Consider the following 72,089-nt stretch of genomic DNA (forward strand, 5'->3'; position numbering starts at 1 on the left):
CATAAATTAGGACAATTGCTTTGGAAAACAGTTTGGCACTGACTAGTGAAGCTAAATATACCCTAAACTCAGCCATTTCTTTTATGGAGAAATTACTGTTAAAGTTATTAACCAGAAGATAGCAGGAGAATATGTACAACAACATTGTTTTTAATAGCAAAAATCTGGAGGCATTCCAAATGCCCATTAACATTTGAATGGATAAATAGTAACACCTAAAGAATTAATAGATGTAGGTGTTAAGCATCAGCTTCTAACATCTCCAAAAGAAAGATAACCCCAATTTTGTCTCATAAAAGAACAGAACACTGTTATCCTTGCCAAAAAATAAAAAAATAAATCAAACCTAAGTCTAGCCAAACTTCTATATCCAAGTATTAATTTATAGGAAATACAGAAAGAACACAGAGTAATATGTCAAAGTACACCTAGGGAATGGAATCAGCAAGATCCAAGCTAAGCAATTCCATAAGACAAAAGTTTTCCAACAAATAAAGTTCAAGGAAAAAGGGGGAAGAGGTAAAACTATAGATTTAAGAAGACTCAAAAGACATCAACTCATCACAGTGCATGTGATCTGAATCTGAATCCTGATTCAAAAAAACTGCAAAACAAATAAACAAACATGACATGAAGCCTTTGGAAATTTGAAACACTGAAGCATTGGTAATATTAAAACTATTGCTGATCTTCTTAGTATAATAATGGTATCATAGTTATGTCTTTTTAAAACTTCTTTAGAGAAGTTTAGAAATACATGTACATTATTTTATGTATTTAGAGATACACTGAAATGATATATGTGATTTGCTTTCAAGAACAGCAAGAATGAATTCAATGTGAACATGGGTGAAACAAGAATTGGTAATTACCAAACCTAGGTAATGGGTACAGGAAGATTTATTATACTGTTCTGTGTTTGTATATGGTTGGAATTCTCCATGTAATAAAAAGTTCTTCAAATGAGACAATTGTTTCTAGTATATTCTGTCAACAACATATAACAGTTAATAATGTACAGTTTATCCATTAGCAAGTTTGAATCACGAAGACACAAAGTTGAGTAAAAGAACTAGGTCAAAGGTCAATACATACACTTTGATTCCATATATGTAAAGTTCCTAAATAAAAGTAAAAAGAAGCAAAATATTGACTTAAAAAAATAAAAATAAATTTTAAAAAATAATTGACTTAAAAAACATAAAGTGGGGCACCTGGATGGCTCAGTCAGTTAAGCATCTGCCTTTGGCTCAGGTCATGATTCCAGATCTAGTGCAGCATCAGACTCCCTGCTCAGTGGGGAGCCTGCTTCCCCCTCTGCTTCTGCCACTCCCCCTGCTTGTGTTCCCGCATGCGCAGGCCGTCTCTGTCAAATAAATATTTTTTAAATAAATCAAAATAAAAAATTTAAAAAACATAAAGCAAAGAAATTAAAGCAAAATTCAAGTAGTCACCTCTGAGAAATTAGGGAGAGACACAAGAAACTCCTAAGATATGGTTACATTCTATTTATTGGCCTTTTTGGTAAATACATGGATATTTGTTATTATTTTCTAAATTGTACCTTTGCCTTTTCCTATACTCTTGTCTTTTGTCTATTGTCTTTTTTCCTATACTCTATTAATACTCTATTTAAAAAATTTATAAACGAAAATCTGTCGCTACCAACACAATACTGACCTTAGGAAACTTATAACACGTTGTGTCAGCTGGAAATTAGATGTATAGCTTAGTAAATTTAAGGAAAGCCTCCCAAAGATTAGCATGCCTCTATATTTTTTTTAAAGTTTTACAATTCATATCTTATTTAGAACCTTCAGGGAATGATTCACTTCAGAAAACAGCCCTACTGATAATTGAGAGTTAATTATTCAAGAACTGGAAGGTTTTATAATTATTTTTAACAGAAATATCTATAAGCTGTGCTGTGCTGTGCAGTTCACTGAACTACACAGTTTAGTTTATCCTACTGATTTAGGGCAAGCATTAAAGATATTTCCAAGGGAATCATAATTTAACTCTACACTGAAGATTACTGACTACTACTTCCAACCGTAGGTTCTCAGATTCATTTAAAACCCAAAAGAAGGGCAGCCCCGGTGGTGTAGCAGTTTAAAGCTGCCTGCAGCTCAGGGAGTGATCCTGAAGACACGGGATCGAGTCCCATGTCGGGCTTCCTGCATGGAGCCTGCTTCTCTCTCTGCCTCTGTGTGTGTGTGTGTGTGTGTGTGTGTGTGTCTCAATAAATAAGTAAAATCTTTAAAAAAACACACACACAAAAACCCAAAAGAAGTAAGGAAAAGAAATCCCTTGCTTATGTGTTTTGATTACTAATATATTCAAGAAAAGTATAGTGAGTACCCCGGCAGAGACTTCCCTCTGTTTTCCAATATCCCGCTTTCCTTCTAATTCCTGAACACACAGCTCAGGTAGATTTTATTTTATTTTATTTTATTTTATTTTATTTTATTTATTTTATTTTATTTTATTATTTTATTTTATTTATCTTATCTTATTTATATAGCTCAGCTAGATCTCACAGCCAACCCTACACTTAGTTGAAGCCATGTGCCTAAGTTCTAGCCAATAAAATGTGGGAATAAATAATGTCAACTACTTCCAGGCTTGGCCCACAAAAACCTTCCATAATGCTCTGTATTCTCTTTTTACTGTCTGCCAAAAGCACATTTATACCTAGAGACCCTGTAGAAGCCACACATTGAATACAACAGTGCCTTCATTAACCTGGTTCCTTGGAGACTGTGTGGAACAGAATTCTCCATCCACCCACCTCTTCATCAACCTTGAACTTAATATGAGTGAAAAAGGAAGTTCTACTGTGTTGGCTCTATTAGCCCAGAGTTCTTCTATGACAGCCAGCACTAACCTAACCAAGACACAGTCCTAGAGGCTATGCTCAGGACAGACCTTAACGCAGGCACTGCTCTCTGTCCTTGTGGTGCTTATAGTCCAATAAAGTAAGCAATTGAAGGTATAGTGTGACGTGAAGTGCTTTACCCAGAAGGGAGGAAGAGAAGAAGAAAAAGGGATTTGTGAGAAAGAATGGCCAGAGATTTTTAGATCGGAGATCAAGGAAAGTCACCCCAAGGAATTGACATTTACATTAGGGGTTGATGAGTAAGCAGGCATTTATCAGATTTAAAAAAAAAGAAGAAGAAGAAGAAAAGAAAAGAAAAAGGAAAACAGCTTTTCCAGTTAAAGAAATCATGATTTTGAAGGTACCACGGTAGAAAGAGATTGGTACATCCAAGACTCTAGAAGAAGGGTGGTGTGGCTGGAGCCTGAGTTAGAGACATGTATAAGACACATCAGGTAGATGTTTCTGGGCAGCATTCAGCTAATGATACTGTTTCTCACTGCAAGAGCAAACTATTAAAATTTTTAAACATGGGAGTACCATGGTCAGATTTAACATACAGAAGATCACACCATGAGTTTATATGAATAGTTTGGAGTGGAGAGGGCTAAAACTCAGGGTATTGGGCAGGAACCAGCTACAAGTATCCCCACAAGAGGGTATACAATTACACGGATAGAGGGGAAAAAAAAACAATTTTGGATTATATTTTATTTAAAGATTTCTTTTTTTTTTCTGAGAGTGAGTGAGAGAGAGCATGAGTGGGGAGGAGAGGTAGAAGCAGACTCCCCACTGAGCAGGCACCCCAAGGTGAAATTCAATCACAGGACCCCAGGATCATGACCTGAACCAAAGGCAGATGCTTAACTGACTGAGCCACCCAGGCACCTGGATCATTTTTTAGATCTAGAATCTATGGAGTTTGACTACAGATTACCTGTGAAGGCAGCACAGGGAGGTCTTAAGAACATCCCCAAGTTTCTGGCATGAGCCACAGTTTGGGTGGTCTTTCCTTAAATATGGAGAAAAGCAAGATGACCAAGTGGTGATGTTAAGAGATAGATAGCATATGATCCTAGAGATTAAAGGTTTGGGGGAAATCTAAAAATTGGGAGTCTTAGCATATGGAAACTATTTAGTCATCAGGAAGGATTATATTACCCATAGAGAAAGTGTTGGAGAGAAGAGAACCCAAGACTAAGGGCAAGGACCTAAAAACTAAAACATGACAATTAGATGTGGCACCTTTCAGATCACTGGAGACTGGCCAAGAGCAGCTGGAGCCTCATACCAGACTGGACAAGGTAGAAGATAAACAGGGACACTGGAGAATAAAACTTATTCAGACAGAAGCTTCAAGGTACTTGAGGTTTTTCTTTGTTTTGTAAAACTGAAATGACTATATGTTTTATTTATTTTTTCATTTTATTTATTTTTTTAATAATAAATTTATTTTTTATTGGTGTTCAATTTGCCAACATACAGAATAACATCCAGTGCTCATCCCGCCGAGTGCCCCCCTCAGTGCCCGTCACCCATTCACCACCACCCCCCGCCCTCCTCCCTTTCCACCACCCCTAGTTCGTTTCCCAGAGTTAGGAGTCTTCATGTTCTGTCTCCCTTTCTGATATTTCCTACCCATTTCTTCTCCCTTCCCTTCTATTCCCTTTCACTATTATTTATATTCCCCAAATGAATGAGACCATATAATGTTTGTCCTTCTCCGATTGACTTATTTCACTCAGCATAATACCCTCCAGTTCCATCCATGTTGAAGCAAATGGTGGGTATTTGTCATTTCTAATGGCTGAGTAATATTCCATAATAACTATATGTTTTAATGCATGTATTCCTCACTCAACAGTTCCTCGTGGAAACCCTACATGTCATCTGGTAAGCTTCTAATTCATTCATTTTATTTTTTTTAATTTTTAAAAGATTTTATTTATTTATTCATGAGAGACACAGAGAGAGAGAGAGAGGAAGAGACACAGGCAGAGAGAGAAGCAGGCTCTACGCTGGGAGCCCGAAGTGGGACTCGATCCCGGGTCTCCAGGATCACGCCCTGGGCCAAAGGCAGCGCTAAACCACTGAGCCACCGGGGCTGCCCTAGTTCATTCATTTTAATGGCTGCATCCTATTCTGTAGTGTGTATTCATGATTTTGTCAACCATTTCCCCATGAATAGACATTCAGCTTGCTTCCAGTTAGTGAATGCTACTAACGATATGGTAATAAATACCCATGTATATTTATTTTTATTTCCATGAGACTGATATTCAAGTGCCAGGTTGAATGCCTATTGCCACTTTGTTTTCCAAAAAAGGCACTTTGCAATTCCAACAATGATGATGGAGAATGTGTTTCCTCACATTCCCACAAGCAATGTAGTTCTTTTTAACTTTGCCAGTCTGATAGGTATAAAGTAATATCTCACTATTGCTGGTATAGTTTGCATTTCCCCAATTACATGTAAATTGCAATATCTTCCTTTATTTCCTGCCCATTTAGGTTTGTTCTTCTGTAACATTTCTTATTCATATCATTGACCCATTTTTCTATTTATTTATTTTTTTAATAAGCTCTAGTTTCCCAGTTTGGGTTAGAAAAAATATAATATACTAATATTCATTTATAGGCCTGTTTAGAATGATAGGAGTATGGGGAAAATGAGAGGATGCATATTAAATTGATAACACAGGGAATGAGGGGTCCTGCTACAAGGAGGAAAAGAATAGCTAAGAAAATAAAGTTCTACATTAAGAAAAAATGTATATGACCACTTTGATGTATCCATATATATTTTAGTGTTGGTGTGTGTGTGTGGGGGGGGTGTGTATAGAAAAAGTAATCATGAGAGGGAAGATGGCAGAACAGGAAGATCCTGAGCTTGCCACCTCCCACCGACATACCAAGGCAAAAACTGTATGTATTTCAACTCCCTCTGAAAACAACCTGAAGACTACAGAACACATCTGCCACAGCAAAAAGTCATAAAGAGAGATGACCACATCAAAAATAGTAGGAGGGGCAGAGTTGTGGTCAGGAACCCAACCACCCCACAAACAGGAGAGACATCACAAGCATGGGGGAACTAGGGGATTAAGACCCACACCAGACACCCCAGCCTGGGGGACCTGTACTCAGAGAGTGAGATCACATAATGTCTGGCTTTGATAGTCAGTGGGATTTAACTCCAAGAAAGATTGGGAGCTGTAGGAAACCAGTCTCCACTCTTAAAGTATTAACATCCACATTATAGGGGCCCAGGGACAATAAGAAAGAGGGAAAGACTAAAAAAAAAAAAAGAACCTTATTTTAAGATATAATAGCTGAAAACTTTCCTAATCTGGGAAAGGAAATGGACATCTAGCCCAAGGAACATATAGAGTCCCCAAAAAGATGAACCCAAGAAAGTCCACACCAAGATACATACTAATTAAAAGATTAAAGATAGGAAGAGAGGGCAGCCCAGGTGGCTCAGCGGTTTAGCGCCACCTTCAGGCCAGGGTGTGATCCTGGAGAACCGGGATGGAGTCCCACATCAGGCTCCCTGCATGGAGCCTGCTTCTCCCTCTGTCTGTGTCTCTGCCTTTCTCTCTTTAAAAAAATAATAAAATAAAGATAAGGAGAGAATCTTAAAAGCAGCAGAAGAAAACAAATAGTTTCATTCAAGGGAAACCTCAAAAGGCTATCAGCTGATTTTTTAGCAGAAACTGTGCAGGCCAAAGGAGACTGGCAGGATTTATTCAAAGTGCTAAAAGGAAGAAACCTATAACCAAGAATACTCTATTCAAAAAAAAAAAATGAATACTCTATTCAACAAGATTATCATTCAGAAATGAAGGAGAGTTAGTTTCCTACACAGCAAAAGTTAAAGGAGTTCATCACCACTAACCAGTCTTACAAAAAATGCTAAAAGGAATTCTTTAAACGTAAAGAAAAGACCATGATCAGAAGTAAGGAAATTACGAAGGGAAAAAAATTAGCAGAAAAGGCAAACACAGAGAAAAGTAGTTATAAATTATTTATAAAGTCAGGATGAAGGTTAAAAACACAAAAATAGTATAGTCAATTATCTCTATAAAAACTTGCCAAGGGGTACACAAAATAAAAAAGTATAAAATATGACACCATATACATAAATGTGGAGAGGGGGGTTAAAATTTACTGCTTTTAGAATGTGCTCAGATTTAAGTGACGGTCAACTTAATATAGATTGCTATGTACATAGGATGTGAACCTCATGGTAACCAAAAACCAAAAACCTAGAGTGGTGACACAAAAACAAAGAAAAAGCATTCTAAGCATAACACAAGAGAAAGTCATCAAGCCATTAGGAAAGAGAACAAAAGAAGAAAGAAACAGAATTACAGAAATAACCAGAAAATATTAACAAAGCTGGTAACAAATACATACCTATCAATAATTACTTTAAATGTAAATAGATGAGTTGCTCTAATCAAAAGACATTGGATAGGGATCCCTGGGTGGCGCAGCGGTTTGGCGCCTGCCTTTGGCCCAGGGCGCGATCCTGGAGACCCAGGATCGAATCCCACATCGGGCTCCCGGTGCATGGAGCCCGCTTCTCCCTCTGCCTGTGTCTCTGCCTCTCTCTCTCTCTGTGACTATCATAAATAAATAAAAAATTTAAAAAAAAAAAAAAACAAAAAAAAAAACAAAAGACATTGGATGGTAGACTTAAAAAAAAAAATAAGACCCCTCTACATATTACCTACACCAGACTCACTTCAGATCTAAAGACACATACAGACTGAAAATGAAGAGATGGAAAAAGATATTCCATGCAAATAGAAGTGAAAAATAATAAAGAGCTGGAGTAGCAATAATTATACAAGGCAAAGTAGACTTTAAACAAAGACTGTAACAAGAGAGGACAGAAGGGCATTACAAAATGATAAAAAGATCAAGAGGATATGACAACTGGAAATATCTATGCACCCAAATATATAAAGCAAGCATTAAGAGATGCAAAGGGAGATACTGACAGCAATGTAATAATTAATGGTAGAGGACTTTAATACCTTCAACTACATCAATGATTAGATCACCTAGACAGAAAATTAATAAGGAAAGAGTGGCTTTGAATGACACATTAGACCAGATAGGCTTAACAGGTATACACAGAACATTACATCCAAAAACATCAGAATTTACATTCTTTCCAAGTGCACATGGAACATTCTCCAGGATAGATCACGTTAGATCACACACACAAAAAAAAAGACTCAATAAATTTAAGATTAAAATCAAATCAAGTATCTTTTCTGACCACAATGGTAAGACTCTAAAAATCAGTTACAAGGAAAGAACTGGAAGAAACACAAACATGTGGAGGCAAAACAATATGCTACTAAGCAATAATGAAGAAATCTAATAGGAAGTTAAAAAATACCTAGAGACAAATTAAAATGGAAACACTACAATTCAAACTCTTTGGAATGCAGCAAAAGTAGTACTTACCAGAGAGAAAAGAGAAGTTTATAGTAATATAAATCTATCACAAGAAACAAGAAAAAATCTCAAATAAACAGTCTAACCTCACACTTAAAGAACTAGAAAAGGAACCCAGAAAATCCCAAAGTAAGTAGAAAGAAATAATAAACATCAGAGTGGAAATAAATGAAATAGGCACTAAAAAAAAAAAAAGAAAGAAAGAAAAGCTCAATAAAGCTAAAAGCTAGTTTCTTGAAAAGATAAATTTATATAACCAGATTCATCAAGTTAAACAAATAAAATTAGAAATGAAAGAGAAATTGCAATTGAAAACACAGAAATACAAAGGACATAGAAATACTATAAAAATTATATGGCAACAAATTGGACTGCCCAGAGGAAATAAATAAATTCCTAGAATCATACAATCTTCAAAAATTGAATCAGGGAGAAATAGAAAATCTGAACAGACCAATTACTAAGTAATAAAATTGAATCAGTAACCAAAACACCTTAACAAACAAAAATCCAGGACCAGATGGCTTCAAGGTGAATTCTACCAAACATTTTTAAGAGTTAATGCCTATCCTTCTCAAACTATTCCCAAAAAATAGAAGGAAAAAGAATGTTTCCAAATTCATTCTATGAGGCCAAAATTACCCTTTCCAAAATCAGAAAAAGACTATAAAAAAAGAAAATTATAGGCCATTCAGATGCAAAAATCTTCAACAAAATATATTGAAATATACAATATTTCAACAAAATATGTTCAACAACACATTAACACTATCATTTACCACAATCAAGTGGGATTTATTCCAGGGATGCAAAATGATCCAATATATGCAAATCATTCCTTGTGATGTACTGCATTAACAAATGAAGGGAAAAAAATCATATGATCATCTTAATAGATACAAAAAAGTATTTGACAAAATCCACATCCATTTATGATAAAAATGGTCCATTATGATCCATTATGATCTCTCAACAAAGTGGGTATAGAAGGAACATATTCATATAATAAGGCCATAAATCACAAAACAAAAGCTTATACTCAGTGCTGAAAAACTGAAAGCATTTCCTCTAAGATCAAAACTATAAGACACTGATTAAAGGAACTAAAGATGATACAAATGGAAAGATATACCATACTCATGGATTGAAAGTAATAATAGTGTTAAAATGTCCATACTACAGAAATCAATCTATACCATCAACACAATCTCTATCAAAATACCAATATCATTGCAAAATGGTAGGAGAATCAGGAGAACAAAAAAATTCTAAAATTTGTACAAAATCGCCAAAGACCCTGAATAACTAAATACTAGAAAACTTAGGCAGTAAACCCATAGACATTGACCCCAGCAATATTTTTATGGATCTGTCTCCTAAGGTGGGAGAAACAAAAGCAAAATTAAAGTATTAGGACTACACAAAATAAAAAGCTTTTTCACAGTGAAGAAAACCATCAATAAAACAAAAAGACAACGTACTGAATGAGAAAAGATATTTACAAATGATATATCTGATAAGGGTGAATGTTCAAAACACAAAAAGAATTTATACAACCCACACAAAAATAATCCAATTAAAAATGGGCAGAGTACACAAATAAACATTTTTCCAAATAAGACATTCCTCATCAAGGAAATGCAAATCGAAACCGTAATGAGATATTACCTCAGATCAGTTAAAATGGCTAAAATCAAAAACACAAAAAAGGACAACTGTTGTCAAGGATGTGGAAAAAAGGGAACCCTCGTGCATTCTTGGTGGTAATGCAAGTTGGTGCAGCCACTGTGGAAAATAGCATGAAAATTCCTCAAAAAATTAAAAATAAAATCACCATATGATCCAGTAATTCCACTGGAATTCCACTGGATATTTACCCAAAGAAAATGAAAACACTGCTTCAAAAAGATATATGCACCCCTATGTTTATTGCAGCATTATTGACAACAGCCATAATATAGGAGCAACGTAAGTGAGCACTGATAGATGAATGGATAAAGATGTGTTATATATACACGATGGAATATTACTCAGCCATAAAACGTAATGAACTCTTGCCTTATACAAGAGGATCTAGAGGTATTATGCTAAGTAAAGTAAGTCATACAGGAAAGACAAATATATGATTTCACTTACATATGGAGTCTAAAAAACAAAACAAATGAACAAACAACAAAAATAAATAAATAAAAAGACTCCTAAAGATCAAACTGGGGGTTTCTAGAGGAAGAAGGTGTGGGGGATGGGCTTAAATAGGTGAAGGGGATTAGGAAATACAAACTTCCAGTTATAAAGTAAAAAGTCATGAGAATGAAAAGCACAGAATAAGCAATATAGTCAATAATATAGTAGTAAGCTTGTAATAGTAACTATACTAATTGTCAAGCCACTATGAAGCTAATTGTATGTCAACTCTACTCAATTAAAAAAATTTTTAGGGATCCTTGGGTGGCTTAGGGGTTTAGCACCTGCCTTTGGCCCAGAGTGTGATCTTGAAGTCCCAGGATCAAGTCCCACATCCGGCTCCTGTGCAGAGCCTGCTTCTCCTTCTGCCTGTGTCTCTGCCTCTCTCTCTCTCTCTCTCTCTCTCTCTCTCTCTCTCTCTCTCTGTGTGTGTGTGTGTGTGTCTCATGAATAAAATCTTTTATTAATAAATAAATAAATAAATAAATAAATAAATAAATAAATTTTAATTAGCAAAGTAAACCAAACACACACACAGAAAAACTCAAAAGTGAAAGTTTAGGCAATGGTTTGTCAAGCAGTTTCTATCAAAACTGGAGTAGGACTTTTTAGTGCATGATGTATTTTTTCCCATTACTGGTGAAGTTAACTTTCATTGGTTGGTTAAGCTGACAATCTACCAGGTTTCTCCTTTATAAACTTACTCTACTTTCTCCTTTATTTATGTTTTTAAAGATTTTGCTTATGTATTGAGAGGGAGAGAGCAAGCAAGCCAAGCACGAGCGAGGGGAGGGGCGGAGGAAGGAGAGAGAGAATCTCAAGCAAACTCCATGCTGAGCATGGAGCCCAGTATGGGCTTGATCTTATGACCCTGAGATCATGAACGACCTGAGCTGAAATCAAGAGTTGGATGCTTAACCAACTCAGCCACCCAGGCTCCCTTCTCCTTCATTTATTCTGTCGATGCATTTATTTTTATCATCATGTACTTTCTAGATTCTTATTTCATTTTATGGATCATAAACCTTTACTGTAACTATTTATGCTGATATCCAAATTTCCCCAGACTTGTTCAGTGGGAGCTTCTTTAGGCTGGCTTCTGTGTTCTTTTGACATGTCTACATCATTCTCTGAGCACTTCTCTACTTTCTGGTGAACAACATGCTTCAGGTTCATTATATATCCTCCCTATTCTACACCAAGAATCAACCATTTCTCCAAAGAGCCCTGATTTTTTGGTGAAAAATGGCACCCAGACACCAAGATCTGGGAACTACATACATTGTCACTTTGGTGTCATCGCTTAGAATTTCTCAGAGGACAGACCCAGGAAATAGGTACTATAAATACATGTGTGTGCAAATATGCATTTCAATATCCACCTATTTCTATGCTTATGTCTACATCTATATATTTAAAAACCATGAATTTATAACAATACTTCCAATTTCACCCCAACACCATAGCATTCATTCTGTCTCTCTGCCTTTTCATATTTGTAACTACTTTATCCAACAGTGAAAAATATTATTCCTGCTATTTACAATATATTTATCTAGACCTACAATCCCAGAATATATAGACAGTGGTTTCAGCTTGTTGCTGTGTGAAAAAAAACTACTAACTGTAATCCATTATTTAGAGTTCTCTGTGTCATTTGCTAAGAGCATACAGTTCATGCAACTGATATTTAACTTTATTTTCCATTTGTTTGGCACAAGTATATTTAAAATATAATCGATTTTTTGTATGTTTTTATAATATAATTGATTTTTTATGTTGACTTCGTATCCTGCTACTTCATTTACATCTAGTTTCAAGAGCGTTTTGTAGATTTCTTAGAGTTTTCTGTTGAAACATGTTATGTGCTAATGAAAACAATTTTACTTCTTTCTCTACAAGCTGTACATTCTTGTTTTCTCTTGCTCAACTGGCTGTGGCCTCTAGTCTGATGTCAAATCGAAGTGGTGAGCACAAGCATCCCTTTCTTGTTCCCAGTTTTAGAGGGACAAAGATTAATATCCCGCCAATAAGTACGATGTCAATAATAGAATTTTTGTAGATGCTTTTTATCAGGATGATGCATTTTCCTTCTATTCTTGATTTTTGAGTCTGTGTTTTCATAAACTGGATTTTAACTTCACCTAAAGCTTTTACTGCATCTGATGAAATGACTGTGTACTTTCCCTCTCCTTTATTCTTAATGTGGTAAATAACACCGACCGATTTTCAAAGATTAAATCAACTTTGTACTCTCTGAATACCCCTACTTGGTCATGACAGATTGCCTATATACTGCTGAAGGTATTTGTATACATTTCTGCACAAGAGGTTCCAGGCTTTTCATGTACTTCTCCACTCTATCTCTGCATATCAGCTTCCTCTGACTATAGTAACAAATTACCACAAACTGGATGGCTTAAAACAGCAGGTGGTTCTTCTCTAGCAAGTCTGGAGAAAGTCTGAAGTCAGTATCACTGAGTCAAAGTCAAGGTGTCAGCAGGGCCATGTTCCCTCTGGAGACTCAAGGGAAGGACCTGCTCCTTACCTCTGCCAGCTTCTGTGGCTACATAACTGCAATCTCTGCCTCCATGCCTCCATGCTTTCTCCTCTTCTGGGTGTGCATGATGTCCTTCTGCCTCCCTCTTACAAGGATACATGGGATTATTGTGGGATCACCTGGATAACCCAGGATAAATCCTCCATCCCAAGATCCTTAAATTCATCCCATCTGCAAAGGCTCTTTTTATGCCATATCAGGTCACATTCACTGTTCCAGGGATGAGGTTATGACAGCTCTTGGGGTCCATTATTAGCCTACCACATCTACTTTAATTTTTTTTCCCTTAGCATTTTAAATATGTCATTCTGTTGTCTTCTAGCTTACATTATTTATGATGAGAAGTCAGATCCTATTATTTTGTTCTTCTCATACATAGTGTGTTTAGGATTGGGTTTTGTGTGTGTGTTTGGTCGTTTTGTTTTGTTTGGCTACATTTATCTCTTTATCTTTGGCTTTCACCAATATTACCTGCATCTTCATGTGATTTCCTTTGTATTTATCCTGCTTGGGGTTTGTTGAGTTTCTTCAATCTACAATTTGATATTTTTTATCATTTGGAGGAAAGTCGTTCAGTATTTCCTTAATTACTGTACCTCATTTGCATATGGTTTCCTCATTATACTACTATTGTCATGAAAATTTCATTACATGGGCAGTGAGCAAAGACAACTTTGGAAGATATCTTTGATCAGATTCGTTGTGTTCCTGTTTAGTTTCATTCTTGTGCTTGGAAGTAGGTAAGCTATTCCAAGCTTCTGCCTATTTTCCATCATTGCTTTATATCTCTCCTCAATTTCTGGTGTTAGCATTTTGTTAGCAATTCCCACAATTCCCCATCTGAATTCATCCTCAGATCCATGCTTCTTTTTTTAAAGATTTTATTTATTTATTCATGAGACACAGAGAGAGAGAGGTGCAGAGGGAGATGCAGACACCATGACACGGGAGTTGATCCTGGAACTCCCGGATCATGCCCTGGGTGGAAAGCAGGCTCTAAACCACTAAGCCACCCAGGGATCCCTCAGATCCATACTTCTGATGCAATATCTATGTCAACTATGCATGGCACAAACATTATCTAGTACCTTATAGCCTACCTTTTAAAATTAGTCCCTTTTCTTCAGAAAAAAAATATTTAATTTTAGTGTAGTCAAATTTACTAGTCTTTCCCTTATTCTTATGGCTGATGATAATGGTTTGCTACTATATTTTTTTTAAGGACTCAAAATGCTTATCTAACTGGAATTTACTTTGTGTTTGATATAAGTAGTGACATAATTTTATTTCTCTTTTCTAATTTGGATAACCAATTGAACCAGAATGTATTGAATAGATGATCCTTTCCCTAGTGTTTTATAATACCATCCTATCATTTACCAAGTTTCCATACATACATGGGTCTGTCCTAACTCTCTACTTTGTTCCCTTCTCTCTGATCTGAACAAACACCACACTCATAAATGTGTCTCAATGTCTAGTTTCACAAATATCACCCCTACTTAAAAAAAAATTATATCCATACCCTATGTAAACATTTAGGGATAAATTTGTCCAATGTCATTTTTAAAAATATCCTATAGTTTTTACTGTAATGGAATTTATGGATTATATGGAAAGAAGCACCATCTTTATAAGTCTCCCATCCACAATTATTATTATCTGTTGTTTCATTTGTTGAGGTCTTTTTCTTGGTCCACCAATAATATTTTTTTCCATAAAGATATCCTATATCTTTTGTTAAAATGTATTACTAGGCACATTTCAATTATTATAAATGGTGTCTTTTCTTTCTCATACATTATATAAATGATTATTGCTAATCTATAGAAAAGCTACTAATATTTCAATATTCAGCTTGGGTCCAGAAATATTACTAAGGTTTCTTATTAGTTGTTTTCTTGAATTCCCTATATAGTAATCCTAGTATCTCAAAATAATGACTTCTTGACTCTCTTTTTCATCTAACTCTTACACATTTTTCTTTCTTATTTTTCAGCCTAGGTTAGCACTTCTGGAACAATATTTAATAATGGTATGATAAAGGCTTTTTGTTTCTAAATTTAATACAAATCATTTTAGAATTTCATCATCAAATAGGATGTTCTTTAATTTTTATTAAAGAAATTCCTTTCTATTCTTATTTTCTGATAATTTGTTTTGTATTGTTTTACCATGAATGTTGAATTTCATTGAAAACTTTCTTTGCATGTATTACATTAATCATAAGTTTTTTCGCCTTTATTTTTTAATAAATTTATTTTTTATTGGTGTTCAATTTGCCAACATACAGAATAACACCGAGTGCTCATCCCATCAAGTGCCCCCCTCAGTGCCCGTCACCCATGCACCCCCACCCCCCGCCCTCCTCCCCTTCCACCACCCCTAGTTCGTTTCCCACAGTTAGGAGTCTTTATGTTCTGTCTCCCTTTCTGATATTCCCTACCCATTTCTTCTCCCTTCCCTTTTATTCCCTTTCACTATTATTTATATTCCCCAAATAAATTAGAACATATAATGTTTGTCCTTCTCCGATTGAGTTATTTCACTCAGCATAATACCCTCCAGTTCCATCCACATTGAAGCAAATGGTGGGTATTTGTCATTTCTAATGGCTGAGTAATATTCCATTGTATGCATAAACCACATCTTCTTTATCCATTCATCTTTTGATGGACACCGAGGCTCCTTCCACAGTTTGGCTATTGTGGACATTGCTGCTAGAAACATCGGGGTGCAGGTGTCCCGGCATTTCACTGCATCTGCATCTTTGGGGTAAATCCCCAGCAGGACAATTGCTGGGTCGTAGGGCAGGTCTATTTTTAACTCTTTGAGGAACCTCCACACAGTTCTCCAGAGTGGCTGCACCAGTTCACATTCCCACCAACAGTGTAAGAGGGTTCCCTTTTCTCCGCATCCTCTCCAACATTTGTGGTTTCTTGCCTTGTTAATTTTCCCCATTCTCACTGGTGTGAGGTGGTATCTCATTGTGGTTTTGATTTGTATTTCCCTGATAGCAAGTGATGCAGAGCATTTTTTCATGTGCATGTTGGCCATGTCTATGTCTTCCTCTGTGAGATTTCTCTTCATGTCTTTTGCCCATTTCATGATTGGATTGTTTGTTTCTTTGATGTTGAGTTTAAGAAGTTCTTTATAGATCTTGGAAACTAGCCCTTTATCTGATAGGTCATTTGCAAATATCTTCTCCCATTCTGTAGGTTGTCTTTTAGTTTTGTTGACTGTATCCTTTGCTGTGCAAAAGCTTCTTATCTTGATGAAGTCCCAATAGTTCATTTTTGCTTTTGTTTCTTTTGCCTTCGTGGATGTATCTTGCAAGAAGTTACTGTGGCCGAGTTCAAAAAGGGTGTTGCCTGTGTTCTCCTCTAGGATTTTGATGGAATCTTGTCTCACATTTAGATCTTTCATCCATTTTGAGTTTATCTTTGTGCATGGTGAAAGTCTTTAATCTGTAAGTAAGGAAGATAATGCTGACTAATTTTTCCAAAGTGGAACCATCCTCACATTTCCCCACATTTCTGGGAAAGATGTGGATTGGTCATAATACATAATTGAATACAATACAAACCATTTGCTAAATTTTTTGTCTCTAAATTCACCAATAAGATTATTGTGTAATTATCTTTTTTCATATTTTTGTATGTCTGACTTTAAATGTTACACTAGTCTCATAAAAGAGAATCATTTGTTTTTTTTAGTCTTTAAAAAAACAAGAGAGGTTTTTTCCTTGAAGGTTTAGAAACCATCTAGACATTTGTGTAATAGATCAAATTCCCTAAGGGCATTGACTAATACATAATTCCTATTTCTAGGGAAGTTTATTTCATTTATACTTTTTAGAAAACGTTTTACTTAAGTTGTGTTTTCAAAGTCACAGTTACAAAATTTTCAAAGTACTTTGAACTCTGTTCCTTCAGGATATTTGGGACTAAAGCCACTCCATGTGAGACAGAGGACTATACACACACACAAAAAAAATGTCATATATAAAAACAATAGTAACCACAAATCTAAAGACTTTAATAGATACGCATAAAATAAAGAGAAAGTAATACAAACATAATACTAAAGAAAGTCATCAAACCACAAGGGAAGAGAGCAAGAGAAGAAGAAAGGAACAGAAAATATGTACTAAACAACCAGAAAACAATTAACAAAAAGGCAATAAGTACATGCCTATCAATAATTACTTTAAAATATTTTTAAAATTTTTTTATTTATTTATGATAGTCACAGAGAGAGAGAGACAGACAGAGAGACAGAGACAGAGACAGAGACAGAGACAGAGACATAGGTAGATGGAGAAGCAGGCTCCATGCACCGGGAGCCCGACGTGGGATTCAATCCTGGGTCTCCAGGATCGCGCCCTGGGCCAAAGGCAGGCGCCAAACCGCTGTGCCACCCAGGGATCCCCTCAATAATTACTTTAAATAAATGGACTAATAGGCTCCAATAAAAATAAAATAAAAATAAAATAAAATAAATGGCTCCAATAAAAGGACATATAAAAATAAAATAAATGGCTCCAATAAAAGGACATAGAGTAACTGAATAGATTAAAAACCAAGATTCATCTGTATGCTACCTATAATAGACTAACCTCACACCTAAGACAAATACAAACTTGGGTCACCTGAGTGGTTCAGTCAGTTAAGTCAGCTCAGGTCATGATTCTGGAGGAGTCCTAGGATTGTACCAAAAAGAATAAAATACCTAGGAATAAATTTAACCAAAGAGATGAAAGACCGATACTCTAAAAATGACAAGATATTCATAAAAGAAATTGAAGATGACACAAACAAATGGAAAGATATACTATGCTCATGGATTGGAAAAAGTAATATCATTAACATGTCCATACTACAGAATAAGAACAAATCATCCTAAAATTTATATGGAACCACAAAAGACCTCAAATAATTAAAGCAATCTTGAGAAAGAACAAAATTGGATGTATCACAATCCTAGAGTTTAAGATATACCACAAAGCTATAGAAATCAGAACAGTATGGTACTGGCAACAGACACATAAATCAATGGAGCAGGATAGAGAGCCCAGAAATAAACCCACACCTATATTGTCAATTAACCTACAGCAAAGGAGATGAAAACACACAATGGGGAAAAAAGACACTGTTTTCAATAAATGGTGCTGGGAAAACCTGACAGCTACATGCAGAAGAATGAAATTGGACCACTTTCTTAAACCATACACATAAATAAACTCAAAATGGATTAAAGACCTGAAATGTGAAACCTGAACACAAAGTAATACACTCCTAAAAGAAAACAAAAGCAGTAATCTCTTGGACATTGGTCCTAACAACATTTTTGTGTATATTTCTCCTCGGGCAAGGAAAATAAAAGCAAAAGTCAACTATTTGTTTTGCACAGCAAAGGAAACCATCAAAACAAAAAGGCAGTTTCCTGAATGGAAGAAGACATTTCATATGATATATCTGACAAGAGGTTAATATTCAAAAATATATAAAGAACAATAACAAAAAATCCAATTAAAAATGAGCAGGGGAGCTTTTCTGCCCCTGGACATCTCCAAGTAAGCATCATAAAGTCTCCCTTCCCACTACCATCATGTCTAAGTCAGAGTCTCCCAAAGACCCTCAACAGCTGCAGGAGCTCTTCATCAGGGTTTGAGCTTTGAAACAACTGTTGAGAGTCTAAGGAGCTATTTTTGAGCAACGGGGAATGCTTACGGACTGTGTGGTAATGAGAGATCCAAACACCTAGTGCTCCAGGGGCCTTGGGATTGTCACATATGCCACTGTGAAGGAGGAGGTGAATGCAACCATCAATGCAAGGCCAAACAAGGTAGGTGGAAGAGATGTGGAACCAAAGAGGGCTGTCTCAAGAGAAGATTCTCAAAGACCTGGTGCCCACTTAGTTGTGAAAAAGATTTTTGTTGGTAACATTAGAGAAGACACAGAAAAACATCATCTAAGAGATTATTTTTGAACAGTACGGGAAAATTAAAGTGTTTGAGATCATAACTGAGCAAGGCAGTAGCAAAATGAGAGGTTTTGCTTTTGTGATATTTGATGACCAGGACTCCGTAGACAAGATTATCATTAAAAAATCCCATACTGGGGATCCCTGGGTGGTGTAGCGGTTTAGCGCCTGCCTTTGGCCCAGGGCGCGATCCTGGAGACCCGGGATCGAATCCCACGTCCACGTCGGGCTCCCGGTGCATGGAGCCTGCTTCTCCCTCTGCCTGTGTCTCTGCCTCTCTCTCTCTCTCTCTCTCTCTCTCTGACTATCATAAATCAATAAAAAAAAAATTTTTTTTAAAAATCCCATACTGTGGGGCAGCCCCGGTGGCGCAGCGGTTTGGCGCCACCTGCAGCCTGGGGTGTGATCCTGGAGGCGCGGGATTGAGTCCCACGTCGGGCTCCCTGCATGAAGCCTGCTTCTCCCTCTCCCTCTGCCTGTGTCTCTGCCTCTCTCTATCTATCTATCTACGAATGAATAAATTTAAAAATCTTTAAAAAAAAATCCCATACTGTGAATGACCACAACTGTGAAGTAAGGAAAGACCTATCTAAGCAAGAGATGGCTAGTGCTTCATCCAGGCACAGTTTGAAGTGGTTCTGGAAACTTTGGTGGTGATCATGAAGGTGGTTTTGATGGGAATGACAACTTTGGAGGGAACTTCAGTGGATGAGGTGGCTTTGGTGGCAGTCGAGGCAGTGGCAGATATGGTGGCAGTGGGGGTGTCTATCATGGATTTGGTAATAATGGAAGCAACTCTGTAGATAATGGAAGCTATAATTATTTTGGCAATTACATCAATCTTCAAATTTTGGACCCATGAAAGGAGGAAATTTTGGAGGCAAAAGCTCTGACCCTTATGCTGGTGGAGGCCAATACTTTGCCACCTCATGAAACCAAGGTGGCTATGGTGGTTCCTGCAGCAGCAGTAGCTATGGCAGGGGCAGAAGGTTTCAATTACCCCCAGGAAACAAAGCTTAGCAGGAAAGGAGAGCCAGAGAAGTGACAGGGAGGCTACAGGTTACAACAGATTTGTGAACTCAGCAGGGCCAAGCTGCTACAAAGAAGACATGCTCTAGACAACACTCATGTGTATGGGCAAAAAACCCAAGGACTGTATTTGTGACTAATTGTGTAACAGGTTATTTTAGTTTCGGTCCTATGGGAAATATAAAGCATTCCAACAAAGGGTTTTAATGTAGATTTTTTTTTTGTTTGCACCCATGCTATTGATTGCTAAATGTAATAGTTTGATTATGATGCTGAATAAATGTGTCTTTTTAAAAAAAAAATGAGCAGGGGATTTGAAGAGACATTTTTCCAAAGAAGACATACAGAAGACCAACAGACACATGAAAAGATGTTCAATGTTACTGGTCATCAGGGAAATATAAATCAAAACTACGATGAGATACCACTTATCAGAATGACTAAAATCAAAAAGGCAATAAATAATAAGTGTTGGCAAGGATGTGGAAAAAAGGAAACCCTTGTGCGTTATTGGGAAGAATGTAAATTGGTAGATCCACTATGGAAAACAGGGGAGGCTCCTCAAAAAATTAGAAATACCATCTGCTCCAGTTATTCCACTACTTTGAGTATTTACCCAAAGAAAACAAAAACACTAATTCAAGAAGTTACACGCACCTCTACATTTATTGCACTATTATTTATAATAGGAAGACATGGAAGCAACCCAAGTGTCCACCGACAAATGAATAGGCATAGAAAATGTAAGGTATATATGTATATACACAATAGAATATTACTCTTCCATAAAAAAATAATGAAACCTTGTCACTTGCAACATGCATGGATCATGAGAGTATTATGCTAAGTGAATGAGTCAAAGACAAATGCCATATGATTTTACTTACATGTGGAATCTAAAAAAAAACAAAAGTAAACTAAGAAAAGAATAGAAACAGATTCATAAATACAAAAAACAATCTGGGATCTGTCAGAAGGGACGTAAGTGGGGGTGTGGGTAAATTAGATAAAGGAGATTAACAGTTGCCAACTTCCAGCTATAAAATAAATCAGACATGGAGATGAAAATACAGCAGAGGAATATAGTCAATAATCTTGTAATAGCATGTGGTAACAGATGGCCACTGCACTTATTGTGGTGAGCACTGAGTAATGTATGGAACTGCTGAATCCACTACAGTGTACACCTGAAACTAATATAACATTGCATGTCAACTATACCTCAATGGTAACAAAAAAGTTACAACATACTCTACATGTTCAACATGTATTCGTTCATTTCCACTTGATTACTCACCTCATCCAACAATTACTCCAGTGTCTTTATTCCACTTTTTAATTGCATCAGAGTTTTACATGCTAATAAGGTAACTAGCTATTATTAAGTCATGAAGTATCAGAGAGTTTCAGTGGTCCCCTCTCAGCAACAACTTGAGAGCTGAGAAGGGTAGAAGGAAGTAGGAAAGGTTGAGAGAGGAAATGGTCTTCCTGTGGAGTAGCTTATGGGAGAGCATGGGTGAGCTGCAGGTGCTCACCCTCCTGGGAATTTCTCCAGCACCCTAGTGAGCAGATTCCTTCACATAATCACTAACATGTCACCACTGCAGCAAATATCTCTGTCAAGCAGTAGGCCACTCTCCAAAGACAAGATCTGGCCTGAATACTGTACAAGCTTCTTCACCAGCAGCCAGGACATGCACCCGGGGGCAACTGTACACTCTGCCTCTCGCTCTCAGCCTCAGCTTTGGAAGGTGCCTTCCGAGATCATGGCTCCTTCCTTGTCCACAAACTTCCTCTTGCTGCTGAGGTTGTAGCTGCTTCCTGTGCCTCATATTGCTATATAGCTATATATAGTTTTACCCCTTCCTAACATTCTTTTACTAATTAATGGCTTTTTTTTTGTATTAAATTTTTCTGTTCCAGTACAGGAGAAAAATCAATATCATAAAGATGGCAAATCTCCATGAATCAATCAGCAAATTAAATGCATATCTCAAACTCCCAGCAGAATTGGTGTGTGTGTGTGTGTGTGTGTGTGTGTGTGTGTGTGTGTTGGGGAAGAGCAGAGAGAGATTTTTGCTTGGGGAACTGGAATGATTGACCTTAAAGTCTACGTAGAAAGAGTAAAGGACAAAAACCAGCCAAGATAATTTTGAAGAAGAATATGGCAGAGAGATTTGCCCTATTAGATTAGTACTTGTTATGCAGCTCTAATAATTTATATCATGTGGCATTGGGGCAAAGACAGAAAACAAAACAAATAGAAACAGCATAGAGAATCCAGACCTAGACCTAGACACAAGTGAAAATTTGATATAGGACAGAGACAGCCATAAGAAATTTGCAATAAAAATAATGGCTAACATGTATGAGTCTTTTCTGTTTCCAATCTTTATTTAAATACCAGTTAGTGGGATCCCTGGGTGGCGCAGCGGTTTGGCGCCTGCCTTTGGCCCGGGGCGCGATCCTGGAGACCCGGGATCGAATCCCACATCAGGCTCCCGGTGCATGGAGCCTGCTTCTCCCTCTGCCTATGTCTCTGCCTCTCTCTCTCTCTCTCTCTCTCTCTCTCTCTCTCTCTCTCTCTCTCTGACTATCATAAATAAATAAAAAATAAAAATAAAAAAAAAATAAAAAATAAATTCCAGTTAGTCAGCAGATAGTGTAGTATGGATTTCAGGAGTAGAATTCAGCGATTCATCACTTACATACAACACCCAGTGCTCCACCCCAAGTGTCCTCAACTTTGTGACAAGCACTAAGTGTTTCAGATTTGACTCGTTTTACCTGCCCCCCAACTGTCCTGTAACTAGTGTTATTATCATTATTATATAGGTGGTGAAATTGAAAGCCAGATAAATTGAGTAGCATTTTCAATTAGATCACAGCCCTAATTGAAAGTGAAGCTGGAGTTTGGACCCAGGCCATTTGATCCCACAGCTCCCTCCCTTAGGAGAGAGAGAAAAAAAAAGTTCAACGAATGGTGATAGGACTATTAGTTATATAAAATTTTAATTAGTTCCCAACATCACACCAAACACAAAATCAAATACAGGGGAATTAAAGACTTGGATTAAAAAAAACATTTTTAACGTTCAAAAGACCATCTACTGGAGTATTTGTATGACTTAAGAGTGGCAAAGAACTGCATAAACACAACACACACAAAATAAAACAAGCCATGAAGAAAAATAATAAATCTGACTTCCTTAAAGTGTAAAACTTATCTGACAAAAAAGCATCTTTGTGAAAGTGAAAAAAACAATCCATATACTGGAAGAAAGTGTACTCTGAAAAGTTCTCATCTATGTGTAAAGAGATCTTACAAATAAATAAGACTTTCAGATCAGTAGAAAAATGAAACAAGGATTGGAAAAGGTAGTCACAGAGAGAAAATCAAATGGCAAATAAAAATATGAAAACATGCCTAACCTCTCTAGTCATAAAAAAAAAGAATTTCCTATCAGATTGGCAGAAAAAAATTAAATCAGACAACTGCAACTGTTGGTGAATATCTGAGGAAGTAGGAACTGTCTGTTAGGAGCATAGATGGGTAGAACTATCTGGGGGAGTAATTTGCATTAAAAGGGCATTTTTGTGGAGACCTCACAATTCTACTCCTACACTGGTACATGTCGTTCTCAGCATTCTTACTCTTGTATAGTATTCATTGGGCAAACATGCTACTATTCCACCGATAGACATTTGGGCTATTTCTAATTGTCATTTTAATACATAAAATCACAATACACAGCCATCAAGGTTTATTTTCATATTTATGTAAAAGTTCCTCCATATTTATGTAAAAGTTACAGTGAGAACAAGCTGTACATGGAAAGAACTCCCACCCCTTACTGATGGCTTGTGTGCCAGTTGTGGTAAGTGCATTATTTGAGTTAAAAAGGTAATCACTGTGGTGTTATAGAAGATAAGTTTCTTACTGAAATCAGAAATTCTGCACTGGTATAATCTGCAATTTAAATTTTAGTCCCTGGAGGACAACTCAAATTAATATCATTAGAGCCAATTTCTGGAGCCACAGGTTAGAGTGTAAAAGAACATAGGGCTTCACCGTCAAACCTACCCTTTCAGAGATGCCAAAAAAAGTGACCTGGTTCATGGGTGGCAGAGACTAATCTACAAAACAGTTTTGAGTTTTAAAAGAATAATCTTAGGGTGATATTTGGTAAGGTATGCTCTAAGGTACCCAGTTCTAACATAAATCAAGAATTTTCTAAAATGTGGTATATTGTAAATCCATACCATGCTTTAGACTTTGATTGTTTACAAACCAACCTCAACTTCAAAGGACATAACTATTAAGCTTTTTTGCCACTTTAATAAAATATGAAAAATGCTGGTTGCTACAGAGGCTCAAAACAACGGGCCAAACTGCCTCAAAGATGGGACACCTTGGGTGTGCAAGCTCTCGGTAGCCAACATGCCTGACTTGAAATCCTGCCCAAGCTGGAATCATGATTCCACCCAGAGGGTTTCACTGGCAACAGATGCCTTAGATTTTGGAGCTATCATTGTTCCCATGAGCACAATAGGGAACATGGACAGTAGGGTAAAGCAGCCGGTACTCTGACATCCTCTATTCAAAGCCTGGTGCCTCTAAAATCATGTGAATGTCTTTTTGGAAAGAACAGAACAGAAAACTGAGTCACCTCCAGAGAGTAGTTTGGAAGATGCCAGGCAAATTTACTCTTCCAAAACATCTGTCTTCCCACCTACCCAGCTTAACATTTTACTGTTAAAAATCTTATTTTTTAAAAATTAATATTGAGGACACAAAGAAATGGAAAAACATTACATGCTCATGGATTAGAAGAACAACATCATTAAAATGTACATGCCAGAATACCTGGGTGGCTCAGTGGTTGAGCATCTGCATTCGGCTCAGAGTTTGATCTCAGGGTCCTGGGATTAAGTCCCACATGGGGCTCCCCTCTGCCTTTCTCTGCCTCTGTGTATCTCATGTATAAATAAAAACCTTTTTTAAAAAATGTACATGCTACCCAAAGCAATCCATAAAAATACCAACAGCATTTTCTACAGAGCTAGAACAAACAATCCTAAAATTTGTATGGAACCACGAAAGATCCCAAACAGCCAAAGTAATATGGAAAAAGAAAAACAAAGCTGGAAGCATCATGATTCTGGGCTTCAGCTATATTATAAAGCTGTAGTCATCAAGATAGTATGGTACCAGCACAAAAACAGACACATGGATCAATGGAACAGAATAGAAAACCCAGAAATAGACCCTCAACTCTGTGGTCAACTCATCTTTAACAAAGCAGGAAAGAATATCTACTGGAAAAAAGTCTCTTCAACAAATGATGTTGGGAAAACTGGACAGCCACATGCAGAAGAATGAAACTGGACCACTTTCTTACACCATACACAAAGATAAACTTAAAATGGATGAAAGACCTAAAAGTGAGACAGTAAACCATTGAAATCCTAGAAGAGAACACAGGGAGCAACCTTTTTGACCTTGGTCAGAGCAACTTCTTACTAGACGTGATGCCAGAGGCAAGGGAAACAAAAGCAAAGATGACTATTGGGACTTCATCAAGATAAAAAGCTTCTGCACCATGAAGAAAACAACCAATAAAACTAACCTCCAGCAATCAGAATAGGAGAAGATATTTACAAGTAACATATCTGATAAAGAGTTAGTATCTAAAATCTATAAAGAACGTATCAAATTCAATACCCGAAAAACAAATAATCCAGTTAAAAAATGAGAAGATATGAATAGACATTTTTCCAAAGAAGCCATCCAGGTGGCTAACAACAAACATGAAAAGATGCTCAACATCACTCATACTAAGGGAAATGAAGGTCGAAACCATAATGAGATACACCTCACACCTGTTAGAATGGCTAAAGTTAGAAACACAAAAAAACATCCAGTGTTGATGAGTATATGGAGAAAGGGGAACCCTCTTGCACTGTTGGTGGGAATGCACACTGCGCAGCGTCTCTCCAAAACAGTGTGGAGGGTCCTCAAAAAGTTAAAAATACAACTGCCCTATGATCCAGCAATTGCACTACTAGGTATTTATCCAAAGGATACAAAAATACAGATTCAGAGGGGTGCATGTACAATGATGTTTGTAGCATCATCATCAACAATAGCCAAACTACAGAAAGAGCCCAAATGTCCATTGACTAATGAATAGAAAAGAAAGATGTGGGGGAGATTATATGAATATTATTCAGCCATCAAAAAGAATGAAATCTTGCGATTTGCAATCATGTGGATGGGGCTAGAGTGTATTATACTAAGCAAAATAAGTTAGAGAAAAATATATACCATATAATTTCACTCATATGTGGAATTTAAGAAAACAGAACAGATGAACATATGCGAGGGGAGAAAAAAAAAGAAAATGAAGCAAGAGAGGGAAACAAACCATAACAGACTCAAAGATAAAGAACAAACTGAGGGTTGAGGAAGGGAAATGGGTGAAGGGATGGGCTAGATGGGTGATGAGTACTAAGGAGGCACTTGTTATGATGAACACTGGGTGTTGTATGTAAGTGATGGAAGTGAGGAATCACTGAATGCTACCCCTAAAACCAATATTGCACTGTATGTTAACTAACTAGAACTTAAATAAAAATTTGAAAAGAAAAAAAGAGCTATTTGACATAAAATACCATATCAGTTTTAAGGTGGACGTCATAATGATGTGATAAATGTATATATTGTGATATATTGTGTGCATGTGATATATATCACCATAAGTTTTTTCAAAGATTTTATTCATTGATTTAAGAGAAAGCGAGAGAGAAAGCATGAATGGGGGCCAGGGCAGAGGAAGAGGAAGAGATAAAATCTCCAGCAAACTCCCCACTGAGTGGGGAGCCTGATGTGGAACTTGATCCCAGGATCCTGCGATCATGACCTGAGCTGAAGACAGACACTTAACTGACTGAGCCACCCAGGGGCCCCGCACTGTAATAAATTTGTTACTATTCTAGATCAGAAAGATTTTCAGGGAATGGGAGTTTCCTGATTAAAATGTCAATTGCACAGGGAAATTAACGGTTCGCAATTTGAAGACCTGTGAGAAATAAGACCGGAAGAGCCCTGGGGGTGTCGGCAAGGGCACGAAGCAGGAGGACAGCTCATGAACATGGAGGTGAGTAAAGGCCAACTTAGAGTTGCCTAATGCACAGATTTGCTAGAAGGCAAATGACTGCCCAGAACAAGCAAATCTGGTTAATATGGAAAACACAACCCATTGTCAAAAGATATTGGTGGTGAAGAGACTCTCTAAACCTTATGTGAGATTTGAGTATGTCCTCTAGCTATCGCCTGCCTCAGTTTCCATATAATACCTCTCTCTCTCTCTCTCTCTCTCTCTCTCGACATTGATTTTGCCTTTTATTAACCTTGGGAAGGAAAGTGTTGAGTTGTGTCTTTTATCCTGATTGCTGGAACTGTGGCCATAATGGCTAGAAACTGTCTCTGAGTTACAAAATTGGTAGGTACCTTTTATCACAGTTTGTCTTTTTTGCTTGTCTTTGATTCATTTGCCTTTGTGCCCTGGTATCTTAAGTTCATATATACCTTTATGCCTTATCTCTCACCATGAAGATTATGAAATCACAAAGACCCTTCTCAAAAGCCTTCATATCACACTTACCTGTTGCCCCAGAAAGTGTGCTTAGGAGTATAATTTGTGTGTCTCAAAATCAGAACAAAGTATTGCTGAACCTAATCATTACTCGTTTATTCATTCATTCGCTCATTCTTGAAACAAGTAACTATTGAACACCAACCATGTCCCAGATGCTGGGAAACCCAAAAATAGATTCACGTAATTTAAGCCATACAGCTATTTCCAACCTGGTGGGCAAGATAAACCATGGATGAGATTACATTGTGCTTCGGTACAGTGAGAGACACGCGGATAAAAACTGCCTGGAATTCTAGATGAAATATTCATGTAATATCTTTCCCAAGTCCCCTTAAGTCACTAGCATGGGATGAAGCACAGTTTCTGTGCCTATCAAAGGTCCCCTAGGAGCGATCCAGGAACGCCTGGTCCAGAGACACTGGGCAGCAGGGCAGTGATGGGGATGCTAAGCTAGACTCTTCAGGTATTGGATGGGGTGATCAAGCCACTTGAACCTGTAGGGGCCAAGGGCAGACTGCCACAAAATGTGCCACTTTGGCATATTGATGATTTTAAATAAAAGTTACCCAAGAGACAGCTTGTGAAAGAACACTACTCAGACCCTCTTCTGTCACCCTGAAAGCAGGAAATAAATCTCCCCTGTGAAAAGAGACAGGACATTTGGGCCCAGAAGGCTATATGAAGAAACCTTATTACTTTGTTTTGATTTACTATCACAGTCCAAAGTCTGTTTATAATTCCTCACTAATGGAAGCTCTCAAAGCTACATTTTCTTAGTCTTATCAATTCCTCACAGACTTCTTATCTCTTTGTCTAAAAAAGTATATATAAAGACAACATGCCTTGGTCATTCTTTAGGTCTCAATTTCATTACTGGGTGTTTATGTGCATATGATAAAGCTTTGGATTTTTTTTTCTCCTGTTCATCTATGTCATGTACATTTTATTCTTAGTCCAGCTGGAAGACCTTGCAGGGTAGAGAAAGAATTTTTCCTTCCCTTCAGATCCTTCTGTACCGAGAACATGCTAGAAACCCTGCCTCCCCTTCCTGATTTCCAATCTAGAAGGGACTACCTGGACTAGACTGCGGTCTTGCCTTGTTTTGACTAAATGGCTAGTGGCAAATTCTGTGTTTGTGTGATTACAGTGTCATTGAGAAGCCTGGTTCCTGCCCCACCCTGCCTCTGAGTTTTTACTGCCTACAGTTTCTGGAAACTAAATGTTCTAGCATGGAAGTGAGAGATCTCTTTAGCCGTGAGAGCCAACAGCAGGGCTGAGCGGTGCCTGAGGCTGTCTCTGGCTTCTGTGTCTAGAATATAGATTGGCAGAGGAGATAAAACATAAAATAAAAGCGCATTGGAAGAACAGGGAGAGGAAAACAGGAAGGCATGAAGGACAAAGGTGGTCAGAATATAGTTTCTGAATGGATGGATATCTCAAGCGCCACACCATGCTTAACTTGGTATAAGAAAGACTGGAACCAGAAGGAGGAGTTATTTCCACTCTTCTTTGAAATTTTAAGTCTTCTGTTTCTTTAGGTACAAAGAGGGTATGCTGAAGAATTGTAAAGTGGGGAAATGCTGAGTCAGGCTTTTATCTTGGTGTCCTTGGTATTGAGTTCAATGTTTCACGCATATTAGATGTAAAGGAGGTAAGGGGGGAATAAATGAGGCTTGGCTTTTATTTATTTATTTTTGTAGCTTCTATGTCCTTGCAGTAACCCCTAACTCCCTACTACAAAATGTGTGTGTAAAATACATAATGTAAAATGCATATACACAAAATGCATACATACATATATATGGTAGAGTCACTAGAGGGAGACAGAGGAACGTGAGAAAAGCTGCAGTTGCCACCAGGAGCTGGGACCATCCTAGACTTGATCTGAGAACATGTACACTGCATTGACCAGGCAAGATCAGAAATCAGAATCTGATTGTCCTTAATTCAAAATGTGCATCTACATTTAATCAGTGTAATCAACACATTTCCTAAAAATAAGAGCTGCTCATTATAGAGCAATGCAGAATGAGTGAGTCCAAGTCATAACGGGCTATCAGGTCATCTGGCCTGTGATCTTACTCAGCAGGAAAACATGTGGGAGCCAGAGCCTTGAGCCATGTGCTCTCTACTATGCAACTTTTACCAAGTTATCGGTCCACTCTGAACCCATTTTGATCAGGAAAAGAGTAACCATAATTGTTTCCACCTTATTGGGTTGCTGTATAAACTCATAAATGGAAAACTTCTTCATAAAATAGCAAAGAACTACATGGATATGAATCCAACTATTATTAACCAGCAGTTCAAGATTCAAAGTTGTATATTTAATCATGTTCTGAAAGTTCTCCAGTGAGAGAGCCCACAAACCATAAGTTGTGGAAAAGAAGGAGCTATGGCCCTTACTCTTAGCATCTAACATGATACCTGGTAAAAAGTAGGTATTTTTTTTAAGTTTCTTAAATGAATGAATAAAAACACTTACATGTAAGAAAATCATATAATTTAGTATCCAAAACAAATCATTTTTTTTTAACTGAAAGGAAGCACTATTAGTAACTACTCCAGGAAATGGGTCATAAGCAGGACTGTCCCAGGCCAGCCAGGACATAAGACACATGGTCACTCTAATCATATAGCACTTAGTAAGCCATAGACACTACAACAAACATATTATAGTACTAAATCGCTTAATCTTCATAACAATACATCTAGGTTGGTACTATTATTAACTATCTCTGGCAAATATTTATTGACCATCTATGACATGTCTCAAGTCTTCTAGATTCTCAGGACACATCAAAAACAACCACCACAAAAACAAAGATTTCTGTTATTTAAGGGGAGGGGACAAGAAAGTCAGACAGTAAGCTATAAACATGATAAATAAACTGCAGAGCATACGAAAAAGTCACAGAGCTGCAGATAAAAGCAAGAGACATTGGAGTGTTGAGTGAGAAAACATGGGTGCAGAAATATCATGTGGGTTGCCCACCATCTCCAACAGAGATGCTGGAGTGATTGAACCCCCGTTCCAACTGAGGTGGTCTGTCTCCAGTCCCTGATTTCAACCTTAACACTGTTTTTATTTCAGCTCTGACATCCACCTAATCTTGCTCCACATGCAAATTCATTTCCTCATAAGTGCAGAGAGAAGCACACAAAATCTGGTGATCCTCTCTTAAACTCAACTCAGTACCCTCTTTTTATGCCAGACATTTGCCCCAGTAGATGATGTGATTAGGGTTATAGCTGGGCTCACGCTGGAGGTTAGACACCTGGAACCGCTTGCCTACCCAGCAGGAATGAAGGCTCCGCCTGAAGAACTCTGTTCATGAGTTTGGGGAAATGGCCAGGCAAACACACCAGATAAGAGTAAACAAAGGACTCGAAGGGGAAAGGGACAGCGTCTCAGTAAGTCTCCATTGCTTGAACTAATACTGGCACTTACATATGCCCGAGCCAGTGAAACCACATGATGTTGAACTTTCTCTGCGTCCCCCCACCAGCATCCTCTCCAGCTCCTGTGTGTGCTTCTTGCCCTTCCTCATCTTGTGACTCTGGAGGAACTCCAGGGTGCTTATTCAACCTGTCTCCAGACACCCTGGGCCAAAAAAGGAAGAAAGGGCAAGTGCAGGCTCCAGGGCAAAGCTGACTGCCAAAAGCACTGTCGATGGCCTGAGGCCGGCCAGCAAGTACAAAGCGATCTTTAAATAGGAAAGTCAGCCTGCAGAAAGAGATTGAGCATACCCCCCATGCAAAGGATATCCACATGCAAAAGGATGAATACACACACATACAATACACAAAAATTAACTTGCAAATAAGTCGCAGACCCAAAAGGAAAAAAAAAACCTACAAAATTCAGGAAAAAAAGTAGGGGAGTAAACGTTCATGACCTTGGATTAGGCAAAGATTTCTCAGACTTAACAAAAACACAGAAGAGAAAAAATTAATAAATTGGACTTTGTCAAAATTAAAAATGTTTACACTCCAAGTAACATTAAGAAAGTATAAAGACAATCAACAGACTTGAAAAAACTACTTGCAAATCATATATCCAATAAGGGTCTAGCATAAAGAATATATAATTCTTACAACTTAACAAGAAAAAGATAATCTAATTTAAAAACGGGCCAAGGAAAAAATAATTAATTAATTAATTAAAAATTTAAAAATAAAATTCAAAAAAAATGGGCCAAGGATGTAAATGGATAGTTTTCTAAAGAAGATATATACAAAGAGTCCACAAGCACATGAAAAGATGCTCAATCATTCAGGAAATGTAAATAAAACCACAATGAGCTGCTACTTCACACCCCCTGGGATGGCTGAAGTTAAAAAGGTGGACAATCACAAGTGTTGTCAAGGATGTAGAGAAATTAGAACCACCATATACTGCCAATAGGGATGTAAGATGTGCAATGACTTTGAAAAACAGTTTGGCAGTTAAATGTTAAACATATAGTTCCCAGATAAATTAGCAGCTCCTCTCTAGGTATCTACCCAAGAGAAATGAAAACATATGGCCACATAAAGATTTGTATATAAAGCTTCACTGCAACATTTGCCTAAAAGTATAAACAATCCAATTGCTCATCAAATGATGAATGAATATATAAATGTGGTATATCCATACAACAGAATACTATTCAGCAATAAAAAGGAATGAAGTGCTGATATGCTACAATATGGTTAAAACTCAAAACACTATCCTAAGGGCTGTGTCCCTCACCCCCAGCTCCATGAGCTATGACCATTAAGCATAGGCCCGCTGGGGAAGTGCCTGGAGTCGTGGTAGGAGCAGTGGTGACTAGCGGCAGGCATCCTCACTGCGTCTTCCTGGGGAAGAAATAAAGGTCAAATGGAGCCAGCAGGTTCCAACTCCTCTGGGGCCATTTGTGTTCAGTAAGTAGGAAAGAATGAGCTCAGTGCTCAAAGGAGAACCAGAAAAGAAGCAACTCTTGACCTGAAAAATGTTCGCTTTGCCTCAGTTGTGAATTCTTTTATTGAGAAAGAATTACCAGCATGTCCCTATATTCATGAAAGGAGAGGTGGGTGTAACTCCAGAACCACAGAAGGCAGAGCCTGAAAAAAATGAAAGCTGAAAGCAGGAAGAGTCTCCTCCACTGGACCAGCCTTTCCAGGCCCCATGTTGCTTAAGGGAACAAGGTTCTGACCCATTTAAAGAAGATGTGGACCATCTGGCAGGATACAAGGGGAACAAGAAGATAACCTGATTTATTTAAAGAAGACAAAATAAGGTCCAACTAGAGAATAAAAAGAACCTACATTTCAGAGCAACTCCATTGTATGTAATAAGTTCCATGGGATTGCCAGCTGTTTGCCACCTCTTTATATACCTACCACCCTTTCAGCCAGTACTTGAGGGACATTTTCTGGTATTAGGTCATGAGTTGCATTTCAGACTCAGAAAATGTGATAAACGGTGACATCGTGGTGATTCCATACTTCTCTATGATACTTACTATGCAGCTGGTCGCAGCGGCTTGCATGGACTGGAATGCAGTAGGACTTGCCTTAGTGCTTCAATTCAAATAGAGATCCTAATTCAGGATGCCAGTTGCAGAATTTTACCATGGTTGCTGATTTTCCTTTTATTTAAAACAAAACAGTTTTGAGATAGTCTTTGCAATGACAGTGAATAGGACAAGGACAGGTCATTAGGGTCTACTTCCCAGGTTTCTGATTGGGAACCTAAGAGAAGTGAAACAATCCATCTGGGATTTTTGTCCTATAGTTAGCTTAATCTCTGTGAGATCCAGCTTCCTAGTATGTAAAATGAGATTAAACTAGGGCAGTGGTTCCCAAAGTAGTCTGGGAAGGTCCTTGAGACCTTTTTAAGGGCACTCAAGGTCAAAGCTGCTTTTGTAATACTAAGACATCAAAAGAATTTTCAGATGCTACAGGATGTCTGTTATTTTAACAAACTAAACGCAAGAAGAAACCAGGCAAGTCCACGGATAAAAGTCTCTTGCATAAGTTTATCCCAAATATACTTGATGGGGAATTCATTGAGATATCTGTTTAGGCCAGTACTTATCCCAAGCAGATGTTTTAGAGCTTCAAAAACATACCACAAACCTGTAGAGTTTTTCCATCCCTGCTAAATTTTTAGTAGACGGACTTCTTAGGAGCTTGTGAAGTTTTTCTATTTGTTTTAAATTCACCCAAATGGATATGAAGGCTTATTTCAACAGAAAGTAAAAAATTACCTGGCCTCTTATTTATAGGAAAAGGTAAAACAGGAAGTTTCACATCAGAAGAGGAATGCATTTACCTACCCCAACACCTAGTATGCTCGGTTGGCATCCAGTAATCACTCAGTAAATATTTCTCCCAATGAACAGGATTTGTTCTTAAGTAAGCAGTTAATTCTTAAATGGTTTGAGAATTACCTTTAATAGAAAAAAAAAACTAATGCTGACTACTAGCAATATTCTCATAAAATTAAATGTCAGCTTAAGTTCCCGAAATATGCCTCCCTCTGCCAGGATGCTGGGGAGTCTGAAATATCTCTTCATCTATTTGCTACACCAAGGCTTGCGGTGTCCTTTATCCTAAGATAAGCAAGTGCAACATCCTACCAAAGGTCTTTCCGGTGGAGTTGGATGTGAACTTGGCCTCCCTTAGCTCCACTTAGAAGAGACGGTTCCTTGATATCTTCACTGCCAGCTTTCCAAGTAAGACAAATGCTTTCAGATGAAAAATTATCTTCTTTGGGGCACCAAAGATGATGTTAACTGGACAGTGTGGAGAAGGAAAGTTCAGGGAGTCATCTGTATGGGAGAAAACAGTCTTCTTCCAGCATAAAACCAATCACATACTGATGCTGCCTTTAGGTGTTGTTGTTTTTTGTTTTTGTTTTTTAATGAGATTATTTGTGTTGTACTTAGAAGTCAGTACTGCACTTGAGTGCAAATTTGGAAAAGATGCAAATTAAAGATAACAATATGAGCTGAGAGGTGTGTGCCAAGCCTTCCATTTTTATGGGCTTCAAGAAATTGAACGTATGAGTCCATACATAAAATCCTCCACAAACATTTAATTTGTATCTACTGTGTGCCAAGTACTATGATAGGTACTTAATAATCTTTATACTGTAAATTAAATCTATCACACATTTACTTAATTCCAAATTCCCATTCTAGATACTGTTCCATTTTTATGTTTAAATATTTAAGTACCCTTTTTTTATATTTTGCAAAATGATGTTGCTCAATAGCTTTATAGACAAGGTATCATTCCTCATTTTATTTATGAGAATAATTCATGGGCAAAAGGAACAAAGCAGCAAGCAAGGTTCACCTTGCTGTGAACAGCAAGCTGTTCACCAACTTCAGGTTGACTTCATAACCCTGTTCTTTTTTTATCCTGTTCAGATTCACTTTCCACCTATTGTATGGTGATTCCCCAACAGCATTATCTACAGCTCAAATCTTTGCTCTAAGCTCTATTCCCAATCACACACTAGTCATTGCTACCTGAGATGTTCCACATCCCTCTGCTTTGACATGTTCCCAACTGCGTTTCCTCTTGCATTCCTCTCCGGGAATGACTCCGCCATCTGCTGACCTGCCCAAATTAGATTCCCTTTCCCCACATAAAGCAGCCACTTGTGTTTGTCCATTCTGTTTCTCTCATGCCTTTGTTTATTTGTGTAATGGTTAAAATGGCAAATGTTATGCTATATATATTTTACAACTTTAAGAGATTAATAATGTTCTATACTAAAAAAACATTAAATTGTGCACCTTTTTTCCAGTGTAATTAACATACAGTGTTATATCAGCTTCAGGTGTACAATATGGTGATTCAATAATTCTATACATTTCTCAGTTCTCATCACAAGTGCCCTCTTAATCCACTTCACCTATATCTCCCATCCTCTCCACCGCCCCTCTGGTAACCATCAGTTTGTTCTCTGTATTGAGTCTGTTCCTTGGTTTGTCTCTTTGTTTTTTTAATTTCCACATATGGGTGAAGTCATATGGTATTTGTCTTTCTCTAACTTATTTCACTTAGCATAATAATCTCTAGATCCATCCATGTTGTTGCAAATGGCAAGATTTCATTTTTTATGGCTGAGTAATATTCCATTGTGTGTGTGTATATATATATATATATATACCACATCTTTATCCATTCATCAGTTGATGACACTTGAGCTATTTCCATAATTTGGCTATTGTAAATGATGCTTCAATAAACACAGGGGTGAATATATCTTTTTGAACTAGTGTTTTCGTTTTCTTTGGGTAAATACCCAGTAGGGGAATTAGTGGATCATATGGTATTTCTATTTTTAATTTTTTGAGGAACCTCCATACTGTTTTCCACAGTGGCTGCTCCAGTTTGCATTCCTACCAACAGTGCACGAGGGTTCCTTTTCTCCATACCCTCCCCAACATGTTGTTTATTGCATTTTTAATTTTAGCCATTCTGACAGGTGTGAGATGATATCTCACTGTAATTTTGATCTGCATGTCCCTGATGATGAGTGATGATAGATAAATTCCCAGAAATATGTCACCTCCCAAAACTAAATCAGGAAGAAATAGAAAATTTCAGCAGACTGAGTACCAGCAACCAAATTGAAGTAGAAATCAAACAACTCTCAACAAACAAAAGTCCAAGACCAGATGGCTTCAGAGGTGAATTCTACAAAGCATTTAAAGAAGAGTTAGTACCTAATCTTCTTAGGCTATTCCAAAAAATAAGAGAGGAGAGAAAGCTTCCAAATTTGTTCTGAGACCAGCATTACCCTAATACCAAAACCAAATAGAGGTACTGCGGAAAAAGAGAAGCAGCCAATATCTCTGATGAACCTACAGGCACAAATCATCAACAGAATATTAGCAAATCAAATCCAACAATACATTTTAAGAAATTATTCACCATGATCAAATGGTGAGTTGCAAGGGTAGTTCAATATTCATAAATTACTCAGTGTGATACACCACATTAATAAAAGAAAGGATAAGAACAGTATGATATTTTCAATAGATGCAAAAAAAGTATATGACAAAGTACAACATCCATTCATGATTTAAAAAAAAAAAGACTTCAACAAAATAGGTTTAGAGGAAATATACCTCAACCTCATAATAAAGGCCATGTATGAAAACGCCACAGCTAATATCATGTTCAATGGGGGAAAAGCTGAGAGATCTTCCCCTAATGTCAGGAACAAGACAGGGATGCCCACTGTCACCACTGTTTTTCACCATAACCCTTGAAGTCTTAGTCTCAGCAATAAGACAAAAAAGAAATAAAAAGCATCCAAATCAGCAAGGAAGAAGTCAAACTCACTATTTTACAGATGACATGGTACTCTATAGAAAACCCTAAAGATGCCACCAAAAAACTTCTCAAGCCTTTGAATTCTTCATCACATTGTCCCAGCTACCTCTCCCCTAGTCCAGGTCTTCAAAACATTTTCCCAAGCCTGTGCCTACAAGCTTTACTCTTCTTACTGATTAAAGTAAAATATACGTGACATAAGATTTACCACCCTAACTCTCCAACTTTTGACAGTACTCCTAGGGTGACTTTCCAAAAGCATAAATTTCATGGTCACTTGGCTTTTTCCTAGTTTGGGGCCATGACAAATAAAGCTGCTATGAGCAAAAGTACATGCTAGTTTGGGGGTTCACATGTGTACTTATTTCTGTTGGAGGAAAGAATCCTAAATGTGCAAAGGTTGGGTGATAAAGTATATATAACTTCACCAGAGAAATTTTAGTGTGTTCAATTTATAAGAGGCTTCTTCAAACCTTGTTGGTGGTTATATAAATCCTATTAACATGCTAGAATATTTTTAAAACTCCAAATTTTGAAATGTATTTAGACCCAAGAGTTTTAGATGAGGGGTTGCAGAGTTACGCATAAAATGCAAAGTGAGCATATACACAGCAATTTGGTTTCTTTGAAGTATACATCAAATTCCCATTTGTTTTCCAATCCACTACCCCATCAATGCTCCTAAGGAATCAATATTTCTTATTCCTATTTTTCTGTTTGCATTTATTTGTTACCATATTAATTGCTGTGTTGGTTTGTTAAGTGCCCAAACCATAGAAGGTAGAGGTGCTAAGATTCTTGGATGGCAGTGACCGAGAAGGGTCCTCAAAGGCTTTAGACTTGGTGCTCACACTTGGATGGAAAGGCCTCACACAGATTCCCATTCCGTGGGTAAGGAGCACGTTCTTGAATCTTTCCATTAGCAGCCGCCCCTGTAATTCTGTTATGCTTGGTTATGGCCACACTTTGAGAAATACCACTTTTAACGCAGTTTGCAATATAACCAATATGGCCATTGTGCCTTGCCAAGTCTAATATCCTTGATACAGGATGTGCTTTTCCTAAAGGCAGTTGTAGGACACTACAAATTGTCTTAAATGTTTTGGATACTTTGAATGGAATCCTATTGTAATAAATTTGACCAAATATCAACATTATTATTTACAGTTCATTAAAATGAAACTGTCATTACACAACAGGGAAGAACACAGTACTTTCTTTGTGTACACAAAGTACACCTAGGTTAGAAAAAAAAACTGAGCAGATGGAATTTTGAAAAAGCCCATTCTTACAGCACTAAATAGTGATGCCTTAAGATGTATTCATACCAAACATGCAGCAACTGTGTTTTCAATTACAGAGAAATGAGTGATGTTGGGTGAAGGGAAACAGAATATGCCACCCCAAAATAAGCCATTTTGATATATTTTTTTTTAAGATTTTATTTATTTATTCATGAAAGACAATGAGAGAGACAGAGACACAGGCAGAGGGAGAAGCAGGCTCCATGCAAGGAGCCCAATGTGGGACTCGATCCCGGATCCCGGGATCACACCCTGAGCCAAAGGCAGACGCTCAACCGCTGAGCCATCCAGGTGTCCCTATTGATTATTTTAAATTAAAGTTACTTAGACAGTCAAGTGCAAAAAGGATACTCTGACCCTCTTCTGTCCCCTAAAATCAGGAAATAAATCTCCCACGTGAAAGGCACCCTTCCTGTACCAGGAGGAAGAGAGACAGCCTTATCACCAGAGACAGGGAATTTAGGGCCATGAGGCTACATACAAAAATTACTTTTTCATTAGTTTACTACCAAGTCCAAACCCCTTATACTGTCAATTCTTCACTAATTTATTGTTTCTCTTTCTAAAAGATATAAAAACTAAGACCATCTGCTTTAATAATTTCTTTGAGTCTCATGTTTTCTTTTTTAAATATTTTATTTATTCATGAGAGAGAGAGAGAGGCAGAGACATAGGCAGAGGGAGAAGCAGGCTCCATGCAGGGTGCCTGACGTTGGACTAGATTCCGATTCCGGGTCTCCAGGATCAGGCCCTGGGCTGAAGGCGGTGCTAAACCACTGGGCCACCTGGGCTGCCCAAGTCTCCTATTTTTCTGGGCTCCTATATGTATGAAATTTAATTTGCTTTTATCCTGTTAATCCTCTTTATCCTGTTAACTAATCATTAATTAGCCAAAGAACCTAGAAAGGGAAAAGGGAAAAAATTTCCTTCTCTACATGGGCCATTGACTTTATGGATTATTTTGTTGTGAAAAACAAAGGTACTGTGCCTGTGAATCATTAAAAACATAGGCACAAACAAAAAACCCCACTATGCTAAGAGGAAGAAGCCAGTCATAAAAGACCATTTATTATGTGATTCCATTCTTATGAAATATCCAGTCTAAGCAACTCTAGAGACAGATAATAGATTAACAGTTACCTAGGGTCAGAGATTGAGGAAATGGAGAAATCTCTTTGGAGGTGATGAAAATGTTCTAAAATTAGATTATAGTGGTAGTTGCACAACTCTGTAAATATACAAAAAGCATTGAGTTGTATATTTTAAAAGGATAAATTTTGTGGTATGTGAATTATATCTCAATAAAGCTTGTGTTAAAAAATCAACTTTTTAGGGGGAAAAAGACTTGTTTTTAGCTAAAGAACTAAAATCTAGCAAATGATAATGGGAATTAATTGTTGGGCTCTAGCACTTATACATGATTTTTTTTGAGTTATGATACATTTTAGTGTGATAATATTAGCCTTTACTTTCCCAGAGCAGAAATGATATCACTATTAATTAGCTATTTGATATTGGGCAATTTTAATATCTATTAATTTTTTTGTCCCTTGAGTTGGAAGGTCTTACTACTTGCAGATTCTGTTAAGTCTGCATGCCTCTCACTGAGAAAGAAAGTTAGGAAAATATTACAGTGGTTCATTCAGACTGTCGTGACAGCTAAGAAAAGTGGAAAAGCAAAAGGGTAGCTTCTGAGAGATGTACTCAGCACAGTGTCCTGACAGACAGGACCCCAGCTGTGTTGAAAATAATGAATGCAGCACTCCTCTGGCACATGGAGGTTCTTCAGGAAATAATCATTAAAAGAAGGGATGAAAGACATGTTTCTGGAGAAAAACATTCTCAGGTATTCAATCATTCTTATTCAGACATACTCATCATTTATTTTTTAGAAAATAGACTGTAAACTTGTTCCATGTTCTTGGAAGCAACATGGGTTTTCTTTTTCCTCCTGGATTTTCAACTGTCACTTCCTATTTTCTCAATCAGTTGTTGAGCTAAATAAGTTGACTTCAACAGACTATCCAGTATGTATTCCAATTGCAATAATTTGGCACACACAATTGACAATGAGTGTCTGAGAAAGCAGGTTCCCCTGGTCCCTAACACAATCAGGCTCCAAGCTGTGCCCATAGTCAGGATGAGGGATGGTGTTGCTCATTGAACTTGAAACCAATAACCTGATTACTCCCACATTTTCAGACACTTTTAGATAGATATTTTAATTCTTCCCCCTCAACTTTAGGAAATAAGTGGCAAATTAGAAAAATGTTCAAGGCTCCAGGCCATCAAAAGTTTGTCATTTGCCCTATGAATCAGCAAGCAGACTGGAGACACAACACTTCTCCAGAAACCAGGCCTCCAAATGAAAGACAATGAGGCAGAGACGGATGGCCTAGAGTGTGTCAAAGTCAAAATCCCTCAGGTCTCTGCTAAATACCCATCTACCACCAAAGATAAGGAACACACTGAAGCCCACCTGTGCGAATAAACTAAGCAGACTTTAACAGTCTTACATAAATGGTAGTAGCAGCTTCCTTTTCACATGTATTCTATGAAATCATTTCTCCCTGCACTTAGTATCTGGGGGATACTAGAGGCTACACAAAAGGGATTAAGTGAACATATACATATGCTGAGACCTCCTCCATCCCCACCCCAGCCGTCTTTCCCTCTTTGATTCTCAGAATTCAGAGTCAGGACTTTATCCCAGACAAGAGATCCATGTATTTTCTGTAGAATCTGCTCCATCCAAGAGGACAAGAGAGCAGGACAACCAAGGGAGCTCTCAAATTCAACAACTCAGTTGGATGGTCCTTCCCTACAGCTCTGTTAGCATGCTCCATCCACACACACATATCTCTATCAATGTCACAGTTGATCTATGGTTGTCAGGAAACAATCACAGATTACCAGACAGCTGAAGAACACTTCTAATAAGAAAGACAGAGGCCAAAATTTTTTTTAAAAAGAAAAAAATTAATTTAGAGAAAACAGAGCCTAGGTTTAAAGGGAAAATTAACTTCCAAAAGAGAAGTTATACTAATAGCTTTAGAGAGCTATACAAGAAACAAGAAAATACACTATGTAAGGGACACCTGGTTGCTCAGCGGTTGAGCATCCACCTTTGACTCAGGTCATGATCTCAGAATCCTGAAATCGAGTCCCACATCAGGCTTCCTGCAGGGAGCCTAGTTCTCCCTCTGCCTATGTCTCTGCCTCTCTCTCTGGGTATCTCATGAATAAATAAATAAAATCTTTTAAAAAAAGAATAAATGAAATCTTAAAACAAAAGAAATAAAACACACTATGTAAAAGTAACACTCAAAGGACAACAACAACAAAAAAAGAATTCTTGAAAATTCAAAATACAAGTGCAGAAATGAAAAACAATAGGAGACCTGAAATATAAAATTGGGAAAATATCTTATAAGGGAGAGAAAATAAAGAGATGGATAATAGAAAATAAAAATAAGAAAATTAGAGTCAGGCCAGTGGATCCAATCCCTGAAACTAGGAATACAGAAAGCAACAGAGAAAACAGAAGAGAGGGTATCATCAGGGAGGTGGTTCTGGGAAATTTATCAGAATTGAAGGGCATGCATGTGAAGATTAAAGGTATTACAAAATATCCAGGAGGACGAAAGAACATTGCTCCAAGGAATATTATCACATAATTTCAGAACACCAGGAACAAGAGATGATCCTACAGCCTTCCAAGAGGGATGGAGAATAGTTTTTGTTTTTTTTTTTCAAAGGCTCAGGAATTAGAATAACATCACATCTCTCAGTAGTACCACTGGGAGATAGAAGGCCATAGAGCAAAGTCTTCAAAGTCCTGATAGAAAAAGGGCAGCCCGGGTGGGTCAGCGGTTTAGCGCCACCTTCAGCCCAGGGTGTGATCCTGGAGACCCGGAATCTAGTCCCATCTTGGGCTCCCTGCATGGAGCCTACTTCTCCCTCTGCCTGTGTCTCTGCCTTGTGTGTGTGTGTGTGTGTGTGTGTGTGTGTGTGTTGTGAATAAATAAATAAAATCTTTAAAAAAAAAAAAAAGAGAGAGAGCAAGGATTCCCAACCCACACTAGTATATCCAGATAAAACATTATTCAGGTGTCAGGGGGAAATATACACATTTTTGGAAATGCAAAGTAACAGGAAAAAAAAAATCACCTACCATGCACCATTTTCAAGAAGGTATCAGAGGATGCTTCACCAAATTGAAAAAATAAACTAAGAAAGATGAAATCAGGAAATATGAGAAACATGATTTTTACCTCCGAGTGAATAAGGGAATTCCTGAGACACTGATGAAGAGAAATCCCAAGGTGACAGCTGTCCTCCCTAGCACAGAGTTCAGGTGGTCAAGAAGTGGAGAAGGTTGGAAGGCTCCAGTCTTTAAGAAGATGACATAGAACACCTGAATGACATAGAACACCCGAAGCCTCTAAATGTCTTAAGGAGATATTTGATAGAAAAATCTGGGATTTTATTAGTGAAGTGATAGGTGCATTAAAAAAATCAAGAAAATGAAATACAAGCTTGGTTTAACTTTACAGAAAACAGAAGGCTGTGTCAAGAAAAAAAAATACATAATATTTAACACTAGAGGAAGAGTATGTGTGAACTCTATACTATTTTTACAACTTTTCTATATCCCTAAAATCATTTTAAAAGAAAAAGTAATGATAGTACATGTAGCAGACTGTCTCTAAAATGATCCCTGGGTTAGCTGCTCAGGCTACCAGAACAAAACATCACAGACTGCATGGCTTAAACAACAGACACTTCTCTCTCACAGTTTTGGAGGCCAGAAGTCCAAGATCAAGGAAATAGGAGGGCTGGTCTTTGGGGAGGGCTAACTTCCTGTCTTGTGGATGGCACCTTCTTGCTGAGTCCTCACAGGGTGGAGAAAGGGAAATTTCTGGTGTCTGTTCCTCTTCTTATAAAAGTCCTATCACATTATAGCCCCACCCTCATGACTTCATTTAACCTTAATTACCTTCCAAAAGCCTCCCCCCCCATACAGTCATATAGGTGATTAGGACCTCAACATGTGAATGGGTGCAACTGAAAGGACAGAATTCAGTCCCTACCAGCCTACAATTATCCTGGCCTCTAGACATTCCCACCTTTGCAAGGTCCCATGGCAGACAGAGTCAATGGGTAACCCCGTGACCCCATGTCCACACCCTCTGTAATCCCTTCCCCTTGAGTATGGGTGCAACCTGTGATTTGCTTCTAGCCAATCGGATACAACAAAAATTATGGAATGAGTATGGTTACATCATGTTAAGACTGTAGCACTTATCCTGCTGAAGTCTCTGTCATTGCTGACTTTAAGGGAATGAGCAGCCATGTTGGGGAGCCCCACATGACAAGGCTGGGTGGGTGTCCGGGTCAAACTAAGGGCAGCCTCCAGCAGGGAGCCAGCAAGAAACCACAGCCTTCAGCCCTGCAACTACAAGACCAGCAACCTGGATAAGCTTGGAGATGGTTCCCTTCCCAGTCAAGTGTCAGAGGAGATGGCAGCTCTGGCTGATTCCTTCTGTGCAGCTTTGAGACCCTCACCAGAAGGCACAGCTCAGCCATGGCCAGACTCCTGACCCACAGATACCCCGAAATAATAAATAAGCTACTAAAAGTGTGGTGATACTGCTATCAGCAGTAGATAACTACACAAACCCCTCCTCTTAACTGTGGATGGACCCACTGACTCATCTCTAATGACAAAAATGATGGAGTGTCACTCCTGAGATCAGGTGACAAAGAGAATGACCTCCATCCTGCTCTCTCCTTCTCTCCCTGAGGGGAGGCACCTGCCATGTCGTGAGCTGCCATCTGGGAAGGCCTAGGCAGCAGGAGTTGATACATCCTGCCCACAGCCACGTGAGTGAGCTTGTAAACAAATGTCCCTAGGTTGGTCCCCCCCATGACCACAGCCCCAGCCAGCAACCTTCATGGCCACGTGTAAGAGATCAGAGGCCTTGGAGAGCCATACATGAGCTCTGACCACAGAAACGGTGAGATGATAAACACGTATGGTTTTAAGCCACAAAGGTAATTGGTTATACAGAAATCGACAACCAGTATAGTATCCTAGGTGGCTCAGCAGGTAGACAGTCCTGGGAAGGCAAACACTAAAAATGAATCTGCTGGGATTATGAACCCAACTGGATAACTACATGACTCTTGAAACTTGGTGAACATATAACTTTGATAAAAACTGAAGTTTAAAGACATTTCCTCACTGCAGAACTCATATGTGATTTTTTTTTCTTTTCATGTCATCTAAATTCCTTCTTCTGTCTTTCAGAGAGTGGAAAGATGTGGGTGGCTTTCCTCTAAAAAATTTTCCTTTACATTATGTTCTGACCCTTGAGTCCTCATTCAATCTTTTCTAGTTTTTACAACCTCAAATTTTTTCACTCTGTATTGAAGCTTCTGTTTCCTTAAATCCCATATTCTTTCATCCTTGTTTCCTTTTCTTTGGCTTTGTGTGCATGTGTGTGTGTACTTGGTCCTTTCCACTTTTCCCTCAATGAAACAGGAAGTCCATTATATTTGTTGAGTCTCAACTTCTAGCCAGTGCCTGACACATAGAAGGTATTCCATACCTTTTATGTAAAGGAATGAGCCTCCAAACTGAACATGTAGTCCACCAAAGAGGCCTGGAAAGTTCGAGAACTGGTGACACTGAAAGTCAAGGGGTGATGGGAGGCTGTTGGCTAAGAAACCTGCTTAATCCCTCATGAGTGCCTATAGCTGTCTGGCTCAGAGGCAAGCCCTGAGACGCAAACCAGGTAGCAACAAGCTAATGGCTAAAAGAGCAGAAAAGAAGCCAGGACCGCAGCCAAAGAGATGTCATGCTCAACATCAGGCAGTAATCGGCTCTGCAGTGTCAGTGCTCATCACCAAAGATGGAATCCACTCCCCCAAAGCAAACAAATAACATGCCAGGGCAAGCGAGTCAAGAACTGAGCCTCCAGAATGACGGGACTTGACTTCTGCTTAGGGTGGTACTGTTGTTGACCGAGGCCAAGTCAAGGAAACTCTCCCTGGCCAAGCCAGGAGAGTTCCTGTTAATTTGGAGCCTTGGACTGCCAGGAATTGATGACTCTCTCTCTCTCTCTCTCTTTTTTTTTTTTTTATGAGTTATGAGGTCCAGAGCCTGAAGAGAGGCATTTAATTTCAGAAGAGCTGCAAGGGACCTCAGAAATCCTCTAATCCAGAGCCTTTCAGATTATTGGATTAGTATCTGCCTACCCCTCTAAGCACCAGCTCCAGGGGTGCAGGGGCCTTACCGGTTTTTGTTCCTCATTGATTCCTCAGTGCCAGGGACATAACAGGTGCCCAGTAAATACTGAACAAATGAATGGGTGAATGAATGAATGGGTGAATGAATGAATGAGATCCCTGGGAGCTGGGGATGGTTAATTTTATATATCATCTTAACTGGCCACAGGGAACCCAGATTAGACATTATTTCAGGGTTTCTAGATGAAATTAGCATTTGAATCCATGGACTCAGTAAACAGCCCTGCCCCATGTGCGTAGGCGTCAACCACTCCGCTGAGAGCCTGAATAGAGAAAAAAGGAGAGAAAAGAGAAATTGACCCCTTTTTCCCTGTCTTATTATTTGAGCTGGAACATCTCATCTCATCTTCTCTGGCACTTGGACTGGGGCTTATACCATCAGTTTCCCTGGTTGTCAGACCTTCAGGCTCAGACTGAATCACACCACCAGCCTTCCTGGGTTTCCAGCTTATAAAGGGCAGACTGTGGGACTTCCCAGCCTCTAGACTTGCATGAGCCAGTCCTTGTAATAAGCCTCTCTCCAGCATAGATATGGACAGCAGATATAGGTGTGTGTCATGTTTGTGTGTATACCTACTGGTTCTGTTTCTCTGGAGAACCTAGAGAAATTATTCTAATACAAAACCAACTCATCTGTGCTCCTTGGCAGGAATCCTGGCTGGATATGAGTTTTGGAGAAAACTGTCTTCTTGACAATTTTTGACGGGAAGAGAGTAACTCAAGCCTTCCACTGCTCTATCTCCATGGAATCAGATGTTGATGTTGGGGGATGGCACAGGCTGGATGGTGATACCCCCCAACTGGGGATTACCTCCAACGGAAGCCTCAGGGTCTCCTGGGGGACGGCAGGCCTGGTCATGCCTCCACACACATGGAAGCATCTGTGTTTGCTCTCTGCTGGCTGAAATTGTACTCCACTTGTTAGGATCCATGATGTTTGTCACCAGCTTGAGATGACCTCCTCAAAGAAAAATCATTCAACTCCTGTGATGCCAGACCTCAGCAGAGAGTTTTCAGGAAAGAAAAAAGATGGCAAAGAAATATCTGATCACCCTCTGAGACAGTTTCATAGGTTCACACTCAGCACACTTTGAGGACTGAACAGATAGTAGATGTGTCCTCACTTTTCCACATTGTGCCAGGAGCCTGTGTATCATGTATTTAGGTGACAAATACACACTGGGCACAGCTACCCAACTCACTAGTCTGGGTTTATAAAAATAGGAGATTTTAATGCAGTAATTTTAATTTAAGATTAATAATTTTAATTTAAGATTTTAATGCAATAATTCACTCTCATGGGAGGCTCTAAATAGGACAAAAATAGCTGGGCTCATATGAAGTGCGGGGCACCATGCTGGGTATGTTTCTCATGTAGGCTTATCTCCAAATCTCACTACAAGAAAGGTATCCCCTCGGCTAATGAAGGATGGAACTAAGGTTTCAGTGGTGGTGAGCATTTTACCCAGACCTCAGTGCCCATATCGGACAGAACCAGAATTCAAACCTGGGGGACAGATGTGACCCTAGAGACAAATTATCTGGGTATGGGTCCTGGATCAGCCACAGCTACCGGGGCCCATGAGGGCAGGCAGGGACCCCATCAGTCCTGCTCGCTGTTCTGAGCAGAGAACCCGATACAACATCATTATGGAGCGCAGTATACAGACGGAGCTCAATAGTTATGTGCTGGCGATGTGCCCAAAGCCAGTTCCTGGACTCTCCCACTCCCACCCCACATTCATAAGCAGGAGATAGCAATACCCTCTCAGAGGGTTGTCCGGGGATGAGGGGGATAACACAAAAATAGCACTTAGAAGACTATCTCAGGTACAAAGCAAATCCTCCATAAATGGTAACTCATAATTAAAACATGGCACTGCCCTTTCACACATACACACACACACACACACACACACACTTAGCACCATTCACAGCTTATCTGCAAAATGCAGTCAGGCCTTCATTAGCACAAGGGCAGAGCTAATCTAATCATTATCCGTGACCAAGTCTAGCAGTGAAACAAATGAATCCTTTATACCTTAAAATAGCTGCACAGTTAAGATTGCTGCTCTTCGAAATAACACAAAGAATAACAAATTCCACCATTTACTGGAGGCACAAGCTTCTTCTCACACCACCTTCCTTGGCTTCCTAGAGGAGACGACATTATGTGCCAATGGCTTCTGCCTCAGAAGTACGTTTTGTGCTCTAATTATTTGCCCAGGATCTAGTGTTCTGTACAGACTGGTGTTGTTCCACAGAAATATAATATGAGCCACATGTGTAATCTTAAATTGTCTAGTAGCTGCATTTAAAAAAACTAAAAACAAGTGATATCAATTTCAATAAAGCCTTCTATTTAGTCCATTAAGTCCAATATATTACTTATATATATAAGTAATACAACATGCAATCAATAGAAAAAGTCATTAACAGCATATCTTACCCTTCGTTATACTAAGTCTTCGAAATCAGCATACATCTTACACCTGCAGTACACCTCAGCAAGGCCCCACCACGTATCAAGTGCTCAATAGTCAGGAGTGGCCGGTGGTTACTGGGGCCCTTGAGGGCAGGCAGGGACCTCATCGGTCCTGCTCGCTGTTCTGAACACAGCTTGATACAATGTCATTACGGAGCGCAGTATACAGAAGGAGCTCAATAGTTATGTGCGGGGTGATTGCGTGGATGAGTGAATGGATGGGATTCTAAATGCATGGTTGACATGGAATCTTAAAGGATTGGTCACACTTGTGAAACAAACTCTCACGGGTCAGCCTTCTTGCCGTGATCTGGGGAGTGTGCAACACCATTCTGCTGTTGTCACAGAAACACTGGGACTTGTGTTTCTAAACAGAAAGGTAACTTCAGCCTATACAACAAAACCGTTTACCAAAAGCATGTTCTATGGTGACCTGGGAGGTCTTTCTAACGTCTGTCATGTCTTCACGTGGGTCTCTGATGGGGGTCTGGGAGGGGCGGAGGAGGCCTGGCAGGGGAAGGACCGGCTCCTGACCCTGCTTCCCTCCAGCTGCAGGGGCCTTAGGCAAATTACTGCTCCTTTTTGCATCTCAGCTTCACCATCTGTAAAACCTCATTAGATTGCTCCGATGGTTTAGTAAAAGAATCCAAATAAAGCCCTCGGAGCAAGGTCTGATGTAGAGTGATGCTCCGTAACTAACTAACCACGGCCTCTCAGCAAACAAGTTTCCTCTGCGATCACCCCACTCTTCTCTTTGGCCTCCCTCCCTGTCCAACCTGCCAATTCTCAAAGTTTTCCACTGTGTCCTTTCTATGTTGCTTCCTAGCTCTGGGGCAAAATATTTGCCCAGGAACTAGGACAGTCATCGGTTAAACCAGTCTGTTTGAATCTTTGTGAAATTTGGCGTAAATAACAGGGAAATAAGTGGCTCATCAGGAAGAGGAGGCCACAGCACACACATATAGAGAAGCAGCTGCACCAGACAAAGAGAACACTGGGGTGTCCGTTCCCTATGGGCCACTTCTGGGGTTCACAGGTAGACTGAGTTAGAAGGAGCACTTGTGTGTGGCATGTTCCTAGCTTCTTGGTTATGTCCGCAAGCAAATCTCACCTGCTGGTGCTTTACAGAGAGGTGAGTGCAGTCCCCAGGGCGGCCAGAGTGAGGGGAGAAGGGAAGGGAAGTGAGAACATGGGAAAAGCAAATACAAGGTGTGTGCTACCCAGCTGTCATCACCTCAAAAGAAAACACAGCTGTCTGGTCAGTCATGTAGAACATTTCGGGGAAGGTCAAATGGCATCGCTGTACTAAAAGAGTTCATGTGTGGGGGCAGGAGGAAGGTGGGAAGGGACGGGTGAAGGAATTTGCGTGCCAACTCCTTCCCCTCTACTGTCTCGTTGGTCAGAGCTGACTGCACGGGGCATTGAGCATCCCTGCTCCTCACCCCACCCCCCACCCTATGCTGTGTGAACACACCTGCATCTCCAGGTTGAGCTTCTCCAATTAGCACCTGGGAATCCAGATCCTACACCACCTTGCAGCACCCCACCTGAGGCTGGATGTGGTGGGAGCAGCCAGGGCCACCAGGAGACCGTGAGGTGGGAAGGAGGGATCATTGCCAGAGCTGCTGTAGTTCCCACCACTGGGCAAGCCCCTGAGGGCCCTGGTGAGGGCAGGTAGGAATCGAAAGATGCATGTATACATTCGGCCCAACGTGCCCTTTTTCAGTAAGGTGAGGTTTTACTTTCTTATAGTTAAAAAATCCTAACTCAAAATCCTCACTGTGTCGTGATCACCCTCATCATGCCTCCTCGCTCCAGTGCCAGGTATCTCCTCTCCCAAAATCAGCTCAGGTGAAAACCCTTCTTAGCTTCATGCATTCCAGATCCCCTTTATTATACCCTCCCCTCCCTAACAAAACAAAACAAAACAAAAAATCAGAACTTTCCTTAATCTAACATTTCCATATCCAAAGACTCAAGTGTTCCAGCCAGAGGTAAGGCATTCTCAGTCGGACTATGTGCCCCAATAATTTAATTCAGAAAACATGATGGCTATCACCACAGCTCTACGGTATACTGAGGGCAGAGAATTCCTCATTCCCAAAGTCTTTACATTCTTGTCGGGGGATGTTTACAAAAACTTCATAGTGTGTTTTGTTTTGTTTTGTTTTTTACTACTTCAAAGTACCAGGCCTGAGCAATGATATATAGGATTCAATATGCTTCGTTACATCACGTTGCATGAGGACGTGGATATAAGGCTATGTGATGTCATGGGGAGAGTTGATAGGAGTCATGAAAACTGGCTTGCACTCCCCACTCAAGCACTAACAGCCTGTGTGTGGGGGATGAACCAGTCCGCCTCCAGAAGTTCTCAGTGTCCTCCTCCAGAACAGGAGGGAGTTAGATCCCCGCAGTGCTAGCATCCTGTGATTCTATTTTATCATGACTAAGCAAAAGAAAGCTACTTTCAAAGGTTTTTACCTCGACTTTCAAAAATCTAGAATTCCCCAGGTTCAAAATGGAGAGGCATAGTGCCCATCAGCACTTCTCTTCTCTCCAGTGGAGTATAAAACATTCCAACCAGGCCACAGAGGGGTTGGCATTCATATTAGTTTACTGAGTTTCCTTTGATTCTTATGACTTGTATGGCCATGTGATTAGAATCTCAAAGTCTGCTTAGCTGGACGGGCTCCTCCCATAGTAACACGGGAAGCCTCCCTTCTGGATGTCACATTGTCTATAAAACAGCCAAGCGGTGCCTACGGAAACCCTACAGGAGGAATCCCTGGTGCTTTGAGAGACTACCACTCAGAAGTGTATCCCTGAACAGTTCATCTTAAAATACCTTGATTCTGCTACTTCTGCACAACAGCTCACCGTAAGAAAAACATGACAATCAAAAAAGGGGGGTGGGGAATCAAAGATCAAATAAGAAAGAGAAGACTGGGCTACATGGACCAGAGGCACACGAGTAGGTCTGTGAGCCATGCAAGAGGGACAGGACAGGACTTGAGACACACTATACAAATTCCTGAAATGAAACTCAGGAGTTGTCAGTGAGGGTCACAATGCTGAATCCGAGGGATGCAAGCCCATCAACATCTTCCTGAACTCCTAACTGGGGAATGCAGACTTGGAGGGTTGGTCACTAAAATGTCACCCACTTCCGTGTAAGGTTATGTCAGCTTTAGCAAGTATTAAATATGGAGCCAGCCATGGACGGCTTACCCAAACTTGAAGAGACACTAAACCTGGAAGGAACTTAAATTTTCCTACAGGTAAGCGCAGAAAGCTTGCTCACTGTTCTCTAGAGCTCTTTAAATCAAAAGAACACTCATCAGACTCTAGAGATGAATTATAACCTGCATTATAATTTGAGACAGGGAAAGACTTTGGATCTCATTAAATAATGTAAGGTTCTCAATGATGCATAGATATACCAAGTATGTATGTATGTGTGATTCTATAGAAAGTAACTTGCGTGTGGTTCTGCTGTTCTTAACTACACCACATGTGTTCTATTAAGAGCCTCTTAAGTATGATGGATAATTGCTTAACTGTGTCCATTTGTAGGCACTTCCTTTTTACATATAATGGGTACAATTCTGGGGCAAGAAATATTTCCTAAATAACTAGTAGTTTTTAGTGCAAAGGAAGAGAGCAACAGGAGTGCAGGCCAGAGATGATGAGTGCCTTTGGGGCCAGGAATCATGTGTGGATTAGCCAAGTATCAAAAAATGATGTCTGACAACGAAAAAACAGTAGGAGACTAGTAGAAATACCACTGGACTGGAAGTCAGATGACGTGAACTGGAACCTCGTCTCTACCACTTCTCTGTGTATGATCTTAGTCACTGACTCACTTCTGCAGACTTCAGTTTCTTTACATATAAAATAAGAGCATAAGGGGCTCCTGGGTGGCTCAATCGGCTGAGCGTCTGCCTTTGGCTTAGGCCATGATCTCAAGGTCCCGGGATCGAGCCTCATACAGGCTCCCCGCTCAGCAGGGAGTCTGCTTCTCCCTCTCCCTCTGCCCCTCACCCTGTTCGTGCTCTCTCTCACGCTCACTCTGTCTGCCCCTCAAATAAATAAAATCTTAAAAAAAAAAAAAAAAGAGCATTAGACCCTATGATCTCTACACTCCCTTCCAGCTCTGAATTTCTATTCTGTAGAATGACTTGGGCCTTCCCTGGACATAAACAGACATATCTTTAGATCTCTAAAGGAAATATTTAGCAAAAATGATTCATAGGACCCAACGTAATCCTAGAAGTGAGGCAATATGACTTCTAGAATCAATATGTACTAACTCAGGTAACCCATTCATCAATAGGCTCTGTAAATATCTAAGCTTTTTTGAAATAGATTAATGAGGTCATAAGAAAACACTGTGTGTGACTCAGTGGAATATAAGTTGCTGTGAAAATATCAGGGGCAAAGGCCACAACTCAGGTGACAAAACCTTTGCATTAGGCTCTATGATGGGCAGCTCTATCTCCTCTTTCCCACAACTTGAGAGGGGTATGGAGAGTCTGGAGTTCAGAGGACTACAGCATTCAGATGTCAACCACGGCAAAGGGGACCTGAAACAAATAGTACCATTTGGGGAGGAAGAAGCTGCCTTAGAAACAGTCTCTAAGGGTATAAAGGGTTAACACACCCAGGGCTGCTGCCCTGCTACTCTACTGTCTGTAAAACAGAAGGATTTGCTGTAGCTCCCATCAGAGCTGACCTTCGTCACAGTCACATGCTGGCCACACACTGAAATCTCCAGAAGTTTCAAATCCACATGACTGGGCCCCTGGAACTCTGACTCGGTCAGTCAAGACAAGATGACAGCCTCATGGACAAGGAAGTAGCTGTGGTTGGTGGGTCTGGGTGGTCCAGATTTCCCATCCGTTGTGCACACGTAGCCCCATCTGAAACATGACATGTTCTCTGAGACTCCATCAGGGGTTCTGGAAGGCAAGAGCTTCTCAAGGATCCGGAGATCTCAGAGGCTCCTGGGACGGCTTCCAAGGCACAGAAGAAGCCTCGTGCCATTGCTGGGAGGCTGGACACCCAATATTCTCTAGGAAAACTGTGGGCAACAGGTCTACCTCGCTTCTCCTTTCGGTTTTCTTCACTCTCTTCCTCACTTTTCCCATCTCAGGCGAGCGTGTATTTCTGAGTTTTTACTGACTCCTTCTAGATCAGGAGGTTCCCTGAAAGGAAGGGCAGTGTTCCCATCATTCCTTCTACTGTATGCTTCCAGCACATGCTGGGCCGCTGCAGGGCCCTGCTCGCTTCCTGGTGGCAAAGCGCAGTGCCCAGCGAGGCAGCAGGCAGGGACCGAGGAGAGCAAAGCGGTGGCAATCTCCACCCCCGCAGCCGTAGGACCAGCACTGGGAACGAAACAGAAGCAGTTTCCACTCCTTTTGGTGGAAAGTTTCCACCATAGGAAAACACATGTCCCCTCCTGCATTCTTGACATGCCAGGCCCCCACACACCCCCACCCATAAACCAGGGTGCTAGGGTAACCACTTCACACTTGGTTCCTGACAGCCTCCAGCAGAGCCCCCCAGGCTCTTTACATTCCAACCAGTCCTCAGCTTGTCTTGCAATGAAGCAGCAACAAGATAAACCAGTTTCTACAAAGGCACTAGTTTAGAGACAGCCGATTGCTTCCTCTCAAATCCTGGAGCAGTTAGGGGCTTTGGGAAAAGAAGATCTTGCCCACAGCCTCCATCCCATAATTCTGCTGGTAGAGAAGGCAGCTGGCCAGCCACTAGGGTGACTGGAGAGAGCTCCGAAGGCTCCATTTGGCCAAAGACATCTCCTTCCCATCAGGCTCCTCATTCCTAATATGAGGGCCAATTCTGTCTCTATAAGGAGCTTTGCACTGGTTTGAGTGAAATCGTGGTCACTTCTAAAGGTGTCCTCCATGGCAAGGACCCATGAATGACACATTGCAAGTACAACCTGGAGGTCACAGGACGGAGAAGAGACGAGTGTTGCAAGGGAAGCTAGTTAGGGCTGTCAGAGGCAGTCCGCCTGGTAGGGGTGTGGCTCCATAGACACAGCCGGAGGGCGCTGGACAAGTGAAAGGGACCAGAAGGCCCTGGAAGCAGGCCTCGAGGGTCACAAGAAAATCCTTGTAAACGCTCACAACAGTGCCCAGGAAGACTCTGTCCCGTGGTGACATTCCAGCTCCCCCCAGTGAACACGAAGCCCTGGAGAATGAATGGGTTTTGTTTGGCTTTTCTGAGATGCATCTTAATTCAAGGGCCTTTGCCTGAATGAGTCAGAGACAGAAAAGTCTCCGCCTCACACCAGCTGGTACTTTTCCATCCCTTCCCCTGGGTTACATAACATGGCACATTTTTAGAAACTTGGTTCTAGCTGTAGAGACTCCTGTGCTAAAATATTAGTTTTCCCCATCCTCATACTCTCAAACTTTCAAGAAAGGAGACGCTAATGTTTTTAAGCTAATGAAGAGAATAATGTATCTTCCTATATGTAAAAGGAATAAGGAGTTTTGTGCAGTCTTCTCCAAATAGCCCCTTCCTATCCCTGTGTGTACACAGGAACAGGGCAAGAGAACCCGCAAAAGGCTGCGTTTTATCTTGTTGCTCCTAGGGAAGCAGCTGGAAAAGTGACCAGCTTGGAGATTTTTAAATGTAGTGCCACATATGGAGGTAGAACGTTAGCTTAAATTTATACTAACATGTAGATGACTGATAGAGCACCCAGAGTAGTTTTCCATAGCAAGGAAGTTTCATGGGGACATCTTGAGAGAACTAGGCTCCTGAAATAAGGAGAGGTTAAAGCCAGAGGACAGAGATGAGTTGACAGAGATGGAAAGAAAGGGGCTCAGGGTAGAAAGGAAATCCAAGGCAGACCGCTTCAGTGACTGTCAAGTTTGTACTACAAGGTGACAAGTCCCAAGGTTCCCTCATTTCTCAGCTCACTTATTAGAAGGTCCAGCCTCATCTTCTCTGAGTCCAAAGCAGACTCCCCAAGTCCCCTGAGAGCAAGTCACCTGCGGTCTAAGTTCCCAGGAAAGAGAAAAGCAACAGTCCAGTGCCAATGTGACCTCCTCGGTGTGGCTTCGGGCAGAGCCATTGCACTGGGAGAAGTGTCCTCTTGCTGGATGTCATCTTAGACACCAAAGATCACAAAACCTTAGTCATAGCCCGAAACCCTGAGCCAAGCCCCAGCAGGAATGGAAAGGAGCAAAGGAAGGGGAGAGCAAAGGGAGCCAGATGTCCTCGCTGGCCCGTGTCTGCTCTATTCCTCCGCATGCCCATAAGCGCTGACATCTGCACACATGCCACCCCCGCAGGCCTTTGAACCTAAAATCCATCCTTTTCAGCTGCCTTGCATGGTAATAATGTCACATCAACCATGTAGAGAGCTGAAGCTTAGTTCAGGCCTGATATTTTTGGGGCGACTTTTTTATTTTTTGCAGCAAGTGGCCCCTGGCCCGTCTCTGGGACAACCTTTCACGGTGCCCATGGGACATCCCTGCACCCACCGCTTCAGCTGTAGCTACATTTTAGATTAACATTAATCCTAGAGTTTGTGAGGCAAACTAGTGGAGAAGCGGAAAGATCTTGATAGAGGAGTCCCCAGATCTCTGTCCCTATTTCCAGAATAAAGACGGCCGCATGTATGCTACTTGTCCTGCATCCCACTGGGTGATGTGGCTTTCTTTAGGGTGTCCCGTGTACACGCAGTCACAGTGACCCCATCCACAGATTCATCCAGCCTGCGGGTTCATGGGGAGCTTTGGTGACCAGCTAGACTTTCATGTGATAAATAGCTGCTGCTGGCTATTTATCACATGAAAGTCTTGCTATATGCCAAATACAGGATTAGACCCCAGACCCCAAAGATGAGCAAGATGTGCCCCCTCTCTCCATATCATCAAAACATCAGCAGTCTATGTGAAAACTGTAGGCATCTCTCCCCAACCCCACATCAGAAATGTCACAGGAGCTTGGGACCAACCACGGTGGGAGTATTTACACTGTAGAAACTGGTCACCACTATGGACCAGGCTCTTACTATTGTTCTTTTGGTTTCTGTTGTGTGGTTTTTGTTTTTTGGTGGGGCTTTTGGTTTTGTTTGGTTTTGTTTTTGAGGTGGTTTACCAGCACACCATCGTCTGTAATGATGGGTCACTGAAATACAACAGCAGAGAGCCTATTTTTCTGCTTTTAAGGGATGGGGTGAGGCTTTACATAAGAGATGATATACTGGTTGTACATTTAAAGCTGAGTAAGATCTCACCAAGGAGCAAAAGAGGAACAGAGAATTTCAGGGGAAAAAAATAGCATAAGTAGAGGCACAGACATTTCTAATTTTAAAAGCGCTAGGGATTCAGAAAAGGAAACCAATACAACCTGTTGTCCTGCCCAGGGAAGGCTACTGGCCCTTAAAGGATTAACCGGTCTCCACCAGATGGGGCTGGGGGCAGGCAGGAAGGACTTGAGAAGACAGAGCAGATGGTACCACCAGCAGGAGGGGCACCCAGCTAAGCTATAAAAGATTGACGAGACCAAAGCAGCATCCTCTCTCCTCCCATCCTAGGAGAGCTCGGCCCCGTGAAAATTGGAACCCCCATGGTAGAACTGACATGTGAAAAAAGAACACTGAATGAAACTGCAGAGAAATATCAAGGTTTCCACATATCTGCAAGTTGCAAGGATGGAGGGGGAGTCTGTCTTTACTTCAGGTGCTAAGCAAAATTCCAATTTCCCTGGATTTGGTGAAAGGTACCGGTATCTCCTCCAGGTGAGAAATTCCTTCCTTTGAAAGCACTGCTTCTTCCCTTCCTTCTCCCCAGTAACATAAACAGCGAGTGAAGAACTTCTGAATTAGAAGTTAGAATGGCCAAAATCCAGAGTCATGACAACACCAAACGCTGCTGAGGACGTAGAGCCAAAGGAACTGCCCCTCACTGCTGGTGGGAATGCAACATGGTGCAGCCACTTTGGAAGCCAGTTTGGCCGTTTCTTGCAAAACTAAACATACTCCTACCATACGATCCAGCAATCACACTCCTTGATATTTACCCGAAAGAGCTGAAATCTTACATCCACACAGAAAAACTGCACATGGATATTTCCAGAAGCTCTATTCATAACTGTCAAACTTGGAAGCAACCATGATATCCTTCAGGAGATGGATCAACAAACTGCGCCATATCCAGAAAATGAAATAGTAATCACTACTAAAAAGAAGTGAGCCATCAAGCCATGGAGAGACACTGAGGACTTAGGGAGCCAGTGTGGAGAGGCTCCATTCTGCAGTGTTCCAACTATGTGACATTCCGGGAAGGGTAGCGCCGTGGAGACAGTAAAGGGATCAGTGGTCATTGAGGGTGGGGAACAAACAGGCAAAACACAGGGGACTTTTAGGGCTGCGAACCTACTCTGTTGGTTCTATACATTCTATACTATAATGGTGGATACCTGTCCTGATACCTTTATCCAAACCCATAGAACGTACAACACCAAGAGTGACCCCTAAAGTAAACCATGGACTTGCAGTGATGATGGGGGATGGAATGTAGAAATGGGGAATCTCTGTACTTTCCCCTCAAGCTTGCTATGAACCTAAACTGCTCTTAAAAAAATAAAGTGTAATTAAAAAAAGAAAAAGTTGGGGCACCTGGGTGACACAGTCGGTAAAGTGTCTGACTCTTGGTTTTGGCTCAGGTCATTATCTCGGGGTCTTGAGACTGAGCCCCCTGGTCAGGTTCTGAGCTGAGCACAGTCTGCTTCAGACTCTCTCCCACTCCCTCTGCCCCTCCCGCTCATGCTCTCTCACTCCCTCTCTCCAAAATAAATCAATCAATCTTTAAAATAAAATGAAAGACGAAACAATTAGCACAAGGAAAGAAGCCTGAGTTTTTAAGGGGTCTCTGCTCCTCCCAGGGCATGAACTCCCTTCCCCTAGGAACGTTCACCCCTCGCTGCATTCCCCGGAAGCCACCAGGTGGCACTGTTGTAGCCATAAGGGGCTCCCTTGGGTTGGAGATCCAGGTGATGATGCTGTTGAGTCAACCAGTTTTGGAGCTCCAGGTATATGCAAAGCTCTGCCCAGGTAATTAAATGTATATCAAGTTAAGGAAACTAGTGTTGCCATCAGGAGGTTTAAATGCTAGCAAGAGGGGCGCCTGGGTGGCTCAGCGGTGGAGCGTCTGCCTTTAGCTCAGGGCATGATCCCGAGGTCCTGGGATCGAGTCTCGCATCGGGCTCCCCACAGGGAGCCTGCTCCTCCCTCTGCCTGTGTCTCTGCCTCACTCTGTGTGTCTCTCATGAATAAATAAATAAAATCTTTTAAAAATAAAACAAATAAACACTAGCAAGCACGTGGGACCTACAAGAATGGAAAAACCTAGGTTGAGAGTCAGGAGACCCAGCAGCTAATCCTGACTTTGCCACTGTTCCAACCAGCCTCTGCTAGTTGCCAGGAAGAGATGCCAAGATTATCTTTAATGTAATAAAACAGAGGGGGAAGTGGTCATCACTGGATACAAATGCATCATGGACTACCAGTCTGTCTGTTGTCTAAGCCCTCCCCAAACTCAGGCTTGCGACGGCAGCCCAAGCAGCCAGTATAGCATCTTAACCACATTTAAGCGTACAGTTCAATGGCATTAAGTACATCTGCACTCTCATGCAAAATTGGGTTTGTTATCAGGGAAATACAAATCAAAACCACAATGAGATCCCACACCAGTGAGAATGGGGACAATTAACAATGCAGGAAACAAATGTTGGAGAGGATGTGGAGAAAGGGGAACCCTCTTGCACTGTGGGTGGGAATGTGAACTGGTGCAGCCACTCGGGAAAACTGTGTGGAGGTTCCTCAAAGAGTGAAAAATAGACCTGCCCTACGACCCAGCAATTGCACTGCTGGGGATTTACCCCAAAGATGCAGATGTAGTGAAACACCAGGACACCTGCACCCCAATGTTCACAGCAGCAATGTCCACAATAGCCAGACTGTGGAAGGAGTCTCGGGGTCCATGGACAAATGAAGGCATCAAGAAGATGTGGTCTATGTATGCAATGGAATATTCCTCAGCCATTAGAAAGGACGGATACCCACCATTTGCTACAACATGGGTGGAACTGGAGGGCATTACACTGAGTGAAGTAAGTCAGTCGGAGAAGGATAATCATCATATGGTCTCACTCATACGGGGAATATAAGAAACAGTAAAAGGGATTATAGGGGAAAGGAGGGAAAATGAGTGGGAAAAATCAGAGAGGGAGGCAAAACATGAGAGAGTCCTAATTCTGGGTAATGAACAAGGGGTAGTGGAAGGGGAGGCGGGCAAGGGGATGGGGTGACTGGGTGACAGGCACTGAGGGGGACACGTGATGGGATGAGCACTGGGTGTTATGCTATATGTTGACAAATCAAACTCCAATTAAAAAATATATATAATTTTTTAAGTTGGGGTTTGTTAACACTATTTTTTTGTTAATGCTATTTAATTAGCAGTGAGACAATTGTAAAAAAATTAGGGATGAAATAATGAAAGTATAGACATGCATTCAGATCACTTTTCGAGCATCTTAAATTCTCACTTTTTAAAAGTGGAAAACAAAACTTTCTGACTATGGTTTACGAAGAAAGTCAATAAAGGATTTTAATTGGTGAAAACACACTCAAAAAGCCTTACACCAAAGAGTCAATAAATGAATGTTCTCAATATAAGTGACAATGTTTAAGTAGTCTTTTTTTTTAAATTTTCTTCCTTAACTGACTCTTGCTTGATCAGCTATTGGTGGTGTCAACCATGTCAGATAAGGCAATGTGTACAGATTCCATTTCATTTGGCCATGCCTTAATGGATGAATGGGTGTACACCAGGCAAAAGAGGAAAAGATTAATAATCCAGGCAAAGGAAACAGGTGGAACCAAGGTCACAGAAGCGTGAGCACGCATGACCTGTTACAGAACTGGTGAGATGTGGAGCTCGACTGGGGCTCTGGATCACAAGGGCAGCCCAGGAGGAAAAGTCAGAAAGGCTTGCTGGTCCCAGACCGCTCATGGGTTGGAAAATCAGCCTGAGACAAGTGGACTTGTTCCTAACGACAGCCACGGAAAGTTCTCCTTGGGGCTATGTTCAGGTGCAAGCTATGGTTAAACACAGCGCCTACACGGAAGGAGGGACAGCTGGCTTCGGGCACTTTCTGCAAGAGTCCACATAAGAGATAAAGATCTGAAACAAACAGTAGTGGCAAAAATAGAAATGTGGAAACCAACATGGCAGGCCTTTTCTCAAATAAAGTTGACCTTTCGTAAAGAAAAAGATGGAAGGCATTTTCAAGGCTGGTACAGAGGTGTCTAGTTTGTGTCAACAGTGATCACAAATGGAGCTGGCAGGAAATTGGCCTCTAACTGTCTCCCAAGCAAATATCTTTTTTTTTTAACAAGGTAAATTAATTTTAATGGATGGCTGCATATTTCTGAGATATTGTCACTTTGAACACAGAGAACAAGGCTTGAAGTGTGAGAGAGAACCCAACACTCCTCTGGTCACAGTGACCTGAAACACCAGGCAGGGTAACAGCAAAGACTGTGAATTCTCCTGGAATTGGCTGCACAGCCAGACAAGGGTGGAGGTTCTGCCTCTGTTGGAAAACAGAAATGTGCCAAAACAACACGCATTCAGTGATCCCATAGAGCCAGACAAAAACACCATCTTCCCTTGTGCCTAATGGGATCAGTAAATTGAAACTGAGTGAATTACCTTGGTCATGTACTTCCAGACAAGCCTCATCCACTTCAATTCCTTTCCCATACAGGAGTCCTTTGAGACATTTCCAACAGAGTTTGAACCTTAAGCCTTTTTTTATGACTCAGAGTATTCAATGGTAGTTACTCGACCATGAATATTCACAAATATACCTTTTGGCTACATCTTTTGTGTATGTTTAATAATTGACAGCATAAATGGCCACATAAACTTGAGTTAACACTCTGATTATGCTGATCTTGCCTGGGAGATGTTTACAATCTAGAAAGACAGGATGATATATAAACAACTCTAATACAAATGAAAGTAAAAAAAAAAATTGAATCAAGAGGGAAGAGGTAAAGTGCCCCTATAGTTAAGAGAAGCAGAAGTTTCATCCTCTTAACCTGGAGAAAATGCTAGCCAGGCTCCCACTATATCACTGCCCCCTCTTTGATTTCAACCTTCTGATAAGCCTTATCCAAGTCATGGTCCAGACTGGCTTTTATTGGAATGGGTCTATATTCTCTTGAGTGCAAACTTTCTCAAGGGGGATAGAAAGAATACACTCATGCTATGGGAAAATCCAAGAATGTCTAGATGTGGTAAAAATACTAATGTTCCTCTGGTATGCACATCCAGATGCTGGTCCTGGAATAGGAGGCTGTTCTGTTTACCCTGAAGGCAATTAAGACTGAGTTCCTCTGGAACTTCAACTTCACATTCCTTATGTCTGTCCTTCCTGGAAGCCTCCATTAGAAATATCTTTGTTAACTTTTTATGATAGCTTCTCAGTCTGCCAGCAGTAAACTCAACTGAAGTAAGGGAAATTAATTTAAATTCTAGATCAAGATGCTAAGTCTTCTAAAATTGTGCCTCCAACAGCATGCTCCAAGTTAGTTTAGATGCAATTTCTGTCTGAGACCAGGCACTTGTGATTTCTTCTAATCCTAGAATTCTGTAATCCTAAACTTACTGGGGAAAAATTGAAGCTCAATGAAAAGACTACCATCTATTAAATCTTAACATCTGCCAATATGTCTCTATAGATGTATTTTATTTAATCTCCACAATACCCCTATGAGGAGGTATGAATTACCCCATTTTAGAAATAGAGAATCTGAGACTCAGAGAGGTAAACTGGCTCTAAAACTCACACAGCTTGAAAGTATCAGATCAGAAATCAGAACCCAGATCTGTGTGATGCCAAAATCTTTCTGCTTCTGTTAGAGACAGGTCCAGTTCTTAGTGTGATGCCAGCAAACTGAACTGTATGGAACAGCAACTGATAAAAATCTAAGACTGCAATGAAACTGATACTACAGAAGGCACTTTGTATAATAAAATAAAAAAAGGATCTCCATTGTCTGGGAATTTATAGCCCATGAAGCAACATAGGGCATGCCACACAATGAGAAGCAGCTGAAAATGAATGATCTTTTTCATCTCCTTCCTCTTCCCCATCCTGAGGTATGGAAGTTAGGAGGTCATGGGATACCAGGATCCTCTCAACTTTTTTCCCCACTACAGTTGTCCTAAAGCAACTACTGTAAAGAGGTAATATGCTTCCAATTTTCAGCTGCATGACATGCTGGATGTCCTCATCAATTCTCCCACTGCAGATAAGTAAAAGTGTTGGCAAGACATGTCTTTAAAAGGAGCAACAAGATGCCCAAAAAGGAAAGAGTACATGAATGCCAAATTACAAGACACTCGGAGAGGTAAATCTGCTCTCATCTTGATGGTATTTTCTATACCAAGTGGATTTAAGCTTGGGCAGTCAGAGGTTCCTGTGGTACAGAAAATAGAAATAAAGCCCAGAGCCAGCTCAAGGTGACAAGAAGTCTAATAGAAAACAGCTCCAAACACATTCACAATAAGATGAAAAAGAAATAAGTTTGCTCTTAGGAGGAAAGTTGCCTATTTCAGGCCAAGGTACTAACTGGAAAAAAATACTCCTCAGAGGATATGGCCATAGGCCAGTGCCCAAGTCTGCAATCCAAACTCATACCATGGGTCTTGAAAGTCTCAAGTTGAAAATTTTGTATAAAGAGGTTGAAGGTTGGAGATGGCCCCAGGCGTGGCAGAAGCAAATGAAAGTCATCCCCTCCCATATGGACGTGATAGCATTTCCCATAAAGTCTCAGGAACCGCTAATGCTGCTGGTCCGCAGACCATATTTTCAGCAGCAAGGTGGTCTCCGGGGTCAGAAAAAAGTCCACTTTTTCTCTTACTTCCCCTTCCTTTATCACAAGGGCTTCCCCTACATCATATCCCCTTCTTCCAAATGTCAGCCCATGGCTTAGCCTTAACAACAAGATTCAGGTTGAGAAATTGGCTTACACTTATGGAATTGGAAGGATTGTCAAGATATCAGATTCCATTATACCCACCCAGTCAATGCCTGGGAAATGTCTGTTGTTCCTCTCACATCCCCCTAGCCCTTGGGTGCATAGCCCTAAACAGCTTGGATTTGTTAGCTGCTGTTGTTCATGGCATTTTCCAGGTTTAATTAGCACATTTCTCCCAAAATAGCATCAGCCTTCGAAGGCAAGGACAGCAACACTGCCACCAGCAATAATAAAAGTAAAAATAAATTTTTAAACCATACTGCAGAATGGTTTTGTAACCTGTTAAGTGTACCCACTTTCACACCCCACCTGACACCCATCCTTAAAGAATCAGTGCAGGCTTCACTGGCTCTGAATATTCTTCTCTAGGCTTTTGAGGACACACTATCACACTTTGAGGTTTTGTTTATTTATAGATCTTATTCCCCACTATAAACTCCTTGACGATAGAATCTGTGTCTCTGGCACATATAGGTTTGTGCTGCTCAGAACATCATCTAGAACGATGAGCGATTTGATTTACACTTATAATGTTCACCACCACCATGTTTTATCTCCATTTTGCTAGTGAGAAACCGAAGGCTGAGAAGATGAGCAGCCTGCCCAAGGTCACACTGGCTGCTGCCAAAACTCCAACTCTTCCCCTCTGCCATATAATCACCCCCCAACTGCCATCACCAATTGCCTGTACCTTTAAGTCTCCAAAGAGAGGTTTTGGGGAATTTTCTCCTCAAATGATGTCATTTGACATGTTCCACTCTGGGGGTGGTGACTTGGTCACACACAGAAGTGTCATTGTTCACCTGAGTTCCCAGAGTAGCCACTGGCAGACAAGGAATCAGGTTCCAGTCTGAATTCCCATATGCCTTCCAGCATTCACTTCACTTCTCCACCCACACTGGGGACCAGTTTATATATGGGGTCCAATCCTAGGTACAGTTATAGTGCTTAGCCCCCATGGTGACTATCCAGGGTCAACCATCAATTTTAGAATTGAATTTTCCATAAGTAACTCTTCCTAGCTTTCAAGTGATTTGACTTTAGCAGAAAAACACTTTAAAACATGCTATGTAGTATTTTTGCCTTCTTTGGCATTTAGAATGTCAATATGGGATAAATACAAATTAACTCATCCTTTATTTTGATGAGAAGTTATCTCCAATTATCTCCAGTTATCTCCAATATATCTCCAGATATCTCCAGTTATCTCCAATATTTTCTGCCAAGGCATCCCTTTATTCTCTCCAAAGAGGCAGAACCAGACTGTCTGTTGATATTTAGCACTCAGGTGACACTTTACAAACCCAGCATCCATTTTAAATGAATTATCGTACATACAAGTCCAAAAAGAGAACTTATAGGAGATAGCTCTTTCCAACAAATAAAAGACACATCATAAGTATACATAATATGTCTAATTAATAGAAATAGGAATGGGCTGGTGAGAGACTTTATATTCTTTAGTGTTTAATGGTTGCCCAAAATGTGTGTTCGTTTCTATTTTTTTAGAAATTCAAATGGATGAAGGAGTTGTAAACACAGAGTTTACAATTAGCATGTCAAGTGACCTGATTCAACTCAATCATTCAAAATTATCAGACTCTGCACATCTAATAACTAAACATAAGAACTACAGTTCTCATCATCCATTACTGAGCTTCTAGAAGATATCTGATTGAGACAAGTCCCAGGCCAAATTCTACCACACGTAGAAATATTCATTAGCAAGGAGGCACAAAAACAGTCATTTCTGTAAACTCAATGAAGTACCAAAGCTCTGACCTTTCCATGAAATATTAACTCAAAACAGATGTAACAATATACTAGCACTAGTATTCAGCTGCCATGTTTAGTGGGGTCAAGTTGCTAGAACCCTTGGTTCTACACAAATTGGTGTATCTGGCTTAGACATCACTACAAAGTTTATAATTTGCTAGAATTACTGGATTCCTAAACCCTATTCATGCAAGAAAACCTTTAAATAATTCTAGCCAACTCATGTATCAAGAACACCACTCAAGTCTCCAATGAATAAAACTTCCCATATTTATTAGGCTCATTAAGGAACCCTCTAGAACTGACCAGAGATAAAGATCACTAAAGCCTTATAGTAACTCCTCAATATTCCTAAAGAATATGTCCAATTAGGGACACCACCTGGTTGGCTCAGTTGATTAAGCATCCGATTCTTGGTTTCATATCAGGTCATGATCTCAGGGTCTGGAGATCAAGCCCTATGTTGGGCTCCATGCTTAGTGTAGAGCCTGCTTAAGATTTTCTCTCTCTGTCCCTCTCCCTCTGCTCCTCCCTGCTACTTGTACACTGTATCTCTCTTTTAAAAAAAAGTCAAGGTATTTTATTTTATTTATTTATTTATTTATTTATTTTTAAGTCATGGTATTTTATTTTTTATTTTATTTTTTTTTTATTTTTTTAAGTCATGGTATTTTAAATGTTAACTAACAACCCCATATAGGATTACGAACAAAACATACATACATACATATGTATGTACGTACATACACACACACACACACACACACACACACACACCACTATCTATGCTAAAATATTTAAAAGTAAATCAGAAGGGACACATAGGTGGCTCAGTTGTTGAGCATCTGCCTTCAGCTCAGGGCATGATCCTGGGGTTCTGGGACTGAGATGAGTCCCACAGCAGGCTCCCTGAGGAGTCTCTGCCTGTGTCTCTGTCTCTGTCTCTGTCTCTCTCTCTCTCTCTCATGAATAAATAAAATATTTTTTAAAAAAGATACACAGGAATATAATGATGGACTCTCTGAGCTCCTTCCACAAAAGTAAGCACATTTTTTTAAACCTTAGCTTGAGTCTTAATTACACATAAAAAATCACAGCTTAGTCTCTTCATTTTCAATCCAACAAACTGAAGCCCAGACAAGGGACATGACTTGCTCAAGGCTGTCCTGAGAATTAATGACAGAGCCAAAACCAGCACCAAACTTGAGTCTTTATGGCTGCTGTGGAGCTTCTGAAAAAAAACTTTTCCAAACATAAAAATAATACACAACTTTTTTTTAAAAATACTTACCTATCCATTTGAGAGAGAAAGATAGAGAAATAGTGTGAGGGGAAGGGGAGGAAGAAGAATCCTCTAGCAGGCTCCCCTTTGAGCAGGGACCCCCACCCCACCAGACTGATCCCACAACCCCAAGAACATGACCTGGGCCAAAATCAAGAGTTGGCTGCCCAGCCAACCAAGCCACCCAGGTGCCCCTACAAGTTTTTGTAGAAAATGTATAGGAAAAAAATTAAAATACGTAGATTTAATAAAATGTTATCCATAATTCCTATGCTCAGATATACCCACTATTGGTGTACCTCCTTACATCCATACCTAGTAATTTTATTTTATATTATACCTTACGGTTTTGTGGACTGCTTTTATTTAATTTGCTTTTACATTGGAAACATGTAATCCCCATGACATATAATAATCTTCAAAAACATGATTTTTGTAATGATTGTATGCATGACAGTTCATCATTTATTTATCCATTCCTCTATTGTTGGACATAAATATTATCTCTAAGGGTTTGCTATAATCACTCTAAGATGAACATTTTGTTCCTAGAATGTAAGTATTATGAAGGTAGAGAATTTGTCTTATTGCTCACAGTACCCTCAGCCCCCAAAGGGTGTCCAGCACATAGTAAAAGCTCAGGATGGATGGATGGATGGATGGACATAGATGGATAGGAATGGATAGACAGATATCAATGGATGATTGATATGGATTTGTATGCATCTCTGATAACTTCTCAAAACTCTTTTTAGTTTGAGGGCTAACATAGATTTTCTGGTTAAGGTACCATGTAAAAATTGGGCATCGATTTATTTGAAATGATTTATTATCCCATATACTAAAAACCTATTCATTCTTTATTTGTCATTTAAATGGAAGTATTTATTTACCTGAAATTCAAATTTAACTTGGCATGCCACAGTTAGATTTGCTAAATCTGACAGACATAATTCTTAATATACCACCTTCATAGTATAAGCTTCCCAGAATACCCACACTGGTCCCTGAGCAAGACTCCAATCCTCTTAAGGAGTTTAAACCCATTGGCCTGTGGCAACCAAATGGGGAATGCTATAAACAGCCACTATCTTCTGAGCCCCTGATCTTCCTTCATGAGTCAAGACAAATGAGAAAAACAACAGCAGAGAGAACACCCAGCAGTGGTGACGCACCCAGCCAGAACAGGATTTTTTCACACAAATCACGGTACAAGGTCTTCTCAGCACTACTCTCTCCTCTACCCCCACCTCTCCTTTTCTACTCCTGACGTGAGTCACTCCTTTGCCCCCTCGCTGCTCCTGTCATGACCTACAAGAAACTGCATGATCTGTCCCCTGCCTAGATAGGCATGTTTATCCATCTGCCTCTCTCTTCCTCTCATTCTCTGCACTACAGCCACCCTGGACTTTTTCAGTTCCTCTCATGTACCGGGCTCTTTCCTACCACAAGATCTTCACACACACACACACACACACACACACACACACACACACACGCTTCTGCCCAGAAAGTCCTCGCTTTCTCCTCCTCCTCCCGTTATTCAGGTCACTCTCCATCTCATCTCCAAAGGCACTCTCTCAAGAAGCTGTCCCAAACTTATTTTGCAGGCTAGGTCACATTCGTTTTTTTCTAAGTCGTTAAAAGCACTGTATGCTCGTCCTTCCCTGCACTTACATAGTTGACATTTTAATTTCGTTTTCGTGGTTGTTTGTTTAATATGTATCTCTACTAGAATCTATATTCTAGAAGACCTAGAAAACCATGTCTCTTTTTTGTAATCAGTCTGTTCCCAGCACCTAACAGAGTTTCCGCCAAAAGAAAACAACTGGGACACTCAAATATTTATTGAGCAGGAAACGGAAGCCTGCAAGCTTGCTAACATCTTACCCTTCCCAAAGTGGACAAATAGCCACTCCTGACTTGGGAGACTGACTCACTCCAGGTGGGCAAAAGGAGGAAGATCAAAAATCCAACTTCTTCTTTGACTAAATATCTACAGAACTATATATAATCCCCATATTACACATACAACAGGACATATGACCACAAACAATTATAATGTTTGTGTGGTGCAATGTGATATTTTCAGAGGCATACAGGGGTATAATTTAGAAAATGTAGGCAAATATGGAGTGAAAATTAAGAACTTTGTCCTGTCATTCAAGTTAACTTTTCTTCTAGCTGAAAGTTTCCAAACTTACAGGTCCATGGGGATTTTCACGCATCCAGAGGATGGTTCTTCTCTTAGCTTACCCCCTACACTGGATCCTCTTCCTCTTTCAGACCTAGGCCTCTTTTCTCCTTACTCTAAATTATTAGAAACATGTTCAAACATATGTAAAGGTAAAAAGACCAACAGTACTCATCATCCAGTTCAACAAATATCAACACATGGCCAATTTTGTTTCATTTTATATCCCACTCACTTTCCTTCCCAACACCACTGGATTATTTTTGAAGCAAGTCTCAAATATCATATTATTCTATCTATCAATACTTCAGTATGTACTGCTGAAAGATAAAGACTTCCATAAATGTCATAATTTATCAACGATTGGCTTGTTCAAATTAAGATCCAAATAAGGGCAATGCATCAGTCCGACTGTATCTCTTAAATCTCTATAGGTTCATTCTCCCTAATTCTTGCATTTTATTTATTGAAGAAACAGAGCTATTTGCCCTATAGAGTCTCCCACACCCCAGGTCTTTTTTTTTTTTTTTAGTCACACCCTAGATCTTATTAATTACAACCCCTAAAGTGTCTTTCATCATGTTCCCCTGCCCTCTGTAGTTTCTTTCTCTAAACTGGCAGATCTAAAAGCAGAATAAATGCGTGATCTTTCCTCCTTTACTTGGCTAGTTTTCAGAATAATCACAGGTGACAGACTTCTCCAAACAAAACAAATGAACTATTGTTTTGAAGATCATTATGAATTCATGGATTTATACATATTTATGTGTTTAAATCCCTTGTAGTCATTATACTTTGTGATGTTCAAATTGTCCTGTCTTTGGCCAATGGGAAATTCTGTGCCCTTGTGATCTGACCGCAGTTGTCATTAATGGTTTCCATGCTTATTTGAGAAAAGGTTCTTGGCTCCTCTTATATAGTTCCTGATCCAAATCTGGATCAGCTATTTCTCCAAGGACATTTGGTCACTTGTACGTTGTAATTCACCTACGGTTTCAATTTCCCCATTCAGTGACCCTAAATACTCCTGTTAAGGGGTTCAGAATAAAAATGGCATAAAAATTATTTTGAGCTGAAGGCATTTGAATTCCTGAAATGGCTTATCTGTCTAAACACTGAGCCTCCTATGATAACTCAACTGGCATAAGTCCCTCCTTGAGAGCAACGGTAACCCTTTTGGAGATAACTCAGCACCACACTCAGACATTGTCACAAAATTGTCGTATCTCCCATCCATTCCCTTTGGGACCATTTATCTTTCCAAAAAGAAAGATAACCGTTTTACGTTTAAATTGTTTTCCCATAAAAAAATAATAAAAATAATAGTTTTCCCATAAGTGCCCTTCTCCCCGTCCCCTTCACCTCATAAGATGGTATATAAGCCCCAAATTCTAACTATCCTTTGAGCCACAGGACTTTGTAAACTCCCATGTGTACATATATGATGAAAGTTTGTCCTTTCTCCTGCTAATAGGTCAGTCTGAGTTTAATTTGCAGACACCTCCAAACAATGAACCTAAGAGAGGAAAGTCTTTCCTCTCCAACACCGTTCAGATTTTCCTACTGTTCTATAGATGCATATGCTCAACAGCTAACTGGACATTGACATCTCTGCATCCACTGGACACATTTCAAATTCAACTGTTCAGATATGAACTCATCCTCTTTCCCTCACACCTGTTCTCTAATTATTATAGCCTTTGTCGGTACTCCGATATCTGTGTTTGGAGTCAAGTCAGAGCAAGACTCTGTTAGAAACATGTGGATTCCACCCACACCCTCATGAAGCAGCCCTCTGTGGCTGTCCTGGTTAGAGCAAACTTCTAACGGTACAGCATGATCCTGGGCTTTGCAACACTCAAGAGGCTCTGAAACATGCTGAAGACTCTCAGCCAGCCACATCTCTTAATTTGCATGAGGCTGTGAGAAAAAAAAAAAAAAAGTCTTTGAAGAAGTCTGGCCCTGAGCAGGCTAGTGTAGAAGATGAAGAGAACAGTTCTTAAAGCATGAAGCTGTTGTCCGATCTTATTTTGACACCATCCTGACAAAAAGAGGTGGAGGTATAAAAGCTGGGTCAGCTCTCCGAAGCCCCTCTGAATAAGCTGGAGTTGAAGGGAGAAAACACTAAAAGGTGTAGGGCTTTCCAGGTGGGCCTCACACAGACAGCAGCACAGATGTTAACCTAGGGGCAGGAGAGGCACCACAGGAAGAGGGCCGAGGCTTTGGGTAGAAGAGCAGAAGGATGGCAACAGCTCTGATGGGACAAAGCAAAGGGGTGACTGAGGGTGGGGTGGAGGGTTCCAGGAGTAGACTGGACATGCTGCCGACAATCAGACAGGGCCTCAGGGCACTAAGACTGTGGCCAATGTAAACTTGTTCCAGCCACGGCTGAGTCCTCGGACACAGTGGGCACACGAGAAGCACATTCCCTCACGGGCCAAATGCAACCCCTCTACTCCCAGACCGTGGCCCCTTCAGGAACCAGCTCCTCCAGTTCTGGCTCCCTCTGCTCTGGAACACGGGGCTTCCTCAGCTAACAGTGTCCTCCTGGATCACTGACTGCTTCCAATGGCTCCCCTCCCTTGGGCTGCCTCCCCTGCAGGCCCTCCTCTACTGCCTAGCATGGCTTCATCTTACCCCCCACCCCAAACATAAAGTTCAACACTTTGAGCCCACCCCCAAATATATTTATATTTATGCACAAACCAACAACGCCCCCACTGAGCTAAAGTGTAGGCATAAACACACACAAAAGAGAAATTAATAGGGAATGGGAAAAATAAATGGGTACATGTGCTGGTACTGTCTTCCTTTTGCCCCCAGTGGACTGTCTCCCCAGCCTCACCTGAAACCTCCCTGCAACATTACTGAAGGAGTTTTGGATTGGATGTGCGGCTGATGTCTTATTTGGCCTGGACAGGATTTGTGAACCCTGAAAGTGAGTCTTCATGATCTCAAAAAAGAGACTATGCTTCAGGCTGAAGGTGACAGGGAAGGGGTAAATTAAGGAATCTGTCCAAGACCGCTTCTTTGACAGCAGAGACAGAAAATAAATAAATCCATTTCCTGGTCCCACCTCCACTGAATTTGGTCTATTTAATGTACTCTTTGTCCAGAGCCTACACTACATCGTTCTGGCTAAGACTTAAATTTCTTACCTGGTCCTGGAATAGACCAGGTAAGTGGCAGCTACATGATCATCAGGTGTTGCTTAGGGGGTGAGTCTTCAAATCAAACACGGGTATTAGAAGTATAAAAGCAAAGGACAGGGACCCTGCAGCCTGGCAGTGGTTCCACAAGACCACAGCTGTTAAAAGACAAAGATGATTCTTGCAAGATCAAAAACCAACTTAGGTGACCTCAAGTCCGACCCTAAAATAGATCTGTAGGCATCATTTAAGACTCAGGTTTGCTTTTCCTGTTTTTCCATCAAAGCAAATTAGTCCTTAAAAGAAAAAAAAAATAACATTCCAAGTGACCTAAGGTTAGAAAAATGGTCCTGCCAGTGTTTTGAATTCTTTGTCGCCCCTGATTTCTTTCA

General features: G+C 40.1%; 2 pseudogenes; both read left to right on the forward strand.

Annotated features, from left to right (window-relative positions):
• Positions 1-18,842: 18,842 nt before the first annotated feature.
• Positions 18,843-20,102, forward strand: LOC121497756 (annotated as a pseudogene).
• A 12,422-nt stretch (positions 20,103-32,524) lies between these two features.
• Positions 32,525-33,012, forward strand: LOC121497757 (annotated as a pseudogene).
• Positions 33,013-72,089: the final 39,077 nt, after the last annotated feature.

This window comes from Vulpes lagopus, chromosome 8 (assembly GCF_018345385.1).
Source record: "Vulpes lagopus strain Blue_001 chromosome 8, ASM1834538v1, whole genome shotgun sequence".
Lineage (NCBI taxonomy): Eukaryota > Metazoa > Chordata > Mammalia > Carnivora > Canidae > Vulpes > Vulpes lagopus.